This window comes from Nelumbo lutea, chromosome 6 (assembly GCF_056320005.1).
Source record: "Nelumbo lutea isolate HS-2025 chromosome 6, American lotus-T2T, whole genome shotgun sequence".
NCBI classification, from domain to species: Eukaryota; Viridiplantae; Streptophyta; class Magnoliopsida; order Proteales; family Nelumbonaceae; genus Nelumbo; species Nelumbo lutea.
In genome coordinates this window covers 4,161,903-4,233,991 of record NC_142689.1, presented here as the reverse complement: position 1 = coordinate 4,233,991, position 72,089 = coordinate 4,161,903, and the positions used below count along the sequence as shown (strand labels likewise).

General features: G+C 38.2%; 3 protein-coding genes across 8 annotated transcripts in view; all 3 read right to left on the bottom strand.

The window, feature by feature from the left end:
- Positions 1-9,098: 9,098 nt before the first annotated feature.
- Positions 9,099-13,633, bottom strand: LOC148846918 (IQ domain-containing protein IQM1-like). 3 transcript variants are annotated; one of them, XM_088948687.1, is made up of 10 exons: positions 13,167-13,633; positions 12,875-12,991; positions 11,740-12,293; positions 11,510-11,624; positions 11,332-11,397; positions 10,804-10,892; positions 10,605-10,692; positions 10,257-10,487; positions 10,063-10,164; positions 9,099-9,938 (listed from the first exon to the last, which is right to left on the bottom strand). In XM_088948687.1, exons 3-10 carry the CDS (start codon positions 12,249-12,251, stop codon positions 9,480-9,482), a joined length of 1,662 nt encoding a protein of 553 aa, XP_088804813.1. In that variant the 5' UTR covers positions 12,252-12,293; positions 12,875-12,991; positions 13,167-13,633; the 3' UTR covers positions 9,099-9,479. The 3 variants fall into 3 exon arrangements, with proteins under 3 accessions (XP_088804813.1, XP_088804814.1, XP_088804815.1); XM_088948688.1 differs by having other exon boundaries at positions 11,740-12,296; positions 13,167-13,349; XM_088948689.1 differs by lacking the exon at positions 12,875-12,991 and having other exon boundaries at positions 13,167-13,349.
- A 13,252-nt stretch (positions 13,634-26,885) lies between these two features.
- Positions 26,886-52,450, bottom strand: LOC148846917 (uncharacterized). 4 transcript variants are annotated; one of them, XR_016100956.1, is made up of 15 exons: positions 51,798-52,450; positions 50,875-51,027; positions 50,548-50,760; positions 50,370-50,459; positions 50,049-50,165; positions 47,338-47,607; positions 46,534-46,690; positions 42,439-42,516; positions 41,512-41,616; positions 40,626-40,726; positions 39,963-40,133; positions 36,235-36,309; positions 35,411-35,518; positions 34,165-34,287; positions 27,130-27,264 (listed from the first exon to the last, which is right to left on the bottom strand). XR_016100956.1 is itself a non-coding variant. In XM_088950701.1 (14 exons), exons 1-14 carry the CDS (start codon positions 52,182-52,184, stop codon positions 26,932-26,934), a joined length of 2,358 nt encoding a protein of 785 aa, XP_088806827.1. In that variant the 5' UTR covers positions 52,185-52,450; the 3' UTR covers positions 26,886-26,931. The 4 variants fall into 4 exon arrangements, 3 of the variants coding, with proteins under 3 accessions (XP_088806827.1, XP_088806828.1, XP_088806830.1); XM_088950701.1 differs by lacking the exon at positions 34,165-34,287 and having other exon boundaries at positions 26,886-27,264; XM_088950702.1 differs by lacking the exons at positions 34,165-34,287; positions 41,512-41,616 and having other exon boundaries at positions 26,886-27,264.
- A 14,138-nt stretch (positions 52,451-66,588) lies between these two features.
- LOC148846916 (protein trichome birefringence-like 14) overlaps positions 66,589-72,089 on the bottom strand; it is a 7,013-nt gene continuing 1,512 nt past the window's right edge. The window contains exons 2-6 of the mRNA XM_088950750.1: positions 71,908-72,032; positions 71,423-71,660; positions 70,933-71,142; positions 69,158-69,353; positions 66,589-68,328 (exon numbers count right to left, since the gene is read on the bottom strand). Of these exons, the coding sequence (XP_088806876.1) occupies positions 67,506-68,328; positions 69,158-69,353; positions 70,933-71,142; positions 71,423-71,576 (1,383 nt within the window). The 5' untranslated portion in view covers positions 71,577-71,660; positions 71,908-72,032 and the 3' untranslated portion in view covers positions 66,589-67,505. The remainder of the gene's footprint in view (positions 68,329-69,157; positions 69,354-70,932; positions 71,143-71,422; positions 71,661-71,907; positions 72,033-72,089) is intronic.

The window sequence follows — 72,089 nt, the reverse complement described above, 5'->3', positions numbered from 1 at the left end:
TTTGGAAAATTAGCTTTTCTCTTACCAAATTCAGTTTTGAATTTGTTTCACATTGGAAAATTGTAGGTTTTATTTTCAGTATTTTAATAAGAGCTGATTTACACTCTTTAGAAATAGTAGAGGAGAGTATGGAGGTTTGAAACCATGCAATGCGTATGCACGCATGTGTGCGGTGCAATGAGGCGCTTTAGAGGCACACTTTGCTCGCACTTACGTGGCTCACGAAGGGCGACTTCGGTTTTGGTGCGATGCTGACCATTGAACAATTGTGACTGTTCAAAAGGCACAAATTGTGACTGTTCAAGGTGCCTTACTTGAACCAGCACCTACATTTTCTTCATACCTCTTCATAAACTATTTAATGAGCATGAATTAGACTTCAAAAACACACATTTTGAAATCCTCTCTCTCTCTCCCAACCGGTCTGCTACAGTCTCATAGAAGGTTTCTTCGAAGATTCTTCAACTTAACTAGTTGCAGATTCTAGCCCAAGGCTCTGTTGTATCTTGGGAACGAATTTGCCTGTAACCCTAGCACATACAACAAAATCAGTAAAACTGAGTAGGGGCAAATAACGTTCTAAAAATAGTGTCTTCAGACGCGCCTCAACGCTTCTCTTCCAAAGTTTCAATGACCCCATTTCCCAACAATCCATGTAAAACGTCTTATGGTCGAAACCGTAAAACATTTTCCGACACACATAGGACTCTAGTGCGTAGCTGACGTGATGAGCTTTGGTGATACTGTGGTGTTTGGGCTGGTGACCGCTTTGATGGATCGGATGACAGCAGCTATGTTCCAATGAGCAGATTGCATGAGGAAGAGGAGGAGAGAGCGCCGTGAATGACTGATAATTGTCTTTCACCTGCCTCATTGTTGCTTTAAACAATTCCACACTAGGCGCCAGCCCAACTACAAGTCGTTTTGGTTCGAGAGAGTTGAGGTTGCACTTGGATTTGGACAAGGTTTGAAGATAGGAAGTATTCATTTTCTTGGTTAAATAGGTTTTAAGAGAAGAAGGGTTAGAAAAAGAAAATAAAAAATATTTAATAAGATATTTTAGTAATTTAACGCTTCCCGTCATCTGATTTAACGGTTAAGGGAGTATTTGTCTCACGATAATAATAATAGAGAGGGTCTTTGTCGCAAAACAAAATACAGCGGGTCTTTGTCACAGACTCCATCATACGGGGGTCTTTACAATTTACCAAAAAAACCAGAACGGAAGCAGGCGTCCAGTGATTCCAGTCGAATTCGCATCGGCGCTATTAACATCTCCTACTGACAAGTACTAAATCCAGTCCTAAATCCCGCTCGATTAGCGTTTGGGACATAATTTTGAATACCCCTGAGTTGATCGGATATTACATGAATGTACCTCGTTCCCCAAGTAATTTGGAAATCATTAAAAAGAGAGAGCCGAGAGGAGAGTAGAACCAGCCTTTGTTTCCTGAAGAGATACAAAAGCAATCCGATAAAATCTCTCTCTCTCAAGTCAGAGCCATCCCGATGTGATGTGATAATGTGATGTTGTTCTCCTCAGTATCTGGGAGGGCCCTACAACATGTGCAACGGCTCTCAATGCCGTCGAAACTCAAAAGGAAAGTGGCGAATGCTCAGCTCACAGTATCAGATCAACGGTCATCTTTATTCTTTAACATGGAGAAGCATATAAAACAAAATGCTTATTCATCCTTGTTGTTGTCATGACTCATGAGGTGGGTCCATTGTCCACGTCATAATTAAAACTGGCGGTCAAATCTGTATCTGATAGGTAGAAAGAGAGACCCACGAAAGTCTGGCACCGGCAGTGGCAGTGGCAGTGGCAGGCATAGACATATAAAAGTGGGCGCATGGGTAATTTTATCCAGAAGCAAGGGTTTTGTTGTGTGGGGTTCATTCTTCAATCGAGTTCTTCATTGACATTGAATGCCAGCAAACAGCATCGATGTTGACAAGAATTCGTAATAAAAAAAAGAAAGGGAAAAGGGAACGCGGAAGGCGTAGGAAACGGGTACACAACTTTCGATAAATCACAGGAATGCCCTTACTCAGACGGCAGACCCTCCGCCGGACAGACCAGAGAATCCTATGTGGCTAATTACGGCAGGATCCAGGCGTCCAGCTTCCAACGCGGAAAGTGATGAGCCTCCCCAGTCCCCAACCCCTAATAGTTATTAGTTAATAGTTAGGGTTAAGGAATGAGTCAAACAAACTCAACTCGTGATTGCATTTTGCGTGCATCCTCAACTGGCAAACCGGTTACCTTGTTTACCCCCCACGACGTGGGGACCACTACAAGAAAGAATCCAATGTGCAAATTAGGGGATCAAACCGAACTTTATCCAACTGAGTAGCCAAATCCAAGGTGCCAACTGCGTTCAGTTGGTACGATATTTGGTTGCTTGTATTTGTTCCGGTACCGGAGACCCGGATAAAATCAAATTTGGTTGCTGGTGACGATGCGTCTGTTTGGCATCAATGCCATTGTTTCAGAAAACTATGATGCATCAGCGCCACGTTAAAAAATCGATATTTTAAAAAACGGCAATATATTTAGAGCCATTTTTTCATAAAAAAAGTTACTTCAAACTACCACTTAAAAATCCAGAAGGTATAGTTTGGGGAAATACCAAATTTTACATTTTCTCAATTTGGAGTTCCTCGCTGCCAATGGTGTAATGACGTGAATATGTGTTTTTATCATGTAATTCAGATTTTTTGCCATTTTTTTTCATGATTTTCTGACTTTATTTTTTTATAGTCTATTCAACAATTGGGATGAAATAGGTTTTTTTTTCTATCATTGAATATAAGATAATATATACATAGTAGAAACATTGGATGATGGATATGCAGCACTGGTACCAAATAGAAGGTGGTGTTGTTAGCCCCGAGAAACATCCTACATGACAGTAACGTTTTCAAACAAAAAAGGCACTGTTTTCTAAAAAGAAAATGGTGTTGCATATGCAGCATTGATGCCAAACACATACTCAAAAAATGGCAACCCATCAGTGCCATGTCAAAAAAATCACAACTCCAGAAAATGGCAAAATGTTTGAAACCATTTTTCCATAAAAAAAACATTGCCCCAAACCATGTCTTGGAAATCAGGCAAGTATGGTCTTGGGAAACGCCGAATTCGATGTTTTCTCATTTTGGAGCTCGTTGTTGTCAATGATAACATGATGTGGCAGTGACATGGCATCCAACATGTATTATATTTGACAATGCACCATATCGTAAACTGCTTCTCTCTTCTTTTAACGAACCCTAAAACATTTTCTTCTTTTGCGTTTTTAACTATTAGAGGTAGGGGTGAGCATTTGGTTTATTCTGTTAAAAACCAAACCAAATAAACTAAAATGTTAAAAACTGAATTAAAAAAATAAAAAGCAAACCAAAACCAAAATTTTCGGTTATTTTGGTAAAACCAAATTTTAATAATATACTCGATTAACCGAAATTTTAACTTTAAAAACCGAAACCAAAAACTAAATTAACCAAACCGATTTAATTGAAAACTGAACTAAAATTTTCGATTCGATTTTAACCGAATAATGTTCATCCCTAATTAGAGGTCGAATGCCTCATCGAAAGTCTACCTGCGTAGCAAGTCACCGGAGAATCGCTCTCATCGCTGGAGGTCTAAAGCTTTACCTTCTATTTGGTCACCGGAGGTCTAGAGTTCTTTTTTCATTCATTAGGTATACCTTCTGTCCATGCTCGTATCTCTCCTCCTCAAACTCCTCGCGTCCATCCATCGCCAGTTCAAGCTCTGTCCTGTCATTTGGGTTTTGCATTTTTTGTTCTGGTCATGCTCATATTTCTCATTTAGGTTTTACTGTGTTTGGGTTTGATCCACATGTTTGATTCGGTTGTTGATTTTTCTATTTGGCATCTGAAAATATTGTGTATGGATTTTACAGTGTTCTCTTCTATTCAGTTTCTAAACCACATATTGGGTATCTTGGATACCAGGTCTTTACATTCTTAAAGCATTCTAAATTTTTTTTTTCTGTTTTTTATTGCATTTAAATGATCCTGATCCACATGCTTTGCTCTTTCACTTGGAAAAACAGAGATTTTGGGGTGTACTTTTCTGATTTAAGTGCATTGGTAAATTCTGATCTTCATGTTTTGGTGTATTTTATATACACAAGAGATTGTGGTGGCAATCTAGAACTTTTGGGTAACCGACTTGAAACAGATTCAAACACGTGTGTATATTCTGACACCACCTTCAAGTTGGATTATGGAGCTTGAGATGCCCAACTTAACGAAATAGATCACTGTGGAGTGCTTTTGTGAGAATATCAGCAGGTCGACATTTAGTAGATATATGCATAGTGTGGATGTCACCCTTTTGTATATGCTCTCGGAGAAGTGGTAGTCTATATCTATATGTGTTTGGTACGCTCGTGGAAAATTGGATTTGAGAACAAGAACAATTATTGAAATCAGATGAATTCTATAGTTACAGTTATTCTAGCCATGACTCTGTATTCGGCCTCTCTGCAGGGCCGAGAAACTATGCCTTGTTTCTTTGTCTTCAGGAGATGGGGGAGTCACTAAGGAGAACTGGATACTCAATTTAGGTCTTGTAATTGTGACTTATATGAGCTTGCCTATGAGATGCATGTATGTGCTAGGTTGTTGTCAGCATTGTTGCTCAATGGGTTTGCAAGACATATTGCGTTGGCAAAATGACAATTCCTTCAGATGAACAATCAATTTCAAGACCCAGGAAGTATTTGAGATGTCTAATCCAAGATCTTTGACTGGAAAGCAAGATTGGAGATATGCTTTGACAGCTCCAATGCATGTTGCATTATCTTCATGTCAGCAATAATCATGTCATCTAATGACGGTGGTGGTAGTTAATGAAGGGTGATTTGGCATGACCTACTAAGAAAGGGTCATGTAATGCGATCTACTCGAGGGGTGACAACTCAGCCAAAGGAACCCAGATCGCAACATCAATTTACTCACTAGCAATATAGAATTGACTTAAGCATCAGAGCGACCCCACCGGGCTAGTCACCTCGGGTTCTTTGATCTATTATTTTGCAGCTTGGCCCAGCTCGCCACGCAACTGGAGTTTGGATCATCTTCCAACTAGGAGTATCTAGATCGCGCACCATCAATTAGCGTTGTCTATGGGAATTCAATTGAAAGGTTATCCCAATTTTACTTGCAATTTTAGCTTTCGATTTATTCCAATGGATTCTTCTAGCAACACTGGAAAAAGCATTGAGATGAACGTCATCAGGGGGCAAGATCAGTAGTCAACCTTCCCCCAAGGTCCTACTGTATGCATTGGCCAGTTTACTATTCCTCTTATAGCTTCAGGAGTCTCGTCACTATTTGTATCGTAGGGCACTATGCAAGTGAGCGTCTCGCTTCCCCCAGTGGGCGTAACTTTCTCCGAGCCATATGTGGTCCCTCCTGGAATCAAGCACTCCCAATTCCATGGCCTTGTTCAATGCGTCCAAACAATACAGATCAAGATGCAGTAGGTCCAACAGTATCAGCAGTACTATATGTACCAACAATATCAGCAGTAGTTCCCACCACTACAGCTGAAGCAGCAACCAATTCCACCCCGACACCTAGGGTTGCATCAAGGCTAGAATCCAAATCGGCCTAGAACAAACTAGAATGTCAACCGATGGACCTCGTAGGTGCCAGTCCCTCCTAGGGGTCAGGTTTCGCCCCGTGGGAGGAGAGACGGTCAACACACTCCTTCAGTCTCGCAAGGAAATTTTGGAAACAGGCCCGAGGATAGTCAACTCAACAAGGCCAATCCAGCTCAGCTCCCACCAGGAAAATAACTGCTCACGAAGAGATAACAACCAGCCTGGAGTTCGAGGTGCGAACTCAAGGCAGGACCCCTCCGTCCCTCATGATAGCCGGTGCGAACTCCACAACCAAGAGAACCCGACAAGGAACCAAGATCTACCTCGCGACAATGTCCGTAGTGATGCCGAGATACCAAATCATACCGAAATCAACAACACCAATGCCGATCCGGTGAAGAGGCAACAACGGCGACATCGCAAGACACGTCGCTCATTGGCTAGAAACAGTCTGCCAACGAAACCAAGCCAGCAAGCAAAGCAAGCTAAAGAAAAGGAAGAAGTGAGCTCAGTGGCGACGAAGACTGCGCCTCCATTGCTTTGCCAGTCATCTCCTCTGTCTCCCGAGCTCCTAACAACTCTGATGCCGAAAGACTTCAAGGTGCCCCCATTATGTTGATGACATGGTCGTGAAGACCCGATTTTTAAATTCTTTATTGGATGATTTAAAAGATGTTTTTCAAATTTTACGAAGATATAACATGAAATTAAATCCGAATAAATGTGTCTTCGGAGTCACTTCGGATAAATTCCTATGCTATATAGTCAACCGACGTGGCGTCGAGGCCAACCCAAACAAAATAAAGGCGATCCTAGATATGATAGCACCTCGAAAAATAAAAGAAGTCCAAAGGTTGACTGACTGAATAGCTGCCTTGAGCTGCTTTATGTCTAAATCGGCAGACCAGTGCCTATCCTTTTTTAAAGCTATAAAAAAGAGCAAGAAATTCGAATGGACTGAAGAGTGTCAATTCGCTTTTGACAAGCTAAAAAGATACTTAAGTACCACCCCAGTTTTAACTTGACTCAAAGAAGGGGACGTGTTAAAGATACACTTCTCTGCAAGTTACGAAGTGGTTAGTTCAATACTGATCAAAGAAGTAGATCGGGTTCAACGACCCATCTACTATGTTAGTAAAGTTTTGCAAGATGCAGAGACTAAATATTCAAAGATCGAGAAACTAGCATTCAAGCTCGGAGATCCTGGAGCTCTTTCGTAAGGCCCACGAATGCTCCATTATATAAGGATATCAAACCCAAGACAAATGTACGTGTGATTATTTACTCATTAGCATTCAAGCATTCAAGTATTCACCCCAAGTTCTCTGATCTATTATTTTGCAGTTTGATCCTCACTACACAATTGAAATTCGGATCATCTTCTGGATAGGAGTATCTAGATCGCACACAATCAGCAGTGGTTGTAATTCTAGTGACCAATGAATAATCAACAAGAGATTAAATCCTGAGCTAGCATGGGTCATTGCGATACTTACATGGAGGAAACATGAAACAGATTTCTATTATAAAGTGTAGGGTGGATCTAAAAAGAATACAACCAATAGAAAACAACAATAGAAAGAACAACATATTTGGGCTGGTACCGAGAATTACAAGGGCTGGATCAACCCTGTCTTTCTCCTCCCAAATTCAAATATGGGAAAATAAACAAGAAAGTAGTAAATAAAGAGGGACTTACCTATATGGCTTGGATTTGAAATGGACTAATGTAGTCGGGAAAATATCAAGAGGAATTAATCATCGGAATTGAAGAGAAAATGATAGTGACGCTACTGCTATTACCGCATTCAATCCATGGAAAATTCTAGAGCAGAGAAACTTCTCCGTTTCTGTCTATCCATCCTCAGATAGCCGTGATGGTATAAAATCACGTCCAAGAAACTAGTGTAGAGGAGAGATGATTTGGATAAAGCTCTTACTCGGATCTGGTCGACAGTTAATGCAACCGTACTATTACTGCTACCGACCCAGATAGATATGTGGCCTGAAACTGAATGATGCAGTAGAGAGCCGAAGTTGTCCTCATTGCGGTTGTTTCAGATGGTCTTGGGTTGGGTTTCGGCTTAGATTTGATCGACGCAACAAGGGGTCTCAATGAACACTTGGATGGTTTGCCTTCAAATGACAATAGAAATTGGCGCTTGCCATTCGGAAATCTGTGGGAAGAGACAACCCCTGGGCGTGAGCTTCGCTTGAAGTGAGAGGAGAAACATCCAAGTGACGGTTATTACCGTCAGTTTTGTTCAAACGGCGAACGGAATGGAGATTAGTTGAAGAGTTGGGAGAAGCTAAAATGCTAAGGGTAAGAGAACAACGATGACTGACTAAAAGGGAGGAAAGCTGATGGGGTGCTTGTCGGAAATGGGATTGGGGAGAGAGAGGGGAGGCTATTGCTGAGTTCTTTTTTTTCGTCTCAAGGTTGGAGATGATGAATAGTGTTCGGACGAATGTGGAAGAAGGAGGAGAGAGAGAGAGAGAGAGAGAAAGACTGTGGAAAGGGAAACCGCCGCTGCTCGAAGTTGCAGAAGATAGGGAGAGCAAAACCGAGAAGGAAAAGGAGAAAATAAGGAAGAAGAAGAAGAAATGAGAGAGAGAGAGAGAAACTAAAGACTAAAGAAGAGAATGAACAGTGCGGGAATTTTGTAGATGGAGGGAGGAGAGAAATCGTTGCCGCCTTCGTTTGGGTTCAAAGAAGGGAAGATGAACAGTCGAAGGGTAATTTTGAAATGGCTTTTGATAATTTTGGAAAAGATGGCCAAACCGGATTTTTTTGATGGATGGTTAGGATTTTTGGGCCAAAAATTGGGGGGTTTAAAGGAAACTGCTGGGCACAACCCCTCATTTTCTATCGTAGACTGATAGTTGTCTCAGAAGGAATCTAGGATAGTGTGAAAGTCTGTCATCTCTTGCACGTGTCTATTAAACGCATTCAGTCATTCAAAGTTCAAACTTCAAACTGAGCCTGCAACTCATTAGTTGTTTGTCGTTTGAACTGAACGGTTGAATAATAATCGGTAGCCATACCCTGATAGGCTGATACCCATACCCACATTACTCTAAGATGACATTTCAAAAACGATTTTAAGAAATGAAGATGGGCCCCACTAAATCTCCAATTTGGCTAAGCGGTGGTCTGGATATGACTGAAGTGAATGACTTATTACATTGTCTTCTGGTGAATAAGCTCTTTTAATGCCCTTAAATGGCTGAAGTTGAACACCATCATCTGATTCGTCACCTCTTTTGTGATACCGATTGATTGGGTACAAGTCTTTTTCGGTATATTCATTTAATCATTGGAAAATTTAGAGTTCAATCCATAAGTCTGTTCAACTACAACAAAGCAAAAAGAACAGAAACACAAACCAGGCACACACAACCTTCTGTTTTAATTGGGTACGTTGATTTTCATAGAAAGAAAAGAACAAAAAAAAATGATGGAAATAGAAGAAAAAAATATTATTTCCTTGTGAGTACTCTCTTAACTCGACTCTTTACATCGAGCTACTTACAAGAAAGAATGGATCAACCCCAGAAGAAATTATAAGAAAATTTGAAAAAAAAAGAATATTTTCTGACCATGTAAACAACAAGGTCAAAGAAACAAGAACCGAACAATATTTGGGTTAATCCTTCCATCCTCCTTTTCCTATTTGTTGCGAAACCGCTCTCACTTGAGGGCATAAGATGTGCCCTAGTTGCAAAAGCTACTTTAGCTTTTCCACCTCTATTACCCTTAGCCATTCCCAAACCAATGAATTTGCTAGCTTGCTGTTAGGTGACTCGACCAACTCTGGTTAACATTTACAGCCAAGTCTAGTTGGCCACCGGAACAGAAACCCTGGGGCTAGGCAGTCCCATGTATGATAGCCTGGGGGAGAGCCTGATCTTTGGGCTAGGTCGTGGTGAAGGGATCGGACAGTTACCAAATGGTCCAGGAGTGACCCGAGGAGATAGGTTTACTTTCTCCAGTGCCCGGAATTGTAGCTCTGTAGGGTAGTCCCTGACGCATCCAATTCTAGGCCCAGCTCCAGTCGACCACTTGCACGACAAACGGTTGGCCACATTGAAAACTGGTTTTTCCATTGTGTCTGCAATGGTGTCCTTGCTGTCTTCTTGATCATTAGTCTCCCTGGTGGTTCTCTTGACAGGCTCATCTAGATCAGCCACATTTGTATCTCCAAGTGGCAATGCTGTAGCTGGATATATGGCTGACCCTAGCCTTGGCTCCTCAGTAATTTTGATTGAGGGGGAGTCATCATCTATAGCACACCTCTGAGAAAAAGAAAAGAAATGGTGAACATCAGCCAATTAACTTGTTTAAGTTATAATAGTAGATGGCCAATGCAACTCTTATAAAGCTAATGAAAGAACAGTCAGAATAATTTGAAGTAGTTACCTTAACATTAGAGAGGTCTACATAGTGTTCCTCCAGGAAGCTAATGAATTCCTTGAAATTCTCTTCTGTAGGGTGATAGTGACCACTGTATGGCCAGATAGCCTGATGAAGAAAAATAAGGCATAAGAATTAAGAAGCAGCCCACTATGTAATTTACCATAATATGATACACATGATGATGCATGTCTGTGTACCTCTAGAATCCCATTGTGGGCAACCAATCTTCCAGCTGCTGTTGTAGCCCCCCCTGCCAGAAAGCTTGAGTGCTGAAAAACACCCTTCTTCTTCTGCCCAATATATAAAGCCCTTGATGTGCTAAGCACAAATATCCACTTAGAACCCTCAACTGTGTCCACAAGCATCCCATTTTGTTTGTAGACAAGCATCCCGCTGTCGACGATTACTTCATACGCTTCCCTCTCTTTCTGCAAGACAGAAAAAAGAATGAGAAACCCCCAAATACTAATGCAATCCTGTTCAGCATCTGCATTTACTTATATATACATCAATGTACTTCAGTATATCAGGTAGTAAAGACTTACAGGTCCTAGATATTTGATGCATTGGCGTTGCAGAACATTCCTTGGGCACTTCTCAAGGTTTATTTCTTTGCCATCTCCCACATCCAACCTTCATTTTTACACAGTATGAAAGTTAGGAATGGAAGAATGATGGTAACCTCCACTGTAGACAATTTATTAGATAAGGAAATTGTATGATAATAATACAAGATGTACATACCAGTAGAAGAAGGGTTGGATACTCTCGCTGTCAAACCAGATATCATAATAGAAGTGTAAATTGTGTCCATAACGATGGCGTGGATCAATCTGTATGGCAAAGATGGACATATAATGAAGGTTATATCATGCACATTGTTTCTCTTGTTTTTTTGGTCACTCAATTGTAGCTAATAAGCTAGGCAACTGTCCAGAATACCCAAAAACTCAATGTCAACCACAAAGTTACCAGCTAGTGGCAGACTCGGAGAAATCATATCTTGGAACAGTGTCTGTCCCTGTTAACAAAGGTTTTTTTTTTTTTGAGCTAATTTGTCAAAGGGGCATACTAAAATAATTGTCAAATTGACTTATCTAAAAATCATTTCAATTTTCTAACTAAATTACAAGTGAACAAAACAGCCCCAATCCCAGATAAAACAATTTCCTTGTCAACTTAGCTCAAAACTAGATGACCAGACATTTGATGAGTTTTTGAACCATGGTCTGGAGTGAGGTTCTAAAATTGATGAAGGTTATGCGAACTTACAGCTTCAAGCCAGTGTTGTAGGGCTAGTTTCTGAGCTTTCTCATCTTTGGACAGACCCTTTCCTACCTGCAAACATGAAAGGAGAATATTATTCACCACAAAAAGTATATTTCTGCTAAGCAACTAACCCATTGAAATTAATGGCACCATAATGGTTCTAGTTATATCAAAAAAGCACCTTGGCAGCCCTTGTCCTTGCCCTTGCCCACCGTGAAACAGCAGTTTCTGGTTTCTTGCAGTCAAAGAAAGATACTGAGCTCTGCTTAAGAGCTGCAAAATCCAAGGCCTTCCACCTGTAATTTTTTAAAGAAACAACTCCATTAAAGTTCAGAAAAAACTCCCACATAGAGGTGGAACTGGAGTAAAAAACCAGCACCCAATAAAAAATAATGAGTACTAGGCACAAACCAGAGTTCTTCGACTACGACTGCACAGTCTGCAAGGTTCCTTCGAGTCCGGTAACTCTTATAGACCTTCTGAAGCTTAACTGCAGCTGCATCAAGCTCACTCACAGGCCTTGGGGAATACAGTATAGCTGGATCCGGAAGGGACTTTAAGGGTGTCGATACATGGACATTGCCATGATCATCCTTCTGCTCCCAGGTAGATGAACTCAAGTTTCTGCTGTCCAAGACTAGATCCTTGAATGAAACAGTTGTCTCAAGCTTTACCTTTGGGGGTTCTGAATGTTTGAAGCTAATTGACTCTTCAATAATCATCTTATCAGACCCATCAGACTTCAAACTGGTATCTGTGTCTCCTTTCTTGAAGCTAACGGTTCTCAAGGTCATCTCCTGGTCCTTTCCATCAAAGCTGATGGATCTTACTACAACTGTTTCCACGTTGTCCCTCAATCCAAAAATTCGCTTTTTCAAGACATTTTTCCAGGGTAACAAAAGTATAGAAAGTGATAACCCCATTTAAGGAAAGCACCAACGGGCACCAATCTGTGATGAATCAACCTGCTTTGGAATATAAATGAAAATGATGTAAGCTGAAAGGTTTCACAAGTTTGAAGGAAAAGAGAATATAGAGACAATTAGGAAAAAGATCAAGAACAAGAATGAAATCAAAAGGTTATCGAGAGAAGGGGAGAAAAAGGCTTCTTTTCCATTTTTTTTCCACTTGAAGGCCAAAGGGCTAGATATTCTTAATGAAGATTATGCACTATTCCCACAAATTTGAGAAGGTGGACAAGGAAATTGCTAAGTATACTATTATAAAACAAATAAGAGCTTTAGGATATCGATTCTAACATGGAGCCACATTATGACTCAAACGACAAGCATATTAAGACCGAAAATAAGGAGGCTTTAGTATTTGTCATTGAGAACCCAAATTTTGTAACAAACCCAAACTAATCTAGAACCAACACCAAGTTCAGGTCCACAACCGGGAGGCAGGAGCCAAAGTAGAAGCCAAAAACCACATAATCATTCAAAAATGAAAACAACCCATATAATCAAAGATTGAAATTTTGTTAGCCAAGCACCAAGGATCCACTAAAAGGAAGAACAACAAAAGGCAAATATGGTTCTGTTACCTAAAAAATTCAAGATGAACACCTTTTGCAGGTCGCTCTCTCCCTCTATCTCTCCCCAGAAAAATCCAACTTAAACGAATATGGCAGGTCTTAGAATGCAATAACTCTGGCAAAGCCCTGGTTATATATCATAAGAACCCATGAAAGGAAGTCAAGGTAGGTAAGTTAGAGCGTGTTAGTAAAAGAAATAATATTGAAATGGAAGCAAGAAAATTGACAAAATTAGTCCAAACCTCCAATACGTGATAGACAAAAACTGAAGAAACAAAAAAAGGGAGATGAAATCTATTACCTTTTTGGAGTCAGACAATTTAATCGGAAAAGTAGAGAGAGAGGAGGGGACGGGTTTCAGACAATTTGAAAATTAAACCCACGAGGGATTTGAAGGATTCAAAGCTTCAAAATATTGGGGTACTAGATAGTCTTGGATGGATGGATACAGAACTCAGAGTATAAGCAGTAGTCCTCCTTCCTCACAAGACTGGAAATTTTGTTTTGAATAAATAAGAGTGGGCGGTCAAGGAAGTCAGCTTTTTTTTTTCCCGCATTTCATGTTTCCATGAAGTAACCCAGATTGGAAACGGGACAAAATTGGCAAAGAAATTTAGAAGACAGAGTTATCCCTTGCAGATTTTGTTCCAACTTCCAGCAGTCAACTCTTGGTCATGCATCACGCCCCGCCAAAAAAAAAAAAAAAAAGAACAAGTAAAAAAGTCATCGACACGCCCTCTGACATTTGAATGATTCAGCTTGTTCACCGTCTGGTTTGGTGCAGTCAGGGGGTATTCATACAAACCGTTTGGGTGTGAAAATCAAATCAAACCAATATATGGAGCTGCTAATCGGGCCGTGATAGACCTGGGGTTTTAGGTTCACGGCCGTTATAGCATGACATGACCGAGCGAGCCATGCCATCCGCAGGCGACATGACCCAGCATGCCCATATATATTATTTATATATATTATATATTTATATAATATTATATAAATTATAATTATATAATAATATATAGTATATAATATATTAATAAAATAAATATTTTTTAATTTTATTATACTAATTCATTTAATTATTGTATATATAAGTAATTTTATACACACAATTCATATAAAATTAAAATTTTAAGTTTTTTTGTCAATCTTTTTAAATAAATAGCTTTGGCTTGATGTACGACCTGACTTGGCCCAAAGCTCAGCTCATAGGCCAACCTGGCTCGTTGTCACGAGTGACTCCTTCGCCGCACCATCAAGCACCTACCATGAGCCATCAGAGTGCCAACCGCGTGCCTTCAATGTGTCAGCATGTGTGTCATGGGTGGGCTACGCAAGTGTTTTGTAAGGGGAGACCGCCAATGGCGTTATTGTAAATACATAGTATGAATTTTCATCCTTTTGATGTTTCTTATTATCACTCCCCCAAAAGCTTAACGTACTCTTTGAGCGGAGGTAGGTAGTCGAGTGAGTTCATAAGCGTGTAAAGGTTAAGCACGAGATCCCCTCGACATTGTATTGTGTGCTTGTGCTTACCATTGATTAATGTAATACAAGTTATCTTTTGTCTAATCTGTGTGCATTCTTGTTGCCTTTTGTGTGTTGTTGCTTGCATTCGTAGGCTTTCTCGACCCCATTGAGCGCCGCACGGGGCCTCGTCGATTAACCCCGTGACAGTTGGTATCAGAGCAGGTTGCTCCTCAACGCTCGTGACCCTTGCACAGCAACACTAGTGGTGGCGCAATGAAACACAACAAGGAACTCACCGACGAGATTGGGCATGGCCTTGCCCATGCGAGAGAGACCGATGAGTCTCTAGGCGATGAAGCCGCTGCAGAGAAGGCCCCGAGGGGTCGCACATCCAAGACAAGCAAGTTTGACAAGTCAGTTGACACGCTTGCTGCCTTCGACACACGCATCTTTCGCTGTGAAGTGACTGTTGGGGAGATGCGTGACCGAGTAGAGGAAATCCACTTGAATGTGGAAATAATTGAGAGCTCCGTGATGGAGCTAGAAGCTCGCTTAAATGGCATTATGAACGAGGTCCAAGACGTCCTGAATAGAACCCTCAAGGAAGTCCTTGGAACAAAATCCCGGCAAGAAGGGAACTCATCTCGATCCGACATCCAAGACCAGGTGGATGAGATGAGAGCTGAATGGATGGCCATGAAAGTAGCCATGGCCTCTCCTTCTGACCTCCAGACTCAAATGGATGAACTAAGAGGAGACATGGCACTCCTCAAGAGATTAGTGACCAGAACTCCAAGACCCTCCACAACACTGGCCCCTACTCGTGTGAAGATTCGGGAGCCCACACCTTATGCCGACTCTTGAGATGCTAGAGAACTTGACAACTTCTTGTGGCAAATGGAACAATATTTCCATGTCGTTGGCATTGATAAGGACCTGATACAAATTCGTATAGTTATCATGTATTTAACTGACATTGCTATGCTATGGTGGCGCAGGCGATGCCAAGACATCGAATGGGGTACGTGCACCATTAAGACATGGGCTGATTTCAAGCGAGAATTAAAGTGGCAATTCTACCCAGAGAACGTGGAGTACCTAGCGCGGAAGAAGTTGAAAGCACTCAAGCATGGGGACTCACTCCACGATTATGTTAAAGAGTTTTCATCCCTTACCTTGGAGATCACGGACATGTCTGACAAGGATCTACTGTTCAACTTCATGGACGGACTGAAGCCATGGGCCGAACTAGAACTCCAACACCGCAACGTACAGGACCTCGCCACGACAATGGTAGTGGCGGAGTAACTCAATGAGACCAGCTTGTCAGATGAAGAAGCCCCTAAGCCAGAAAGTCCGCATTCCCCTAATTTGAGTGGGGGAGCAAGTCGCTCACGCCCTCCATACGACAACTCCAGCTTCAACAAGCCAGCAAGACAAGACTATGGGAAGAAGCCACAAGGAGAGCAAGGTCCTCAGCACCATTACAAGCCCAGAACAGCTGGGTCCCCAATTTCTTGCTTCCTTTGTGGGGGAAATCACTTGGTTCGCAACTGCCCAACTAAGAAGAAGATCAATGCCCTTGTTGCCAAACTCAGTGATGATGAGCAAAGTGATGAGGAAAAGTCTATGCAGGCGCCAAGAGTGGGCGCCCTTCAACTCTTCAACGCCATGGTGAAGAAAGAGGCCAATCATGGAAGGCCAAAGAAAGCCTAAAGGGGACTGAAGTATGTAGACATCATCCTCGGCGGGAAGCCGACTCAAGCTCTTGTTGATACAGGGGCCTCCCACAACTTCATTTCAATTGTCGAGGCCAAGCGACTCCATCTGAACACTGTGAAAGAGACAGGGTGGCTCAAGGCCGTGAACTCCGGGGCAAAGGCGATTGAAGGCATGGCTCGTGGGGTTGACCTCCAAGTTGGGCCGTGGACAAGCAAGATTAATCTTTCAGTGGTACCCCTGGATGACTTCCGAGTTGTCTTGGGAATGGACTTCATGAGACAAGCAAAAGTAGCATTGTTGCCTCATATCAACTCTCTACGCATCTTGGACAAGCACTCCCCTTGCATGGTACTAGTTGTGACTTCTACCAGGGTTCATGGGAAGCAAGTTTCTGCACTACGACTTTTTAGTGGAGAAGCCTTGTTCAACGCTAACATGAAGGAAGTAGAGAAGTTCCCCACTCCACAAGCTGAAGAAGTCGCACCTCGAGCCAACAACTACAACAGCAGCAGGAAACAGCAGGCCATCCAGCCGTCTACACCTCTCCAACAGTAGAGTTCGTGCGCATCGACAACCATCAAGCAAAGCAGAAGACCCAAGGCCGTGTCCAAGTTCAACATCGCCTACTACTACAACCATAGGGGAAAGCGAGTGCCACCCAAGCCGCCTAGGGACCACTTTCGCACCATCCCTCAGACTGAATCACGTAGTAGCCTTGTGAGTCACCCTTGGGGAAATTTTTATGAGAAACAACACCCCAACAATCCAAACCATCATTTTGACCCTTACTTGGCCCAAACCTACCCTATAACCAAGTTGAATCAGCCATTAACATACCTTGAGGCTGCCAGGAAAGGACTTAGCCTTAGGAAACCCCAACAGAATAGGGCAACCCAATCATGATACCAAACTATACACCTCGGCCTTGGACGACAGCAGGTTCGGGAGCAACAGAAGAACCTTCCTTCCGCAACAGTGACTCTAAGGGACCAGCCAAAGCCGATCTCCGAGGACGTAGATCGAATTGAGTAGGGGAGAATGTCACGAGTGACTCCTTCGCCGCTCCATCAAGCACCTACCATGAGCCATTAGAGTGCTAACCGCGTGCCTTCAAGGTGTCAGCATGTGTATCATGGGTGGGCTACGCATGTATTTTGTAGGGGGGGGGGGGGGGGACCGCCAATGGCGTTATTGTAAATACATAGTATGAATTTTCATCCTTTTGATGTTTCTTATTGTCACTCCCCCAAAAGCTTAACGTATTCTTTGAGGGGAGGTAGATAGTCGAGTGAGTTCATAAGCGTGTAAAGGTTAAGCACGAAGTCCCCTCGACACTGTACTGTGTACTTGTGCTTACCATTGATTAATGCAATACAAGTTACCTTTTGTCTAATCTGTGTGCATTCTTGTTGCCTTTTGTGTGTTGTTGCTTGCATTCGTAGGCTTTCTCGACCCCATCAAGCGCCGCACGGGGTCTCATCGATTAACCCTATGACATCGTGGCACGGCATGGGCTTGAGTCATGAGCTGTGCCGGGCTAACCCCCAAATTTTTAAGAAGGGAGGGCGGCACTGCCCACTTTACACCTCTATGTTTCGAGAGTTTATTTGTATTTTTTATTTGGTTTTGTTGGTAAAAATAAAATTTAGGAAACTGAACCCAAGCTATAAATCGAAATTTTAAAGAATCCCAACCCGTTTTTATGTAGAGACCAAATTCAACTGTCAATTTCAATTTGGTTCAATTAATTACACCCGTAGCAACAACTTTAACTTGCAATTTTCTTCATTTTATCCTATTCCATATCCATTCCAAATTAATTACGGATATATCCTCCTTCTTTTAGGAATGATTTGAGCACATCACACTTGATAAACGGGCTTTATAATGGAATGTGCCCAAATTACTTTTCTCTTCCTTATTCTTTTCGTTGATTAATTTTTATTAATCCCTAGTCTTTTTAGTCTATTGTATAGTTTTGGACTTTTTGGGTGGATGGATAAATGGTTAATGGTTAAGTTGATACATCAATATTAAATATTAATTAGGGGGTTCTAATTGTTCAATCCATCCCAATAAATTTTAGACCTATCGTACGGGTGGAATAAATTCTGACCGTGAATCTTTATATAACAGGATGCCGTTCATAAGAACTACAAATAGGCTATGAAAAAACTATAATTTCAGACTTTTGAGGTGGAGTACAGTCTATTTATCTCTATTAATAAGATATTTAATAGATGACGATCTAGCGGAATTGTTTTTTAATAGCTGTGATGATACGCTAAAGTTGTTTGGTTGCATTCAGTTGAGGCTCCTTTTCATTGATTGAGTTGTTAAGCCCACCTACATTCGCCACTTTTTGTATAGTCCATCCAACTGCCTTATTACATGACCTTTTGAAGGCCATAACTATGTAGGGCCATCCGGTCCAATCATGTACGGATTAGACCCAGATGACATTTGAGGGAATTCGGATCCCCGTTTCACAATTACAACCGACCCTGAATTGGGAATTATCTCCCATGAATATACCCGATGTGCGGCCAGGACATTTTTTGAGGTTGATGTGAGAGTAGATCCGGATTTGACTTGAAGGGAAAACCGATGATTTTAATCAATGTTTGGCCAGGGCCAAACAGGTTATTTACTTATTTATGCCAACTTGGATCTCCCTTCTTTTTCAAAGGAAAGTCTATAAATCGTGGTCCAAAATCCAAACTCTACCCCTAAAATATGAAAACAAAAAGATTAAAAAAAAAGAAAAATATCAGTATATTCATTAATATTGCTTAACCGGGGTTATGAAATCAGATGTATCTATTTGAATTTCTAACCTAACCTCATCGATGTAAGATGTAGGTCATATTAAACAATAAACAAATTCATGAAAACTATAATAGCAAAATAAAGTATGACCCCACGTGGATCCTGTTATACTTCTACACAATGTGGGATAATTTATCCTTAGACCCTTTTGTTTTAAAAGCTTGTTTAATGAGCATTTTGGCGGGTAGCTTTTTCTCTCGACGAAAAAATAATTTATTTACCTAACAGAAGTTGAATTTTTCCGATCTCATATACATCGTTAAAAAATTGGTCAATTTTCTTATCTACTAACTTCTTTTAATTGTTTTTTTTTTCCCGTTCTAATCAATCTATTCCTTAATTGGGTGAAATCAGATATGTCTATTCTATTTTCTAACTTAATCTCATCGATTTAAGGTGTAGGTTATATGAGGCAATTTAAAGGTCTTTTTATAAATGATTTCACTATTATAAGATACAAAAGATAACCCCATCCTTACTTTTCTAGCCATTACATGAGCTGCCTATAGGGGTGCAATCCGATCCGATCCTATTTGGTCGAATTCGGATCATCCCTGCTTGGATCTTCGGATCAGATTGGATTTAGATCCCCTTATTCAATCTGAGAAGATTCGATCCAATGTGTTATATATTTATAAAAATAAATATAATATATATATATATGTTATTTATTTATTTATAAATATATTATTTATATTGTATTTTTATAAAATTGTTATATTATTTATTTTTATAAAAACATGTATATATATGATGAAAATAATTAAAAAAATACTTGTATTTTTTGTTTCAGTCTTTATTTAAATTGGTATATTTTATTCTTTCTTTAATAATTTATTGTTTTTTAAAGAAAAAACAAATTGGATCACATCAAATCCAAAAAACCAATAGAATTTGAATTTAGATCAAGTCCTATTAGATCCGACCAAATCTTTAGACCAAATGAAATCCAACATAAACATTGTTGGATCAAATTATAATAATACCTAATTCAAATCCAATGCAATCCGTTTGCATCCCTAACTATTCACATAAGACACAAGCGCTATTAAAATTTGAATCGCAAATAAAAGATTTGTAAGAGGGCTCCTAATTAAATTCCTAACCATAGACTATTTGCAACATGGTGGGGTGCATCGCTGGCAGCTCCCTTTCATGTGTGGAGGCTTCTTGTTGAATTGTAATCCTGTCAATTATGTTGCCAGGGTTTATACTACGAAATTTGATAACATCTTAAATGCATGTATCTAGCTTGTTGCATATAGCAGGTTTATGGGACATTATTAGTGGGTCCAAGTTTGAGGTGAAGGTGAAAAAACACCATCATCATGGAATGATTTTGGTTATTTGAAGAGAACATGGTTTTTAAAATAGGATCGGATTGGATGGTTAGACCGAAAAAACTTAGACCAGTTAGTTGATTGGTTCCATTTTATCCTAGAATTGTACCATTGGCCTGGGCAGTTGAACTGTTCGACCCGTTCAAACTGTTCATTGGTTTGATTGGTTTTTAAATTTATCTTGTTAGAACAAGCCATCTGTTCAGTTCGAATAGTGGGACCATTCAACCCGGGAACCAGACCCCTAACCGGTTTATTGTCCAAATCGGTTTTATAAACCTTGAAAGAGAATATTGATTAAAGTTTTACTCAAGGAAAGAATGTATTTTAGCTTGATTATTTTATTTTTATTTTTAAAAGTACATAACTTCTCTTATTCTTTTTCCCTGGACGAAAGGACCATCGCACAACTACAATGAATCAAGATCACCCACGGCAAGACACCTAATAGATTAAGTGAAACATGTCAAATTAGTTTTGATGTCACCCGTGCCACGTCGATGAAAGGAAACTTCGTCCTAGAAAGATCTCGTATGTATGACGCATGACAAATCTCCAACAGTGCCTTCCTGACAACTAACACCAAATTGAAGATCCCCTTTTTAAATAGGAGTCAAGCCCCTTTTGACTCTTTCCCTTGAGAGCCTCGAGATCTCCACTTATAAAAGAAGCATAGACTATAACAAACATACGATTCTATCAATATAAAAGATCCTTGCCCGCTTCTACTTCAAAAGACCTATAGCCTATATTGGCCCTTCAAATAAATCACTATACTTTGGCCTTACCACACCGCTTACAACCTTCAGTTTCCTCGATAACTGCGAGGGCCAGAGAGGTGGCCTACTAAATTAATGACAGAAGGTCGCCTATTATATTTATTTATGATGATTGATGAGGAGCAATCTGCTGCCATTTAAGAGAATCATAAATTCTACATTTGAATTTCCATCAAAAATACTTTTTATGCTTTCACTTTTCTAGCTGTAAAAACCGAAAAAAAACATACAAAAGAAAGAAAGAGGAAAAGTTGATTTAAAAATCTTAAATGAGCACATTGAATCTTGAAAGATAAGAGAGTGCATTAGGTGTGGAGACACAACTAACCCCCAGGCATTAACCCAGATAGATGTTGATATGTTGCATGTTCAGAAGATCAAAGGCGCCATTGAACTTGAATTGATTCAGTTTAGAGAGAGTGCATTCACAAAAAAAGTCACCATTGTCAAAGAACTTATTGAATAAACTCTGCATTATACAAGTATTTTAGAAAGTAAACAGATGAAACGCTGGCTCACTATGGTCTGCCACATGCAAATAAGACAATAGCTTCTCCATAAATCCAACATTTGTCAGAATTGAATTCATTTTGGGCAATCTGAAAAATGATTAAATAAATTGTGTTGACCGATGAAATCTGCAGAGAGAATCCATTGAAGAATGCATCTGCCCATACTTTAGGAGACAAGAGTAGATTGGGTGGGAAGTTTTAATTTTTAGGGTCTGTTTGGTTTGTCAGAATAAGAATTAAAATTAGAATCAAAATGGTCTATTTCTTCACTTGTTCGATTCAGATAAGAATTAGGAATGAATTGAAATGGGATTCTCATTTTTAAGGGAGAAAAGAGAATGACCATTCTTCGAATGGGGAAATGCTATTCCAAAAATAGAATTCTAATACTGTCCAATCCAAATGGTTGGGAATTGAAATGACACTAATTTTATACATATATTCTCAAGAACCAAACAAACCCTTATTATTTTTAAAAAGATGATACCGAAAAAAGAAATTTAAGGGCTGCGAGTAGGTGTGAAATTATGGCTTCTCTCATCGTCAAAGTCATACCGTCAGGGTGTGCGAGGCAGTTTTGACCGGTCAACGTATCGTCATCCACTTTATCCTTCCTGTCCGTACGTAACTGCCCGTAAGCTGCTGCCAACTCAGACCCTTATCTCCTTCTATTTTAATACAGATTGTTTCGGGAGTTGAGATTTTTTATCAATAAAATACGTTTCAACTAGACCTGTTCATGGGTCTGGTAGTCCGACGGCCCGGACTGGTCCGGCTCGCATCCTGGCCGGGCTTGGTCATATAATTAGGCCCATGACTTGACCTCGGGCTTAACACAGTAAGCCTGACTGTGTTTCTGGCCGGGCTTGGGCCTGGTCCAACTCATTATTATATATTTTATAAAATATATAATATGTATTTTATATATTATATAAAATATATAAATAATATAATATTTATTAAAATATATATTTATAATTTAATATATATATATATATTATTCTTTTCTTTATAATTTCAATCTCTCTCTCTATTCAGCTGCTTCAACATTCATAATAATAATAATAATAATATAGGCTAAATTTTGGACTCGGGCTTTGGGCTTTTTATGAGGTCCGGATTCAGGCCCAAGTTGTAGACCCGATGGTCGGGCCAGGCTCGAGCTCGGGCCTTAAAAAAATTTGTTAATACACAGTAAAAGCCCAACCCAACCTGGCCCATGAACAGGTCTAATTCCAACCCTCTACCAACTTGATTGTACATCTCATTCTCAGCATGATCCATCTTCTCAATTCCCATTATTTTTACATGGGTTATAAATCGTAAGTGTGCATTGAGGGAATTAGAATAGCTAACACTTGGGCTGTTGAAGGGGCTGTGGAACCAATGGTTTCACCTCACAGCAGCCCCCGAACAACCAAACTTGTTTGCGCTGAGGATGTTTCCATATTCTTGTATATGTTTATATTTTTGGAGAGAGATTCTCAATGCACGGGTGTAAGAGCTGTAATCGGAGTGGACCATGGATGGGGTTAAATCCACTTTTCGGAATCCGTTGATATATGGCCCTAATAATAATAATAATAATAATTTACGTCATTGCCAACCATTCTCATTCTTGACAGATTTACAAAAATTATCAATTTAAAATGCTTTGTTAGTTGAAATCATGAGGGGAACTTTTGGGCATTATGCATTTTTGTTTGTTCAAACTTCAAACCTAATTTCGGAATGGGAGTAAACATTAGTACAATTGCACTACTGTTATTTGTTGTTCCAAAGATCTCCACCCAATTTTCATTTGTTGGTTGTTGGAAATGAACTTGTCACCAGCTAAAACCGAAAAAAAAAAAAAATACATTGATGGTGACCTAAGGCATTCATAAAACTAACCTGAGACATGAAAGAGTTTAACCCATTATGGATTTTCGAGTCAGGCCTTGCACATTAGGTTGTGTTTGGTTATAGTGCAATTGGAGAATTGAGGTGAATTTGTACTCGGGTTTTATTTTTAATTGTTTAATAAAATTGCAAATAGGGATGTCAACGGTATTCAAAAATCTGATTTCGAATTCGATATTCAGCATAATCGAATTGAATTCGGATAATTCAAATATCTAATCGGTCGAATTCGGATATCTTTTTCTTACCGAATAGTTAATCGGATTCAAATTTGGATATGACCTGATTCGATTCGATAATTATCCGAATTTGGCTGATTATTTAATTCTCATATATAATATATAAATTAGTTTATATAATTTATATATAATAATTAAGTTATATAAATAATTGATATATGTATATACTTTATATGAAAAAAATATTTATTATCTATATTAGTTATTTAAAATAATTAAGTAATCAAATTCGATATTTAATTAGGTTTAAATTCGGATATTGTATGATCTGATTCGAATTCGGATATTTTGAATTCTTTCACATTCAAAATAGGAGCAAAGTTAACCTGTAAACTTTACACTAAAAAATTGATCATTATAAATCCCATGCTAATTCTCATGCAAATTCAGTCTGACTAATGAATCTATGTTAACTGTGCCATGTAAACCCAGATTCTAAATCTTGGATGTGGCAGAGTTCAACAAAGTTCTGTATCAACCTGCAGTATTGTTTGAACATTGAAGTGGTAGAATTTCATTCCCGGGACTTGGAAAAATGAGTTGATTAAAATGGTGTAAAATCCGAATTGAAGGACAGACCTGTTCTGGTTTACCCTTTACCCTTGTAGGAAAATTTTGATGAGGCTGACAAAAATTTTCTGACAAATCGAGGGATCTGTCATCATCTGAGAACTTGTTTTGTGGCTCCAAGAACAAGATTTCCCATTCATGGTCACAGGGATTGAGCCGTTGAAATCAAATTTGTCAGTGTCCCATCAGAAAATAACCATTTAAAAAATCTATCAAAAAACATCTCAAAATATCTATACTCCATGAATTGCACTGTGAATTAAAAAAGTTGAACGTGATAAACCCATACATTAACTGATTAGATGTTTGGTTATGTGGGCGTTTTGACATTTTCAGTGGTTTCTTTTGTAAGATAGTGTTGACATTTTCAACAGATAATTGACCGTTGGTTGGTTGAGGGTGTCTTCTTTTGAAGGTTTTTGAAAGTTTAGGTACTGCAGTGAATCGTTTGAAAGTTCCAATATTAACATTTATTGAAAAAATGTCATCACACCAGTGTCACATAGGTATTGGTGTTTATTGCATATGAAACTATTATTTAATTTTACCACTTGTCAAATAAACACTAGAAAACTGAAACGCTTTGATTTATGTGTATGAGACACATCAAATTTTATCTGAGGTGATACCTATAAAACGTCCAACCATTTTATCTAACGCTTTGATTTATGTGTTGTATCAACATTTCTTGAAATAAAATGTTGATACAACACATTTTATCTGAGGTGATACCCATAAAACGTCCAACCAAATAGAAAAAAAGCAAAAATGTTTAAAGTAGTATTTTTTAAATAAAAGTTTATCTAAAAAATACCTCTTAAAAACTCTCACACAACCAAATATATGCTCAGAATCTTTGTTATTGAAGTCTTTAATGATAAATACATCATTTTTTTTTTTATTTCTGTTGTGGCAAATAATGAAACATGAATAATGCAACGTGAACCAAAAGTAAAATTAGTAAATAGAACATGTGATTTGAGGAAGCGTTAAGCTGCAGCACAGTCGGTGTAAATAGACGCTAAAGAAAATTGTGCCAAGAAAGCATAATTGGGTAATTCGTTTGGCGATTTTCTCAGGCATCCATGCACTAATAATCCATCTCGGTGATCCCCCCATGTCAGTGATCAATACACTTTTACCATAGGGTAGCGAGTAGCGACAACTACACGAACAGGGTGCTTGCTTGCACAGTTCTTCTTTCATGGACGAGGCCAGGTCTTATCCGAAACCAAAAGGAACCCTTCCAAACTTTTCTTCTTCCTAAGTTCCTATCGCAACTCGTGTATGCGTATCAACTCTTCATCACTGATATCGATTTCGTGGAAGAACCGATCCAATGGAGGTTGAACAGAGAGGTCTGTCATCGTTGGTCACCCACCATTCCTCTTCATGTTTTCCAGAACCTTATACAACTTTGGAATTTCACGGATGAGAGACGGATCAGATAAATCCTGATTATGGAAACAAAGTACGGCATCAATCAAAGACCAAAGAGAGTAGAGCTGCAGAATGCAAAGGAAGGGAAAAATGCTCTTTCCTTTTTTTTTTTTTATTTCCTTGTCCCCTTCTTTTCTTTTTCAGCAATGACGATGAATACGATGACCGTAGTGAAGTTGGAACAAATGGTTGTGATGGGGTAAAATCCTATAGGATAATCTTAAGCAAAAATAAGCTCTAAAACATAAGAGAAAATAGACAACTCAGTATAGGAGGACCATCTGTTCCCATACAATGAAAAACAACCAAAGGTCCAAAACACAAAGGATTTTACTGAATAATTGAACGATTATACAGTAAGGATCCTTACAGGGTAAATCAAACCCAAAAATGTTTGGTTAGTCCTTGTATTTTTACCATATTTATTTCGTAATGTACTCATTCCCATTGACTACGAATCCCCTGCATTGCATCTTTGCCTCAACGCATCTTGGACAAACATAAACTGCCAGTATGACACATAGGATCATCAACAGTCAGAACTATGCTGGTTCTGTCAGTATCGCTGAGTTCAAAACACACAGCGCAATAAATGTTGGAATTGCAGACAGTTTATCTAAAATTTTGGATATGGAAGCCAAGATACGAGCAACTAAGGGTGTCAAATTGTCAATGGACCGGTCTGGACTGTACCTCATCCATGATTAGATGGACTAATAAGATATATTGGATTGGACTAATCCGGTCCAAAATATTTATTAGATTGAATTGGGCCTGATCCATCTGTAATAATTGGATTGGGTTGGATTAAGTCAATATCTAGTCCATTGATAAAAGATAAGAATATTGATGTCAATGGACCAGGTTTGGGTTGAAACTAATCTAAATTAAAACAATTTTGAACCAGATTAAACAGTCCAGACATTGAATTGGACTGGTCCAAAATATTCATTGGATTGGATTGGACCTGGTTCATTTGTAGTGGACTCACAATGGACTGGAGGATTGGACGAAATCCAGTCCAATGGACACCCTTACGAGCAACTTAGTGGCCAGCATAGAAGAGCTATGCTTCTTTTTATGCTGCGGGATTTGACATAGTTCTCAAATGGCTGTTCCAATCAAGCAACGAACCTGCCTTGAATGGAGAGAAGGGGAGAGAGAGAGAGAGACTCTACTAAATGGGGTTAATGGGGATAAATATATTATAAAACATATTTGGAAGCCAAATAATGCAAAGTTTTTATTGTCATATACATGAAGTCATGAACAACAGACATCTGAACAGCATTCTATACAGCCAAAACAAGATAAGGCCGTACAAAGCTGAGAAAGAATAATTGCACATTGATCATTTAACCGGGAACAAGTCTGAATGCAGAAAAGGCAACAACAATTATTAGATAACACGTCACAACAGTTCGAAGCTGCCTTCACAAGAATATCTACAGGTTCCAAGGAGACTTCAGCAGATCCAGGAGGAATGTTGTCCGCAGTTGCAGCCAAGTTTCCAAAGCCTATTCCAAATCTTGGCAAGAGATTTATCTTGCAGTCTTTAGAGGCCATGAGCTTTGCAAGGTCAATTTTGTACCAAACCTGTTCATATCGAGTTAGAATGTAAACAAATAAAGATAAGTTAACATGATAAAATGACCTCAAAACCATCACGTTATTCAAGCCAGGGATTATTTGAGGTGAGCTCTTAACAATGAGTAATTAGTACCAAACACAATAGGATATGTTAGTCCTTAGTGATGAACATGCATGCTCATAGGTACTAAAAATTCCTAAGATAGTCAAGTCCCTAAAAAGTTCTGATTTTAGCTAATCACTCAAGCAGAACACTTGATCACCCAGTCAACTGCTTGACTCTGTGCTTAATCACTAATACAGCTACAATAAAATCAATATGATATAGTATACTAATAATTGCCTTTCTCAGGACTGTTAATGAATGACCATTAAAGATCAGTAAGGAATGGGAACATACAAAAAACAACAACAAAGGAAATGTATCAAAATTGATGGCCAAGAGCCAGAACCTTAACATCACAACCCAGACATTAGACACAAAAGAGCATAAAAAAAAAACTAATTTAACTTCCTCATTCCATCCGTAGCAAGGTTGATATAGACCAAAGAAATAAGATACTCATTCTGGAAGCCATTGATTTAGCTTCCCTGATGTTATCCCAATAAGCTTTCTGGACCTTCTATAACTCCTTTTTCTTAAGTGCAAAGACGGAAGTAATAGGGAACTGACACTGCCAATTCAACAGAATCTCATGGGAGTATGAGTTCAGTCTTCAAATTTTCGGTTGCAGTACTTGATGAACAGTTGAATATACCACAAATTATACCTTTAATGCTGATTATGATCCAATTGAATAGCAGCATGCTATACACGAGCATAATCGTACATGATTTTTTTTATATATTTGCATGTGATCCAATTGTATATCATCATTATTGTGATAGCTTGCACCCAAGTGGGGTCCAAGATATAAATCTTATTCCCCAATTCTAGCCACTCAAAAGGCTACATCTTTTTGTATTTAGTGTCCTTTCATGGTCATTCAATTAAATTTGCAGAAATTTCCTATTCTCACTCTAAATATTAAAAATCACTAAAAATAGCATAAATTAATTATTGATCTATGTATCTGCAATATCTTACACTAGATCTACCTAAACACCTACATGAATGAGAAAAAAGAGAGAAAAATTATGAAAAAACGATGATATTACAATAAGATTTCAAAGCCTTGGTTTTCCAACCCCACTAACCCTCCAAATTCATTTTGTGCTATTTTTCATTCTTTCCTCTACCCCCTCCAAAAAAAAAAAAAAAAAGAAACAAAAAGAAAAGGAAAGGAAAGAAAACTACAAAGAAAGGGAATTCACAGGTTATTTCAATGGGATCATAGGACCTGTAATGCTTCATTCCAAGAATCTCAACATTAATGAAATGGAACATATAATGACCAAATTGGTTAACAGAAATGGTGACCCTATGATAATGATCTCAAAGTGGTTGGGTTGAATTGAATGGATTCCAAGCTTCAGATCTGAAACACAACACAAGACCATAAAAGAAACCAGAAACTTAAGGAGTGTCCAATCCAAAACCAAAGAGCCTTTGTTTTATTAAGAGAGGCTTTTTAAAATTACAAATGTGCTTTTCTGGGCCTCTGCAATTCTTTAATAAGTTAATTTCGAGCCTAGAAATTCATTTGGAACAATTAATGGTGGCTTCATCATTTTCTTTCCCTCCATGGTTTCACAAAAATTATCCCTAATTAATCCAAGCTTGTTGGTCTGACTAGCCTTCTCTTACCATTCACCACCAAAATGGTAAGTAGTGGGGGGGATAGTGGGGTGTTAGGTCCCCTTGTCTCAACCCCTATCTCACTCCTGAAAAGAGCCTTGGAGAATCCATTTAGCCCACATCCTAATATCTCAAGCATATGATCTAGAAAACCCCTTTTTCTATTTATATTACTACATGTAAAGAGACTGGGCTGAATGGGTCCTAGTATCTTCTCTTGTAATATTTTTTTTCTATTTTCTTGTTAGCTAATGGGCCTGCTATTTCTTTTTGTTTGATCTCTTTATGTTACTGCCTAGCTGGCCACCCACTTAAGGGCATACTTGTAATTATTTTAACATTAATTTTTAGTAAAAGGGATCAGAGAAGAAAGTGAAGGATTATTCGAACATTTCTTCTTCCTCCTCCACTTTTCTCCATCTTCTTCTCTTGTACTGCTGCTCTTACTTTTCTTCCTCCTTTTTCTCTCAGAGCAGGTTTCTTTCTTCCTTCTTTTCTTCTTCCTCTTTTCCCATACACCCTTAGATTAAGAGTGTATGGAGAGATAGGTTCTCTATAGCTTAGAGGATCTCTGGCCTAGTTGGTAGAGGGTTTGGAGAGTTTAAATCTGGCTGGATATTGCCAAGAAGTGGTGTTGTTCTGTTTCTGCCCAAAACCCTAGCCGACTAGAGATTTTCGGAAGTACAGGTAAAGGTGAAGCTTTGGGTGTGGCACTCTGTGCTTGGGAGGTGTCTTTTGACTCTTAAAGGAGGGTGGTTCAGGTTTGGAAGAGATTGGGAAGCTCTGGTAGGAGCGGCTGCATCTTCTCTCTTCCTCCCCAACAGTTGGACGGAGTAAAACCCTAGTTTTCAAGCATCTGGGTTCTGGTTTGACTTCAAGTAAGTTCATATAGAACAAATTTCTGGTTCTTTGATTTTCGTTTGATTAATGGAGCCATACGGAAGTGAGTTCAAGCAAGTGCCGGTTTCCGGCCTTGGCTCGGTAGATTCCGTTTTGACTGGTGTGACCACAATCAAGCTAGATGGGACAAATTATTTTGCTTGGGCATAGTCTATAAGAATTTATGTCTGTAGTAGAGGAAAACTTGGGTATCTCACAAGTAGTAAAGTGAAACCCGAAGAGACAGACCCTGAATTTGAGAAATGGATGCAGGAGAACTATACGGTCATTGGATGGTTGGTCAACTCTATGCAACCTCATATAAGTCAGCATTATCTCTGGATGTCTTCGGCTAAGGAGATATAAGACGGTATTACTGAGACCTATTCATAGAAGTTGAATGTAGCCAGAGTCTACAAGTTGAAAAGTGACGTGAAGAACCTAAGACAGAGGGAGAAGAGTGTAGCAATCCACTATTCTATACTGAAATCCCTATGGCAAGAAATTGATGTCATGGAGAAAGTTGTATGGGAGAGTAAGAATGATGCTGAAATGTATAGGAAGTTGGTGGAGAGAAATAGGAGTAGATATGTGAATATTGCAAGAAACCGAGGCATATAAAGGACACTTGTTGGAAGCTTCATCTTGAGCTTCTTCCTGATAGGTTTAAGAATAACAACAGTTCTAAGAAGGGCAGTTAGGTAGGAAAGCCTAAGGTAGCTAATGTTGATACAGTATGTGAAGGAGGAAATAAGGAGAGTGAAGAAAAATCAACCATTGAGCAGTTGGCAGCAATGAAGGCGGATTTTGAAAAGTATGGGAGGCTGCTAAATCACTTGGAAGCTATTGTTTTTTCATCTCACTCTTCTAGCAACACATCATCATCATCTGCATTTGCTCATACCACCTTCTCTCTGGTAAAGAGAAAATATCCCTTGCTGATGGGTTTCTTGCTCCCATTTCTGGTAAAGGGGATATAAAGACCTGTGACACCCTTTATTTATCCTCTGTCTTTCATGCCCCTAAACTTAATACAAACCTTTTATCTGTTAGCAGCTTAACTAAATCCATGAATTATAGCATAACCTTTTTTCCCACTCATTGTGTTTTTTAGGACCTATAATCTCAGAGGATGATTGGGAGTGGCCATGAGGCGAATGGAATATACTTGTTGAATACACCGGATAGAGCTTTTGGATCACCTCATGGAGTTGCCTTAGAGTCAGTCTTGTTAGAGTCTATTAACAAAGTCTTGTTATGTCACTTTCGGTTTGGTCATTTGTCTTTTTCTGCTTTGAGTCATTTGTTTCCAGATATGTTTGAGGGAGTGTCTTTATCGAGTCTTCATTGTGAGTCGTGTGAACTGGCAAAGCATTGTAGACATTCTTATTTAGTAAGCAATAAAAGATCTCTTTCTCCTTTTCATATTGTTTACTCTGATGTGTGAGGGCCATATCATTTGCCAACTATGGGGGGTTACAGGTACTTTATCCTTTTTATTGATGACTACTCTCGTTACACTTGGATTTATCTCATGAAATCCAGGGATGAAGTACCAACTATGGTGCAAAAATTTCATGAACTCATCCTCACCCAGTTTAACACTCAGATCAAAATATTTCATTCTGATAATGCTAAGGAGTATTTTGATAAAACCCTCTCCGCCTATCTTGAAATTTTTGGGGTTATTCATCAAAGTTCTTGTTCCTACACTCCACAATAGAACGGAGTGACGGAAAGGAAGAACCGAAATGTGGTTGAAGTTGCCAGATCCCTCCTGTTTGCATCCCATGTTCCTATAAAATTTTGGGGAGATGTTCTTACTGCTACCTTTTTGATCAACTGTATGCCCTCTCGGGTTCTTAACTTCAAAACCTCCTTTAGCCTTCTCTTCCCAGATGATGATCTTTTTTCTCTTCCTCTCCGTGTTTTTGGGTGCACTTGCTATGTGCATGTTCACAGCCATCAAAGGCACAAATTTGAACTTAAGGCTCGTAAATGTGTTTTTCTGGGATATGCCTCCACACAGAAGGGATATTGTTGTTTTGATCCAGTTAGTGGAACTCGCTTTGTATCTTGGGATGTCATATTTGCTGAGTTGATTCCTTTCTTTAGTATTTCTCCTAAGGGGGAGAAATCTGAAGAACCCTTTGCTATGTCTCTAGTTGTTCCTCTTCCCATTCCTCTCATGAGGTGTCCACTTCTCCCATTGGACCTACCTCCAATATTCCTATTCCTCCTCCTCCACTTCATTCTCCTATAATTCCTCCCCATCCTGTTCTCCAAAGGTGGTACCAAAGGCACAGATTCAGACATGGGCAAGTTGTTTCAACTCCTATAGAAGAGCCTCTTGCTCCTCCCATCATTACTGAGGTAACAGGTCAGCCTTCCTCTGACCCATCTACATCTTTCCCAGACCTTGACCCTCTTATTGCTCTCCGCAAGGGCAACCGGAAGTGTACAACCCATTGTATCTCCAAACACCTGTCTTACAGCCTCTCTCTCCTTCCTACTACTCTTTTCTTGCTTCTGTTTCTTCCCATGTGATACCCAGGTCCGTACCGGAAGCCTTATCTAAACCTGAATGGATGGATGCTATGATGGTTGAACTAGATGTTTTGCATAAGAACCATACCTAGGATATTGTTGACTTGCCTGAAGGGAAGGAACCAATGGGTTTTTACCATTAAATATCACTCTGATGGATCTATTGAGAGGTTTAAGGCTAGGCTAGTTGCTAAAGGCTACACTCAGATGTATGGTATTGACTATCTTGAGACATTTGCTCCTGTAGCTAAGATGACTTCAGTCCGGGTTTTGTTATCTCCAGCCGCTACTTTTGATTGGCCCCTACACCAGTTTGATGTTAAAAATGCCTTCTTGAATGGAGACCTACATGAAGAGGTCTATATGTCTTTGCCTCCAGGGGTGTATGGGAAGGAAATGCAAGGCAAGGTGTGTAAACTGCGGAAATCTATATATGGTCTCAAACAATCTTCTCGGGCTTGGTTTGAGAGGTTCAGGGCTGCTCGTCTCCTGTGGTTTCACACAAACTCAATCTGATCATACCCTGTTATTGAAGAGAAATGACTCTCTGGTGACCTTTTTGATAGTTTATGTTGACGAAATTGTGGTCATGGGTAATGACACTCAAGAGGTCAGTAAACTCAAAAGATTTCTTAACTCTGAATTTGAGATCAAGGATTTGGGAGATCTTCAGTATTTTTTGGGCATTGAAGTTGCTAGATCTAAGGATGGTATCTTCATTTCTCAGCGTAAATATGACCTTGACCTCCTTGCTGAGACTGGTAAACTTGGAGCTAAACCAATCTCCACTCCTATTGATCCCAATCATAAGCTTTCTACTATAGATGGTGAACTTTTATATGATAAGGGGGTGTTTCAGAGACTGCTTGGGAAGTTGTTATATCTTTGCATGACTCGGCCGGATATTTCCTATGCAGTAAGTGTTATTAGTCAATTTATGCGTTCTCCCAGAGATACTCATTTAGTTGTTGCAGAAAGGGTTCTGTGTTACTTGAAAGGTACTCCAGGGAATGGTATTCTATTTGCCAAACATGGACACATGAAGCTGGAAGCTTTCACTGATGTTGATTGGGCAGGATGTATTGATGATAGGAGATCCACCTCAGGTTATTGTGCTCTGGTCGTTGGGAACATTGTGCCATGGAGGAGTAAGAAACAGTTTGTAGTTGCTAGATCCTCAGCTGAAGCAAAATACAGGGCAATGGCACATGGTATGTCAGAATTATTGTGGCTACGATCCCTTTTAGAAGAAATAGGGGTTGACTATGAGAAGCCAATGATGCTCTACTGTGACAACCAAGCTGCTATCAATATTGCACATAATTCTATTCAACATGACAGAACTAAGCACATTGAGGTTGATAGACATTTTATAAGGGAAAGAGTTTCCTTAGGAGAAGTTTGTTTGCCATTCATCACATCAGACGAACAATTGGCTGATATCTTGACCAAGGGAGTTCCAAGAGGGAAAATGACATACTATATAAGCAAGCTAGGCATGATTGACATCTATGCTCAGCTTGAGGGAGAGTGTAAAGAGACTGGGCCGAATGGGTCCTAATATCTTCTCTTGTAATATTTTTTTCTATTTTCCTGTTAGCTAATGGGCCTGTTATTTCTTTTTGTTTGATCTCTTTATGTTACTGCCTAGTTGGCCGTCCACTTAAGGGCATACTTGTAATTATTTTAACATTAATTTTTAGTAAAAGGGATTAGAGAAGAAAGGGAAGGATTATTCGAACCTTTCTTCTTCTTCCTCCTCTTTTCTCCATCTTCTTTTCTTATACTGCTGCTCTTACTTTTCTTCCTCCTTTTTCTCTCTAATTTTCAAGTTTACACCCATTTTTGAGGACTGGTTTACATCTCTACAACAGAGGCAAACATTACAATAGCATAAAATAATACAAAAATAAACCATAGCAATCTATTAATAATCTAAACAGTGTTGAACAATCATTTTCAGTTTGGTGCATGCCATGGTCGCCTCTTATGATCATAACGCCCTCCTAAGTGACAGAGGTACTTGCCTCACTGAAGACCAGACCATAGGTGTTAACATGGCAGCAACTTGTGCCATGACATTTCACAAGCCCATGGCCTTGGCACTCTTAACACCAATCAAGAAACTGTAGTTTGGTACTATAGTTTATATCCATGTCATAAAGCTTCTGACAGGACTAACTTAAGCAAAATTTATTAATGATCTCATTTTTAGGTAACCATGGAGGTCCATGTGAAGCTATGATGCACCTTGAAAGTTGTCATTACCATCACATGCAACACGTACCACTTTGCACTTAACGAAGATTCAGAGAAATTCCAGTTACATTGTAAATCAGTGAACCTAACCTTTGGATTTTTTTTTTCAAAAGTGGCCACCCTCAGACTTAAAAATGTGTTCTCATACTTAGGCATTAATCTATATTATATGAAAATTATCATCATCTAAGTCTTATCCCAACTATATGGGGTTGGCTACATGAATTCTGTTTTTGCCATTCCACATGGCCTTTGTCATTTGCCCCTATAGCCCTTCTAGCCCCTTCAACTTGCAATAGATTGCTTCTTGCTATGGGTGCAATAGCTTCTATGCACATAGCCACACCATCTAAGTCTATTTTCTCTCATTTTATCACCTATTGGAACTACTCTTGGGTTCCTTTGAATGATTTTATTTCTGACCCTATCCTTTCTAGTTTTTCCACTAAGCCATTCAGAATATGCTTTTCTACCACACTTTTTTTGGATATTATATGAAAATTATACTGACATACAATACAATATTGATAATTTTTTCATTACTAACATATTCTTACATAAAACACTTGTAATCGGAAACCAAATTTTCCTTTAAACCTCAAAATTAACAAACATCCTATAAAATGGGGCTTCGATAATTTTCTGACTGCTCAAAGAGAACTGAGTTTCTAACCATGGATGAAATTTTTGCATGAAGCTAGCATACTTCTGTATTCTACATAAACATACCTCTCCTGTCCCAAGTGGTTCAGATGTATGTTTCCCTCTTTCTGTCTGAAGTAAAACCATGCATGTATACTCAGATGGAATGCCAGTTTGTAAGCTCATTTTAGCAACCTGTGAGGTGAAAGGAAATGGCTGAAAAAATTGCATCCACCATAAAGCAAAATACTGAAAACTAACTAGATCAACATGCAGACAAAATGACAACTAGGCTTCTACTGGTCAACCAAATGGCTTGCTAGTGAGCACAAAATTAATTTTAGCTCATTCTTATCATTCACATTTTAAGCCAGGACAGCACATGACACAAATAAGACTGCTTATCAGAATGACCAAAGTACCCCAAACATGCTGCTCGGTTGGATTTCTAAGTTCCTGTCTGTGTTCTTAGCATTTGTTAGGATGGCACTAACTTCAAGGAACCAGAGAAGTGAGGTATGTTATACATAGGACATCCCAAAGGGTAAATAAAATGATAGCCCAACCTCATGATCTTGACTACCTGATCCATCTCAACCCTTTGGAGATCCAAAAAAGATTGCTGCTTGGTCCCTTCCCTCCAACAACAACGAAAGAAATGAAAAAAATGGTCTAATAACATTACAAAATCTGGAACACATACATACTACCATAGAGTTTCTGCACTCTTTCGGTAATTTTCTGTGTTCTTTTCTTTTATTCTTCCTCCCAATTTTGTGCAGACTTAAAGGACAAAAGCAGTGTATGGCAGCACATTTTATGTATATTGTAATAATTTTGGCATATGCTTATTTTATGTTTATTTCAGTTTTCAGCACATTCATCAAAAACAAGAAAGGTGGATAACAGACCTTATCTTCAAGAGGTTTACTTTCTGAAAACCATGCTTGGGCTGTGAGCATACCAATTTGTTGCTTTGCAAAGACCTGTACAGAGAGGCAATAATTGAAGTCCAAAAATATAAATATTTGTACCTTGTCCATTCAAAAAGTTTCAGTTGTATTCAACTTATAAGAGGTGTCAAAAAGCAGGTATTTATTTATTTTTTGATAAATGATAAAAATTTTATTAGAGCATAATTAAGTATCACATGATTACAAAGTACATCCAGCGGAGATGCGAGATGCAGCCCCAACCATATAAACTGATATTACAACTGAGCCCAGAATATTTCAGACCTATGCACCCTCTGTTTTGCAAAAAAATCAGCAATCCTGTTAGCTGACCGCCTTTCCCATTGGACTGAAATTGTCATATCTCTGACCAGCCACTTAAATCTTTTCATATATTCTTTGTATTTCCAAATTACAGTTTCAGGTTCCTTCAACCACCCTATTACCAGTTTAGAGTCCCCTTCAATTAACAGTCTATCATAATTTAAATCTTTAGCAATCTGTACTCCCTGCAAGACAGCTTGGAACTCTGAAAAAACCGAGTCCCCTATTCCAACTGGACCTGAAAACACAGCAACAACATGACCGTCAAAGTTTCTAAAGACTCCCCCTATACCAGCCGGGCCTGGGTTCCCTAGGCTGATGCCATCAAAATTCAGTTTGATGAATCCTTCATCTGGTAGTTTCCAGCCCACAACAGGTTTAACCCTTGTTGCAGAACCTCTACCTACGACTTCCAAATTTCTCCACATATCATCAAAGGAGAATGCAGAAAATAACTTTAGGGACTTGGCCCACATTAAAGCTCTATATAAAATGCAATCCAGAACTGCTTCCTTATTTTCTTTCTTTATCATTGAACACTCTGCCATTCATTTCCTCCCACACCATCCAAATCAATGCAGCCATAATGCATCTCCACAAAAATTTACCCCTTCTCTTTGGCCAACTTAAGGTTGTTGGTTCAAAATCTGAGTAGGCAAGCTCCACCTGTGACCAAGAAGTTCAAAAAGTTTTTCCCAGAGACTAGCAACAAAAGGGCAGGACATCAGAAGATGGTAGCAGTTTTCTCCACTTGCTTTACACAAGGTACACCAGTTAGGGGACAGGCACATAAAAGGTCTTCTTTTTTGCAAAACATCCAGTGTTTATTTTCCCATGGAAAACTTCCCAGCACAAGGCCCCGACCTTGGGAGGAATAGGTTTAGACTAGATTTCATCAGCAGGGCAAGGAAGAGAGTTCGGGTTTGAACACAAGAAAGCAAAGGAGGCACAAGAAAAAAGACCTTTGGGATGTGGAATCCAAATCCGACCATCTGATCTAGAAAAATCCAGGACAACAGAATCAAGAATTTGTAACAACAAGGTTGCCCTTTCTGATTCAAGGTCCCTTAAATTTCTTCTTGACCCTAAGTTCCAGCTGAATCCAGTCAACTCAGAGAGGGAAACAAAATGAGAGACAGGTTCTTTTTTAAACAAAGAAAGAGAAAACAAAGAGGGGAACAGATCTTTAAGGGTTGAATTATCTCCAAAATAAACATCATACCTGATTTGACTTAGGAACTGAGGAAGCACTCCACAAATAGATTTCCAAGGAGAAGCCAAAGTAGCCCTCGACCATACCCCAGCATCCCAACCATTGCCTACAGAACCATGGATACTACCAATCATCTCTTGCCACAATCTTCCCCTCTCCAGATTCCACCTCCAAAGTCATTTACCTAGTAAAGATGATTTTTTCTTGTTTAAGTTTCCTATGCCTAGTTCCCTTTGATCTTACTTTTATACTTTTACACAGTACATCCCATTTGATCAAATGATCCTTTCTACCTTCCCCTGGCTCCCACAAAAAGTCTCTCATCAGCTTTTCTAGCTTCATCACTTTCCTCCGTGGCATTCTAAACACCAATAAATAATAGGCTGGCAAATTTGCTAATGTGGATTTGATTAGGGTAATTCTACCTCTCATCAAAATATAATTTCTCTTCCAAGCAGCCCAATCTCTTTGAACACCTTTCCACAACTGGGTTCCAAAACCTGCTTTCTTTTGGATTGTCTCCTAGTGGCATCCCAATGTATCTTAAGGGTCGAATAGTTATCGGGCAACCTAAAGACTTAGCTACTTCCTCGAGCTCCTCCTGCTTCAAATTTATTCCTGCCACACAACTCTTCTCAAAATTTGTTTTCAACTTAGAAATATGTTCGAACAACTTGATCACCTCCTTCAACTACCTTGCCTTCAATGGATCCCCACCCTCACAGAAAATAATTGTATCATCTGCAAATTGTAAGTGTGTCACCACTGTATTAAGCCTGCCTGCTCTCCACCCTTTAAAGAGGTCCATCATATCTGATCTTAGGAGGAGTCTACTAAACACATCCGCTATTAGGGTAAAAAGGAAGGGGGACAGGTTTTCAAACAACCTTCAATACATCCACACCATCTTTCCCCAAAACTATAGCATTTCAATACTTCCAACAGAAAAATCCAGTCCACCATGTCATGGGCCTTCTCCAGGTCTAATTTACACATGAAACCTTTTCTCCTCCTCCTCTTATAGTCCTCCACACATTCATTGGCTATCAGAATTTGATCGGTAATTTGTCTACCTTGAACAAAGGCCCCTTGAGATTGTGTAACCACATAATGGAATTGAGGAAATATCTACCAATACTGGTACCACCATGGATGTTTCTTGACTCCTCAAAGAAAAAGGAAAAAAAAGTATGAATGTTCCTTGTCTTCTCTGTCTATCGACAGTTCTTTCATGTGTTAGTACATACTCTCTGAAATATTTTGCAGGAGATGGGTGGATATGAGTGGATGTAGACCTATGTTACCCAGATACAGCAAGGAGATGGGTGGATATGGTATTGGATATGAAATTTGAACTAAACTTGAAGTACCCAACATGATATAGTACCCTTTAGCAGGTATTTGGGTACCTGACATTGCGGGATTAAATTTAGATGAGCCAAAATTTACAAACCCTCTACGGTCTATGAATATCCTACAACAGGTTGCACCTACATCATACAAAAGGTGATCAGTCTTTAAAAAACCGACTCGGAAACAAAAACACTTTTCCCTTTGTGCCGTGGTTCAACTGTCCAGGGTCAAACAAGTTAGCCCATGACAGTATTAATTATACAAAGATCATATAAAATACATAAAAATGACAAGAATATACAGAAAATTGCAGAAAATTGGGTATATATATAGTATTATGTAGTCATCGTATTAAACAAAAATGTGTAAAAATAAGAATTATTGTTATTAATGATGGAAATGACTACAAATACAGAAAATGCAAAAAAAAGACATATATGGATATTAGGTTTTTAGGGTTTGGATGCAAGCTCATAAAAATAAAGGATATTTTATAGTTAAAAGGTTTACTTTCTAACTATAAAATAAATGTGTAATGCCAAAACTAGATAGATATTCTGCCTAATACCAATGGATTTTGGACTTTACATCTTCAAATAAAATGAAAGAAATTATAGTGGTAATTTTAATCAATACTAACAAACAAAAATGTGTACATAAATAAACACGAAAGAGTAAAGGCTGAGTATGCCACGATTGTATTCTGTGCAACATTGATATAGTTGGACTTTATATTTTCAAATAAAACCAAAGAAAATACAATGAAGTTAACCAACAAAGTAAATGGAAACCTTACTTTGTCAAGAGGGATGCCCTTTGCCTTTTGCACCTTCAAATCTATTGTTAAGTTGCTCATGTCTCCCAAAATACCTCCAAGTGTAACAGTGTCAGGAAAGTTCCCTTTGTATCTGCCTGACACAGTCAATGGGCTTCCAGATAAAAGGTCCGGAAGATGATATGGATATACCTGTCAGATGTTTGAAAGAAACTTAAGTAAGAGAACAGGCTTTGTAGGTCAGAGAATATGTCAAAATAGAAAAATAAAATGAGATTCAAGGTTAACTAAATTTATTGCATTTCATTAACACACATTAATGGCTCTTTTCCAATTTTTACATCCTTGCAAATCATCATAAAGGAAAGACAAGTGAACTCTTAGGGGAAAAAAAAGACGTGCAAAAAAGCAGCAATAACAATAGCAACAGCAACAATAACAATAATAAGACCCCAATAAATACTTGATATGAATCATATGATACCCATCCAATCCAGAATGCAGTTGATACATCACAAGTGGTATGTAGTACAAGTACAACCAACACAAAAATATGCAAGCAGCATCTTTTTAGAAAAATAAGGAAATTAGATAGCTTACTTCTCAACCAGAATAATTGGAGATAGATATCTGTAGAATGATTACAAGTTACTAGATAAAGCAGATATATCAGAACAGACATACCTCAAGTGTGTCAAGATTCTCCAAAGCATCGATGATAACATTTGAAAGAATGGGAGATGATGCTGTGGTGAGTAGTTTTTGTAGTTGAAGTTCGATTGAATCTGTGCAGATACAACAGAACTAATTAAGTTGGTCAGTGTTCTAAAGTCCCCTTTTATCCAAGACTAGATCTTTCATTGCCATATAGAGTCTGTTCTTTGCCAGTAAGTTTGGGGGGTTGGGGGGGTTGGTCATTGTGGTATGTGGAAGTTGCCCAACTTGGGCCCATGGAAAGTGACCCTTTCTCTCCAGTAAATTTTTCGGCCACTTTCCCAGGTAAGTTTTACCCTTTTCCGAGGTGGGTAAATCACTTACCCATGGAGGAAAATTGGCCAAACTATTGTGGGACTAAAATGTCCCTGCTAGCATGCAAAAGTTAGGGCTCTTTTGGGAAATTGTCTCATTTACCCAGCTAACATTTCCCAACAAAAGAACATGGGTGAATGCATTTAACCGGGGAAACGTTACCCAAGTAACACTTCCTTGGGTAAATACATTTACTCCCAAGTAAACTTCCTGGCAAACAAACAAAGTCATAGTGGTAGAATGAATTTGAGTAGGACGCAGCTTCAGTTAGATTCAACTTGAACAACTGACTCAACCAATTGGAGGTTGTGTTGCAGGGGTGAAAACAACCAACTTGACTCCAAGTTGTTTATGTTTATGTATGCATTCAAATGTGCGGTGATAAATATAAAGAACATTATAACTTGATTGGCTTGGTGATAAGAATTCACATAATTGAGGTAGTGAGTTTGTCTCTTAGACCTAGTTTTCAAGAAATCTCCATATCCACATTTACATAGTATCTTTTCAAACTAAATTGGAGACCATGCTGCACCCAGACCTTCCCACTGGATTAAAGCTAGTTGAGCAAGCCTCCAGCATAACCTGGCCCAAGTTGCCTGAATTTTGAGCACTGAAAAGCTCATACTTGATAAACTGAATTCTCCTGGATTTGTAAACAGAATGAATCAAGTGTATTTATTCTTTTCAAAAAAAAAAAAAGGAATTAAGTGTATTTATGGTTGGAGAGACTTGCATTCAAAAAGCTGAGTCAAAGAAGAGAAAAGGGAAGAAAGAAAAACATATGGCCATTTTGATATGGAGATAGTTGCTTATAAGGCAGAGAAAAACTACCCAATATAGGTTTTGATACTTTTTTAAGTAATTCAGTTAAACCATGGTAGACAATCTACTTCTTTCTTGCCCTCAAAAATCAAAACTACGCAAAATGTGCCAGCTCAATCAAAACCAACCAAAAATTTATGTTTTATTATGTAATTTTATTTTTTCTATCAAATAGATTTCAATTTTGGAATTTTAAAAATAGAAGGTTTGGCATATTGAAGTGGGCTTATTTGAAAAGGAAAAAGTGTGCAAAACTTGCAATAGGCCAAAAATTCTTCCTGTAGGTGAACTTTCAAGAGTTTCGATGTATTTTGAGGTCATTCAATAGAAGCAAACAATGTTTGGTGACCTTAATTTTATTTCCATACAAGGGCACACTAGGAGTGCTTATCTCCTTAAACTTACATTCTCAATCTTCAGATATCCCTTGTTCAAAAGGGTTATTAGTAAGGCTGTGCCTCCGTTAGCTAGTTAACCAGAAATTTTGAATTTTCACAAATGAACTTAAAATAAATGGACCATCCTGAAAAAATCTTCATACTATTAAGTTTGATATGGGTTTTACCTCACAGCATCACAATGACATGAATTTATAAATAAACTTCAAAATGACAATATCTTATTTCAAGAGAAGAGTACTGACCTACATCATATGCAGCACCATAATGACCCCGGCCAATTAGTGCAAGCATTTGCAAAAAGTAATGATTACAGTACAGACCTGGAAGATTATTCACAACATATGTCAACTGGAAATGGCAAAAGAAAAAGCTCTCACTACTCAGTATATAGATTTTCCTTGCATCCAAAGGTTTACATCTGAAATGATTTGCTAATGGCTCAAGCCATAACTTTAGCTGGAGCATTTATATTTGATTTGGGCCTTTGGGGTTTTTCCTCTTGATGCTCTAATGTCTTCTTTGCCTTCAAGTTCTTTTGTCTTTGTTTCTCACGAAGCTTATCCCTAAATAGTAGGAATTGTTAGCCAATTAGCACAGGCCCATGCTCAGAAACTTGCACAAAACTACCAGAGGGAAAGAAACATATCCATTCGGGATTGTTTCACCCATGTTAGACCTATTAACTGGTGGTTTCTCAAATGTGCCACCATCTAGACCTCCCTGTATCTCCCCATATTCTAGTAAGCTACCCACCTTAGATTTACTCTGAAACTATTAGAGATATCAATAACATTTTGCTTACTTGTACTTGATCTCTGCCACATATGATGTATGTCCACCATCTGCTTGTGACATACAGATAGACAAAAGAATAAGTGATCCCCCCTCCCAAACTACATGCAGGATATTGAGGATAGGAGTTCTTATACATTCTATACAACATCTGAGAAGGAAAAGGGTTGAGAACACCCAATTTATAACTGTTAGCCCAAAATGCAGCTAACCTCAATATATCTACCCATTCTACCAAAAAAAGGCCAAGCTGGTAAAGAACATACTAGCAAGAATTTATGTGCTACCAAATGTTACCAGAATAGATTGAGGCTTGGGCCTTGCTGGACTCTAAAGCTAAGCTTCATTCAGGCACCCATATTGTTAGGCCCAGCGGAGGAGAAGAGCCAAGCGGTGCAGCTCAGGCCCATCAGGCCCAGGTTCCAGTCCAGAATAACCCAAGGATCACGCGAGTAACACCACCCATCACTCTTGTATACAACCAACGTCCACGTTTTGAAAATTAATCATGTACTGAGAACATGCACTGAGAAATGTCAGAGTCGGTTATAGTGGCAGCTGGCCATTTGCTATATAGGCCCATTCACGAATGCATGAAGCAAGAAGAATCATTGGGATTCTCTCTCTCTCTCTCTCTCTCTCTCTCTCTCTCTCTCTCTCTCTCTCTCTCTCTCTCTCTCTCTCTCTCTCTCTCTCTCTCTCTCTCTCTCTCTCTCTCTCTCTCTCGTCTTCTACCTGTCGTTCATTTCAGGAGGGCGAGCTCCCTCGAACCAGCTCACCGGTGACAGAATAGCAGTGGGACTTATCACATATAACCATATAATCCAAAGTGAACCATGATTATGGTGGCAGTGCAGATGAAGACTTATCACAAGATCTACAGTCATTTAACTTCTGTATTCACCCTAACCTGAAAAAGGAGGCATTGGATATAATTTTCCTTGATCCTTTGGTCATTAATCTTATGACCCTCTCCAAAAACAACAAGAATACCTGGTGTTTTGGTGCCAGATATGGGTAGCACTACATAGGTTTCCAACTATGGTCTGCAAGTTATTCAAGAAAGTCAACTATGAGCCAGGTACTTCTTCTATTCACTTAAGAACATCTTTAGTCAATATGCCAACCATAGTTCTCAAGGCACTAAATCAAGTTTGAGCAACAGCAGAGAGCCTTGTTGCCTAGGCATCTAGTATCCACCTAGACATTGTCTAATAGTTCCTTTGGAGGGAACTATCCACAAGTCATCTCATATTTGACTCTCCAAAATACATCTCAGAGTCGGCTGCAGTGTGAATCAGGCAGATTTGCCAAAATTCCTGCTGCATTGACTCTCCAAAATTAAGAATCCTCACTTTAACCACCTCTATGTAACAATGGTCCAACCGTTTAAATTGTACAATAGGGGGCTCTACCATTTGAATGTAATTTAACTATTTAAGTTTTGTGTGTGTCAAATAAAAGGATATAAGAAACAAACATATGAAGAGATGGGGACCCTTGTTATTTTAATGCAACAAAAGGTATAGAGGAGAGAAATGTGGGTGGTTTAATTGCACAGAAAAAGAACAAAGGAAGTGGCAAAGCTTACACTTTTTAAGTTGAAGTTTGGTCTTTTATAAGGCACTTTATCATACATTGGCTTAGCTGCATTACACTTGAAGTATTCCACCTTATATATGGAAACACCAAGGCAAGGCACAAGGCAATCCCAATAAAATGCTTTATTACCTATACATTGCCCAGGCATCATGTTGACGCTATGCACTTTGTTAGTGTACGGGTCTATTAATGCGTTGAACAGGGCTAGCTTTTGGGTTTAACTAGATCACAGTAGAGGCCGGTTTGATTTTCCATGGGTAATTGGTGGGTATTTAAACGTAGTCTAACTGCGTTGTGAGAAGCAGGTCTAGCTGGGAGATTTTTTTTGACCTATAACTGATTTTGCAGATTTTATCAGATAAAATGAACCAGTGGAATCAATCTTGAAAGACAGCTGCTTCACCCGGTCCTATAACCAAGAAATCCCAAATGTTGGTAGCATTGACAGATTTTCAGTTTACCCAGATTTGGAATCCCACTTCCCTGATGCCTGCCAAGAAAAATTATGCAACAGGCTTTCTGATTGCAAAGCCATTCTTCTTAGGTCTTTCCCTTCTGTCAGATTAAGAGATCCTTCACATTTGAGAAGATGGGATTCCTTGATGATGATCTTATTCCAATGTTTGAAGAGAAGTATATTCTTTCCTTGTGATGGAGGGAAAAAGGAGACTGAGGAGAAAATAATAGCATTCAAGAGCAGAAAATTCACTTTCTCTAATAATGGCTGAGAGAAAGGTTAGAATGAGCTAGATTGGCTATAGATGAGGAAACTCCTTGGAGTCAAAAGTCTAGATCCAATAAGGCTTATGGTGGAAAAAACTCCAAGTTTTTCTATGCTTAAGCTAACTTCAGGATAAAGGCAACTTGGAGCTTTTAGAGATGACTTGATGAGTACTTTTTCTGAATTCTACAACATAAATCAGATCTTGCTTCTATAAAAATTTTATTTCTGTATCCCAAAGGAAGCATATGTGGAGAAGGATCTCAAGGATTTTTTGCTATTAGTTTGACAAGTAATCTTTAGGGTGGTGGCAAACTCAAAAGTTCAAATCACCAGGATAAAGGCTGATATTGAAAACATTTTTCAGGAATAAAAATTAAATGAATATCCAAGGTGAGATCCTTTTATGTGACTATTGCTAGAAATAGAACAGAATCTTAGGTCTGGTCTTGCCGAAGGTTGGGACATTTATATGGCTTGCCTTCCTTGGCAAGGTCCTCACAGTAGATCACTTGAATGATAGAGGCCTTAGAATTCCAAATAGATATTGTATGTGCAATGAAGTGGAGGAACTAGTGGGCAATTTGTTTCTCTCTCTTGTTCATAGACTTTTCTACCCTGAAATTTCTTCACCTCTTTACAGTCTTCATTGAGTTTTGTTTTCAGCCTTGGTTAGGAATGTTATCTGATCATGGCCTTCAATCTTGGTGGACGCAAGAGGTGGTTCTTTTATGTGTATGGTTCCTTATGCCATTTGTTGAAGACTTGGAGCATTTCAAAAGAAAGGAATTATAGAATCTTCAAAGGAAAAAAGAGGGATAGAGAGATTTTTTATTCATCTATGTACTTGTGTAAGTAGGTTCGTTGTAAACTAGTAATTGACTCTTGAAGAATTTGGTGCTTTTTTCCTAGGTATGATTTTATACTTAATTGGCATACAAATTTGGGTGTAGAGGGTGGTACACTGTAAAAGCAGGCTTTTTCCTTTGCCTTCCTTTGTGTCCTCATAATTTCTATAAATAAAATTTTATTACTTGATTAAAAAACAAAAGTAGCAGGCATTTGTTTTGGAATGTATAGAACTGATGAAGAACAATTTTAGCTAAGAAATTTTAATATATTGCAAAGTATTATCGCATGTATGTATGATATAGAATATTCTTTTCTATAACAAATTAACAAGGTCAACAAGAAGTGGAACCTAAGCACCAGAAATTTTTACCTATACCCAATGTGGAAATGCGTGGTGATATGGATTCTCTATTTGTCAGTTTGGCTTTCATAAGCTCACATATGTTTCTTTCATCCTCAACAGACCCATCAGTAATGAGGAAAAGCATAGGAAACAAATCAAAAGTGTTGGATAACATATCAACTGCCTGAAGAGAAAACAGATGAAACAAAAAACATAGACATTAAATTTGGAGTTGATATTAATGAAGACTTGTTATAATAGGACTAATAATTTGGCAACTGGAAATAAATATGAAGTGAATAATAAACATGAGACTATAATTGCTTAAAATGTGCACAATGTGTAACAATAAGGAATATTCTTATCAATCCAAAGCAAACTTGTTGACAGATAACCTCTTAACCATAAATGTGCACAATTGTACTTTCATATCCTTTCCATTTAACACATTTGGTTTCATTGCTGATCAAAAGAAAATAACATATTCTTAAATATTTTATATTCTAAATGATGAACAAGATCTACAAATGACAAAGCAATTTTACTAATCAATGAAGGACTAAGACCCATCCAAAAAAATGCAGTTTGTGGATATAGATATTCATCACCATGAAACATGCAAAAGGAAAATGTCAGTTCATTTTCTTTTTTTTTCCCATTTTATTGGAAAAACATTTTTCCTTATGGGTGCAAGCTTGTATGTTACAACAGTGATTCTTAATAACTCAATGAAATGCTAAAGAAAATTCAAAGAATTAAAAAGAATTAATAGTTAACTTTTGAAATGTCAATAATATCAACAATAATCAAGGCTCAAAAAGGATACAATACCTGATTTAAGGGAAGCAGAAGGTTTGTTCCACCCCTCGAAACAAAGTTTATACTGATCCACTGAGAAGCATTTTCAATTGTTTCTTTTGTTGCTTTTTCCAGTGAAGATGAGAATAAATACGTCTCTCCATTGAAAGCTATGATGTTAAAAGTGTCTTCTGGGGTGAGCTGGTAGAGTGCTGCACATAGTCCATTTTTCACACTCTCAAGGGGCCTTCCCAACATGCTTGCACTAATATCAACAACAAATACAACCCCCTTTCTGAAAACCTACCAGGTCCAGTATAATCAGATTAAGATAAACATGATAAAACTGAAGATAAACTAACTGAAGACTCGTAAATTTTATAAAGGTTGTAATATCATGATCCTTGGGAGTATAAATATTTATCCTCCAGGAGAAGTCAACTCAAGGGAAATCATCAGCTATAATTCTTTTCTATTCTTTATTTTCTAAATTCTGATCAAATTGGAAATACATGTTTCCCTGTTTTCTAGAAACAGATATTAACATTTTGCACCTTGGAGGATGATGAAAATTTCAAATTTTCATTCTACAATGGAGAGCAATATAATTTTTTAAGTCCTCACTGTGCAGTTGTTGCTGAAAATCAAACTTATATCATAGAATGGTCTGACCATGTAGTTGGAATAAGAAAGTTGATACAGGACTTTGTTGATTTGTATAAAGAGTATGCACAAAAAAACAATATAATAATCATAAACTTAGTTAATTTTTCTAGATAATAGGGAACATGCATAATTAGGAATACTGGATGAGTAATCTCTCTTTATACACAGATAAAAGCATAGCAGATCCATTAGCAATGTTAAATTGATACATTTGTTACCAACTAATCCTAAAGATTTTTTTTTTGAGAGAGAAGATAACTGATCCTAGAGATTAAGCAGGTGTTATGCAAACTAGCATGTTCAGCAACCAAGTTACTACAATAAACTGCTATTTTAGTGTTTCTTTTCTTTTCTTTTTTTCAAAGAAGACAATAAAGAGAAGGATGTAAACATGAGAGGTTGTACAACAACATACAAGAAACAGCAAGCATTTTTTTAATAACAATTTTGTTTTAGGTGCTTGAATTAATAGTTTCTTTTGTGCAACGGAAGAAGCCAATGGCTTTATAGCTGGCATTCTAAAAGGGAAGCCCAGTGGACAAGGCTCCCACCAATGTGGGGTCTGGGGAGGGACAGATATATGCAGCCCTGCACATACATAGAGGCTGTTTCCAAGATTTGAACCCTGATCACCCAGGTCATAATGGAGCAACCCAGCCGTTGAAATGTTATTTGACCCGGGTCACCTGGGGTCTAGCGAAATATAAGTTGTCCATAATGTATAGATTGTTATTGATTTACTGAAACAAAAGAATATTACATCAGCCCATGCACATCAGGGCAATGCACAAAGAAGATATACAACGATCTCCACATCATTCACCACTATCTATACAAAAAGAGTCTCTTTCAACGAAAAGAATTATAAGATAAACCTTTAAAAAGTTCTAAACCAAGAAATTAGCATTCCCTTGTTTTCCAAGTTACAAATTTTTAAATTAATAGAATAATGATGAGGCTACATCCTTAGTCCTTTATGCACATAGTTGGTGGTGCAGACCATTTCGCAAGGAAAGGATATGTGCAGCACCTTAAAGAAATTTCATAGAAATGGACCAGAAAGAGGAATAAGAGAGACCCCTCAATGATAAAATCAAAGAATCTCACTGACTTTAAAAATGAAAGAGAACATGACTATTTATAGAGAGAGAAAGGCTCTCCTTCTAAGAAAACCCTAATCTTAGATTGTTACTTACTTAAGCCACGCTATAAGTCAAAATAAGAGAAACAAAATTAGAAAGACATACACATAATATCTCCTGAGCCTAATTACCTGGATACTGAACATACTCAGACCCAATTAGCAGGGTCTGGGCCCACAAACTATGACTGAGTGCAACTGTGGTCCATATGTTAAGACCTGCAAGGTATTGGGCATGACTTGGACCCAGTTAGCAGGTAGCCAGAAAACATTTTAAAGTATATGGATATTGAAATTTATTGAAGGGAAGAAAAGAAAATCCACTTTTTTTGCCTTTTATGTCTAATTGAAGACATGCAATAAAGCTTGGATTTTAGACTTGCTAATTTCTCCACATTCTGATTAGTTCCAATTATTTGGTGTGTCCAGGTCCAGGTTTGAACCCAACAAGATCCAAAACCAACGCATCTAATAGGATCTTGGTCAAGGTATATATGAAACCATCCATTGGCCTGACCTGACCTACTGACACCCCTACTAGTGATCAATTTTAAATTTTTTGAAAGACTAGAGGGCCATTAGCCAATGTTGCTCCAAGTTATCGAGGTTCTTGGGAGAGGTGAACTGGATATGGACCTGACCATTGGCATTTTTTTGGCACAAAGTGGCCGCTGTTGGATTCAATCCATGTTCATAAAATTTAATGGGTTATATTCATATTTCATAATCCTTATGCTATAACGAATATTGTGTATGGGTATTGACAAACAGGCATAGCATATAATGAATATTGCATATACAATAAACCAACAATGCATTCCCATACTAGAAAATACATCATATATATGTAAATACACCCAATGACAGAACCCGAATAGTCAGAGGTGATAGAAGTAATCATTTGATGAACGAAAGCTTTATAAAATAGAGAACAAACCTTTCTATTCTTGTTATTTCCTGGGAAAAGATAAAGGCAGAACATCTCTCTTTGATCAAAATCATGTATGGATGGAGATTGCAGGAACAAGGAACCATGTATATCACTTGAACGGACCTGTGTCATGAAGATAATCATGGGCAGTATGTTGGATTCTAGAAAAGTGTAAAATGAAGGTTGTTCCTCAAAAATTGTTCCATGTGCCTCCAACTCCAACATGTACAGGACACATGCATATATGGTGCAGATAATACTTTTCTGAACAGTAGTGATTCATTTATAGTGTATTTGAAAAACAATATCTATTGTTCAAGGTTATACCTCATATGAAAAAATAAAGTCCGCACTTGACCATGTAAGCACATTTGTTTCATATGAGAAACCCAATTTCCCTGCTTGGCGCCTTATTTCCTGGAGTAACCCAAAAAATAAAGTATCAATTAATTCATTTAGGGACTCCAATGTCAAAGTCCGAACTAATAATTTAGTGGAAATTCACCTTTAAAGGATGGCTAGTTTTCTTGCACAAGACTTCTGCCCCAGTACCAGCGTTCACATTCAACCCTATCTTTTCTCTTTTGGGAAGTTTCATTCCAGCAGGATTGACATACTCTGGAAAGCTGAACGGTACATGAAGCAAAAACTGACCACATTTGTATGATAACTTTTGAGACCAAACGACTTTAACAGACAGATCGGTCCCTCCATTAACCTTGAAAAGGATGAGAGAATTAGATGCTTTCAAGGATCAAAAACAAAATCATCTTCCCGTTCAAAAAAATAAAAAAAAAAGGATATTAACTAAAAAATCTAGATAACAAATTACCTCCGGAATTGTTAAGGTAAAAATGTGGGGTTTCAAAAACCCTCCATCCTTTGCTTTGGCTACTTTTAAAATGTCTGCCTTTTCTTCTATCGTAATCAATCGAGTGCCATATGATTTTGTAGTAACATCAACTTCAACACCTAGAATTGAACCCTGTTAGCCAAATCATATTTTGGATGTGAATAAGAAATTAAGATTAAGTAAATGCCAAGGCCTAAGAAAGCAAACAGAAATGAATGGTACCACCTATATATACATCATAACATGAGAAAGTCAAAAAACCCAGAAAGCAAGCATAAATGAATGGTACGACCTATCATATAATGACAAGAGAAGCCAACAAAACATTTTCATCACAAAGAGGCGTAAAGTTACATATTAAAAAAATTATATGCAAATGAAAATAGAAAATAGTTTCTTCTTTCAGAAATCAGCATGTCTTCTTCTTCCATTTTATGCTCAATGAAGAAATCGATACAGATCTTCTTTTATGCTCAATGAAAAAAGAGGCATGAATTATATGCAAATGAAAATATGAAATAGTTTTATTTTCAGAAATCAGCATGTCTTCTTTTCCATTTTATGCTCAATGAAGAAATCGATACAGAGCTGGATAAGCATCTAAATAATGCTCTAAAGCCCAAGTAGACCGGACAGATATGAACTAGGTCCTAATTGGTCCGTTCTAACCATCAACACAGTACACAGATTTGACCTATGAACTCAAATGGACTAAAACAGTCAGAAATCGACATGGTTGAACCACTGGATCCCTTGATCCATGAGGTTTGCACTCAAATAAACTGAACAGTACAACGCAGAAGGAAGCTGAAACAACTGCAAAACCAATAATTCTACATCGAATGGACAGCCTACTAAAGAATAAGCTCCGCATCAAATATCATGAACCAGCTTCTTTATACCTGCTCGCCCATGGGGACTGCAATGCGGCAGCTACAGCTCCGACTTCCCATAACACAGTAAACACGCCACGACCCGCTAACACTAACAAACGCAGTATCCAAGTAACAGTCCACTTGAACCGCAATATCGTTCATCTGAAGCGGAATCAAAGCCGGCGGATCGCATAGCCCGTGCACGTAAGGCTGGTAGCTTGGAATGTCCGGGTTATCGACGACTGCGGGATCAGAAATCACCGCATACACCATCGGTGCCGTGGGAAGATGTGTTCGCCGGGACTTCTTCATCGCCGCCGGAAGCGGAGGCGAGACCGGATGGTGTTTCCCATAGTAGAGCCGTTTTGAGAGCCTAAAACCTTCTTCGACGGATTTCGAGAAGTCGTCAGCCATTCGAAAGAATTTTCGCAAGAGAGACGGTGAAGATTGTTTGAGCACGAAGGAGAGGATGTTATTTGAAGGAGCAGAAGACGATGGAGAATCCAGAGAATCGCTTCCAATCCAAGGTCGCTCTGATGTTTCAATTAAAATATATATAGCTCATTAGCTCCTGCTCCTGTTTGTGCTTGTGCGTTAAAAAGTAAAAGAAAATAGAATTTTTGGCAAGTGAGTCGTGGACTCGTGGGTTCCGGTCCGGCTGGTGAACGCGCGCTCTCATCGAGTGAATCATGAGCACCACCCTTTCATAATTCAATCATTGGTTGGAAAATTTAAATTTTCACAAACTATCGTTAATCCTATGGTCTATCATGTGAGAGCGCGCTCGTTGGATCAGCAATAATGGGCATTTGGTAACATATGAAGATAGAGCAGTTCCAATGTGGCTAGCGACGCTTAGCCAGTTTGACACACGTGGAAATAGGACAGCGGTCCGACAAACCTGGTATTGGTAGCCACGTGACGGTTAAGTACTGTAGCGGTTTAGCGTACGAGTGAGGTGAGGGACAACTGGTGTGGTGAATGAGGCCCTCTCGTACTACTCTACGGTCCAACAATTCTGACAATTTTACCGACCCCGGAAGGTCGGGATTGGTAACAGTGTAACATACATAGTTAGTGGTAATGGTAATAGTAGTTGATGAGAGAAGATTTGGCCCTAAAATGAAATTGCGACATGTGGCATCTCGTGATAACTAGGCGACACCCAAGCAATAACTCATCAAGTGATAACTAGGCGACACCCAAGCAACAACTCATCAAGTCGATGTCCCGTTGGGGCACCGACCTGGCCATCAACTTGACCGACCTGGATCAGCTCGACACATGATCCGACATGGTCGACATGGCAACCCATAAGACACCCATCGATGAACCATAACGGCATACCCCGCGAGCTCGGTAGCTCACCAAAGAGCTCGCCTAGGAACTAGGCAGCTCTCCAAGGAGCTCGCCACCAAGGAGCCAAGCAGCTCGGCAAAGCTCGCCACAAGCAGCTCGACATAGCTTCCCCGGGCAGCTCGCCACTTGTAGGGTAGCTCGGTACAGAAGAGTAGTTTGGTGTATCGCAGGAAGATCTCTTGCTTGACAACCTGGCCCAGACACCGACCCGCCAACTAACACAAGCGCCGCTCTGACAACCTGGCCCAGACATCGACCCGCCGACTGACACAGGCACCGACCTGACAACCTGGCCCAAACACCGATCCACCGACTGACACAGGCGCCAACCTGACAACCTGGCCCAGGCGCCGACCTAGCCGCCTGACACAAGCGCCAGCTTGACAACCTTGAGGAGTTCACCACCGTACCCCGATTCTAAGGGGATATGATGAATCTTACCGTTTGAAGGCTTTTCACCCACCTAATCCGCGAGGACACCACTATATAAGGACTCCGACGCCCAAAGCCAAAGAGAGGGAAAAAAGGATGGTAACCCCTGCTCTCTAGTTCTCTCATTTCTCTCCAAGCTCTCTGTAATCAGAATGCTAACTTAGGCATCAGAGAGTCCCCGCTGGGAAAATACCCCCGGGTCCTCTGATTCAGTTCTCGCATGTCCCTCAGCTCTCGTCGCCTACAAAGGAGAGGAAATCACCTCACGCAGAGGGTAGTCGGGTTGCGCTACACCAGGGAGCTCCACCATCCTCTGAGTTGCAGGCCTCCTAGGAGTAGGTCAAATGACGAGTCCACCAGGGAGTTCGCCACCAGGGAGCTCACCACCAAGCAGTTTGCCACAAGGCAATTCGCCACTAGGCAGTTTGCCACCAAGGAGATCGCCACCAGGGAGCTCGCCACCAAGGAGCTCACCACCAAGCAATTCGCCACTAGGGAGCTCGCCACCGGGCAGTTCTCCATCAAGGAGTTCGCTACCAAGCAGTTCGTCACTAAGTAGCTCTCCACCAGGGAGCTCACCACCAAGTAGCTCAACACTAAGGCACGTCACCACCGGGTCAAATAATGAGGTACTTAGCCAAAAAAATTTATACATCACAAAAAATGATACGTGACCAGAAACAATCACATGAGTAGTGTATCAATTAAGCATGATATAAAGGCCCAAAAGTCAATAACAATTAAACAATATGGATGTTGGTGATGGCCGTCCTGGCAACGACAGAAAGATTTATCAATATAGTTTCATGTGCACATTCTGTTTTGTTTTGTAGTTGGATGCCATGCTCTCGCTTCTCAGCGTGTTTGCATAATTTTTGCTTTTATAGGGTTTTAGATTTTTACCTCTTTTACAATGGAAAAGGAGTAAAGAAAGGTAAAAATTAAATATTCAAACCAAGAGAATTTTCATCTATCTTATGAAAATCAAATGCAACCTGGAAAAAAAGGTGAAAATGCAATAAATTAAGCCTTTGACAATAGATGTGGTTTTCAGCAAAAAAAAAACGATAATAGGTGACGTTTCATTTAAAAAAAAAAGAGATAAAAACAGAAACGGTTCGTTTATGATGCCAAAAATTATATGATATGGGAAAAACTTACAATCAATGAACTGATATCACAACTTTGATTGGTCAAAAGTCAACCTTTTCCAGCAAGTGATAAGAAGGGTCCAAGAGTCATGGCTATCTGGGTCAACCCAGTTCAAATTAAACCCGACCTATTCAACCGGTTTGCCTTGTGACAAGTACTTGGGGAATTTGAGAGATGTGGAGGAAAAGAAAACAAAATATGTAATAGAATGTCTGATCATCAGAATCACTTCTAATCGGGGGTTTCTATCTCTCTTTCTATCGTGGTGATTGATGACAAACTTTTGATTTCTAAAATTAGGAAGCAACAGCCTAAAGAGGGCATATCTCTTCGTTCATGATTACACATGGGCATGAACAAATAAAATATAATGCTTGTTAACATAAAATAATAAAAGCGTGAGCGTCTGAGCGAATGGGGTGAATGAATGAATGAATAGTACTGTAATCTCTAACATAACGTGCAGTGTGAGGTGACGCTAGCTAGCTAGAATCGGATGATTGTGAGTTGTCGTGTGAGAAGACCGACGTGGCGAAAGTGACTGCCACCAATTGGTTGGCCGGAGGATGGAGACGTTACTACATTATACTTTAACCAGCTGTAGCTTTGGCCGGCCTCTTTTTCAAGGGTGGGGTGAGGATATTTTAAGTGACGTGTCAAAAAATTTTTCAAATATTTATTAAGCGTGCTTATAACGCTGTGCCGACCAGGTCACGAAAAAGACGTGCTCATCACCTTGATTGGGGTACTTTGTGTTGCCTGTTGTGTGGATTGCTTGATTGAAATGCTACACCCATTATTTGCTGTTCGTAAGAGTGTGGTTGTGGCATGTTTTGAAACCATTTCTTCCTAGTTTTAAAACATTAAAAAAAAAAAAGTATTGCAACTTTATTCCATGCTAAAATTTTGTAACCATGGATAAATTGATTGATAGAAATATTTTATTTAAAATTTTTCTAACAATACATCCACATCCATATCAAAGTGCCCACGTCACACCTTAACGGAGTGTGGTGCATGTGGTTCAAAATATACATTTGGGCGGGGTTTGGCATTGGTGCCATTTTCTGAGAAAATGGTGTCTATTGGTGTTATATCAGAGAAAACTCTCAAAAGCAACATCCACTTGTTTGGTACTGTTTTCTCAAAAAAAAAATTGTTGTTTCAGATCATATCTTGAAATTTGAGAAAGTGGGGTCTGTAATAACACTAAATTTGATGTTTTCTAAGAAAGTAGTGTATTGCTGTCAATGATGCAATGGTATGGTATCATCTTGGACGTTGGATAATAAGATAAATGTTGAAAATATTGCTGCCAACACTAGTATCAAACAAAACTAGTATTGTTTTCTCAAAAAACATTTTTATGGCAACGCCGATTTCAAATAAAAAATAAGTATTTACAATTCTATATGTCTAGCACCGTTTTTCTCAAAAAACGATATAATATTTTCAGCACTGATGCCAAACACCTACTTAATTTCCACCACACTATGGTGAAATATTGAAGCCCAATAGATCCAAAAACACACCCTCAAATAAAAGGCTGAAATATGATGTATCCTCCTAGCTATAAGGACTTATGGATTTAAAACTCGTGCTATAGAATAAAAAAAAAAAACCTTGAACCCTTTGAAACTAGGAGGCAATGGTCTGGGACAAAACCAGAGTAACAAACTAGGCCGGATTGTATGGATGCTTTCTAGCATCAATAAAAATAGAAGAAAATCAACAAAGGGTCAATTGAACATTTCATTAATTACCATACATTATTCAGTTCTTAATTATGTGCAATAACCCTTAGAATCTTAACAAAAACACTTATGAAGAGGTGAACATGTTTTGAAAATTATACTGAAACTTGATTCTCGCTCAGTTGCTATACCAGGAAGTTGATTTCACCATAGAGATGGACTGAAACTCTGGATTCTGGAATGATAAATATGTCAATCAAAATTTGACTCATCTTACGGATGATGGCCTGTCATGGGGATGGGCTTCAGCATAATCTAAGTATTTTTTTTATTGATAATTAAGGGAAAACTACACAGCTCTCTGGTCGTGGTGGCTTCTTCGTTACGGAGGCTGTTCTTGACGGGTTACAACTGGTGAATTAGATCTTTGATTTTTTTTTATTTTTTTCACTTTGGGAACTAATACAGTACATTATAATCCACCGCAGTCAACCTCAGAAATTTGTGTACTTAAATCCAACAAACAGCTTTGCTTTGATCAAAAGCTAATGTATGCTGTGGAGACCGGAGAAAGAAAGAGAAAAAAGATGTATTAAAATAAAAATCACTGCTTTAGAAAAGGACACTAGATTGGATCGATTCCTATACATGCATCTGGTTCAACTTTCATTCTTTTTCATTACTATTAAGAAGAAATTTTAAAATGGATAAGAATTATTAAAAATAGGTAGAATGAGAAAATATTGCTATTAATCAAATATTTTTTTCTAAAAAAATAAGTATGTATTTAATTTTGTGGGCATTTATGGATAGGTCATTTATTTGTATTTTTTTCATTTTAAACGTTTATTTATACTTTTTCACTTTAAAAGTTTCCTGTTTTTTTGTTTCGTTGGGCGCTTTAAATGTTTTCTATTCTCCACTTCAAATTAATACCCATTAAAGTGTGACACATCAGCATTTGGTTTCAAAATGTTGAGGCATTGGGAGAAATAAGAATTTGACATTTCCCCAAATGCCTAATACACAAAAATCAAAGTGTTTCAGTTTTTTACCATTTATTTGATAAACGATGAAATCAAATGGTTGTTTCATTTTGCTTCATTTGCAATAAACACCAACACCTATGTGGGGCTGATGTGGCATCATTTTTTCAATAAACTCTTGCGGAACTAAACACAACCTAAATTATTTTCAAACTAGCAAATGCCTTATGTAACTCATTTTCATTCTTAGAAAAATGCATTAGCAATCATAAACCACTGGCCTAAGTCTCCAAAATCGTTGCATAGATGTTTACTGGTGGATGACCGGCAGTCATTGCCCATTGGCATAAGTTTTCACGACAATCCACCAATAAACATTTATGGTGGTGGTGGTGGTTTTGTAGACTTAGGTTGGTAGTTTATGACCCCTCACATATAATTTCTTTAAAGAATTAATGAGGCATATGGCAAGAATTTTATAATCGAACCAAATGCCTAATACACAAAAATCATAGTGTTTCAGTTTTTTACCATTTATTTGATAAATGATGAAATCAAATGGTTGTTTCATTTTGCTTCATTTGCAATAAACACCAACACCTATGTGGGGCTGATGTGGCATCATTTTTTCAATAAACTCTTGCAGAACTAAACACAACCTAAATTATTTTCAAACTAGCAAATGCCTTATGTAACTCATTTTCATTCTTAGAAAAATGCATTAGCAATCATAAACCACTGGCCTAAGTCTCCAAAATCGTTGCATAGATGTTTACCGGTGGATGACCGGTAGTCATTGCCCATTGGCATAAGTTTTCACGACAATCCACCAATAAACATTTATGGTGGTGGTGGTGGTTTTGTAGGCTTAGGTTGGTAGTTTATGACCCCTCACATATAATTTCTTTAAAGAATGAATGAGGCATATGGCAAGAATTTTATAATCAAACACTCTAATGTTATTCATTCTTGCCCAGAATGAGCAAGAATTAAAAAAAAAAAGAGAGGCCTAGAGCAACGAATCAAACATGGCCTAAACTTACCCTTTCTTCTCTTTTTTCTATATAGATGTATAACATGGCCAATTCGAACATATCAATTCACTTGCTACAATGTGATTTTAGCTAGTCCTGATTTTCTCCTCGCATAGCACTCTTCACACCAATCTCACAACATGTTCCAACCACACATGGAAACATCTCCAATATTTTATATGTTATTATTCATGAGAAGAATATCCTAATGCACAGTGGGACGCATCATGAAGAGCAAACCCCAATTGGTTTTAGCTAGGAATGGCAACAGGGTGGGGCGGGGGCAGGGAGCCACTCCCCATCTCCATTCACGCAACAATCCCCATCCCCATCCCTATCCTTTCCAATGGGGACAAAGTTATCCCCACCCTTGTCCCCACAAGGATCCCCACTCTCCGTTATTTTTGTAATGTCAATCATTCTGTTTTTGTTTTTTTTTTATTTAAAAAAAATTAAAAATAAAATAATAAAACTTACAATCCTATTAAAAAATATTTAAAAATATTAATATATAGACATATGTATACACATATACATATATAAATATATGCATGCATATATACATTATATATTGACAGAGATCCCATTCAGGGTGGGTACTCACGAAGATCGAAGAAATGGGAAAATTTGTCATCCCTAGTTTTAGCCCTAAAATCGTGGCCTTGGATGTACTATTGTCCTTAACATAAAGGTGGATTCCTTGAAAAAAAAACATCAAGGTGGAACAAAGCAATAAATTGAAGGTTGTGGCCCACGGTTTTAGCCCAAAGTGGGCCCATAGTTCAATCTTGCACTTCACCTTAGGCTGCGTTTGGAAATGATGCAAATGGAGTGTAAATCCCAATTTAGGGTAAAATTGCACTCTGGTTCAGTTTTGATCGTTTTTGGCAATAATGCATTTATGCATTGACAAATGACAAAAAACATGTTTTCCAATGCATATTTACATCAATATTGAAAAGTAAAAATATATCAATAAAAAAGAAGTAAATTTACATTCAAGTGGGCTCTTAATAAAAAAAGACATATTTTATTGAAAATCGTATTTGCATCCATTACAGCTAAAAGTATATTTGAAAAGAAGATAAATTTATCAATGCAAAACTAACATAACTTTGCAATTTATATAGATAGTTTTACACTCTATATTTACATGCACACTTATTTGCCTCGTTTCAAAACACAGCCGTAGTATTTATTGTGAATAATAATATTGATCATTGAAAGTTTAATGTTTAGTGTTAATTTTACCCGAAAGAGGGCTTTTTCCTGGTCATTTGAATCATCAAGATCTAGGATGGTATATCCGTATATAGCAACATTTTGGTTTTGGCATCCAATTCCCTATATATGACCTACTCTATTTTTGCCACATGGATTGACAATGTAGCCGACTCAACCATTCGCACCATCCATTAACTGGTAGAGTGGATTGGCCACATATCTAATCCCTTAATTTACATCAAACCCCGAAAAACTTTGACTATGTGTAGGGGTGTCAATTGGACTGGATTTGGTCCAATCCGATTCAGTCCAATGTGAGTTCATTATAAATGAATCAGGTTCAGTCCAATTCAATGAATGTTTTGAATCAATTTGGACCAGTCCAATTCAATATCTGGACTATCCATTGTGTTCAAATTCATTTTGATTTAGATTGGTTTTAATCCAAACCTAGTCCATTGATATATATATCTATATATATTCTTATCTTATATCAATAGACTAGATATTGACTTAATCTAACCCAATTCAATATAAAATTAGTATGAACGGGCCAGATCCAATCCAATCTAATAAATATTTTGGATTGGATTGGTTCAATCTAATATATCTTGTTGGTCCGTCCAATCTGTCCAAATTGATTTTGTCCTAAACGGGGTCCAATCCAAAACTGGTTTATTGACACCCTTAACTGAGTGGGAAAATAAAAACAAAACATCTATGAACTGTTTGGGAGTTTTATTATACATGTCATGTTACCCCATTCAAAGCCTTGCTTATATCTCTCTGGATAAAAGAGTAGTTACAATCAATATTCTTTTAATTAAAAAAAAACAAATAAAAAATTAGGTGGGAGACCGGGAGTAACATGTCACGCATAGAAAATTTCAAAACAACTCAAGATGTTTTTTTTTTTTTTGTTCAAATGGCGAAGCTTTTCTCAAAAATATTGGTTGTAAATATTCTCGCTACAACATATATGTCATTGGAAACAGCTAAAGTTTTCCCAGCAAGGCATCAACCCTTCATTAATTATATTTGTAGGTGGTTTTTCCAAACTCATAAAAACAATTAAAAGTTGTATTTTATGTGGCAAGACATTTTTTTTTTCAGGTAGAGAGTCACAGGAACATTTGAATTAAAAGTTGTATATATCCTGGGGGCTCTCCTGGGTCCCCCCTAGCTCTGCCCCTGTGGACAGGAACCATTCTGAGTATGGTTTTTAAAATTGGACTGGACTAGACAGTTGGACCAGAAAAATTAGGAACTGGTTGGTTAGGTTATCGGTTCTGTTTTACCCAAAACTGTTATTTCCCCCAAAACCATTGATTTGCTTAGCAAACTATTGACCTGAGCGATCAAACCATTCTAACCATTTAAACCATTCAACGGTCTGGCCGGTTTTTATTTTTTGTTAGAACAGACCACCCATTCGGTTTGAACAGTTGGACCGTTTGACCCAGGAACTGGACCCCTGACCAGTTCATTGTTCGGTTCAATTTTAAAAATCTTAATTATGAGGACTAGTTCCCAGGTTGAACGGTCCGACTGTCCAATTCAAATGGACAGTCTGTTCTAACTTAAAAAAATTAAAAAATGACTAGAAATCATTGTCCGAATCAATGGTTTGACCGCCTAAATCAGCGAATCACTGATTTTAAAGTGAAATGAAATCAATTACCTAACCGATTCCTAAGTTTTCCGATCCGACCATCTGATCCGGTCTGAAAGCCAAGGCAAAAAATGTGAAATCATAATTCATAAAAAAAATGTGAGATCGTATTATTTAAATAAATTAAAAATAGATAAAAATGATGGATTCGACATTGACATGAGAAAGATATAATATCTGGGTGAATTTTGATTGGTCTAAAGTTTTTTATACCATGTATTTTCCGCATCATACATTTTCCCAAAAATGATTTAGACTTTCTAGTAAGAATTTCATTGCAGCCCTAAAAATCTGTCTCGTGTATAGGGAGTGAGCCCGGATTTGATGCGAATATTAGTGCATGTGTCGGTTCCACATACACGAAACGAACACTAATATGTTCATCACTGATTGATCACTTTTCAAGATCTCACATTTATATTTAATAGTAAAATCCCATGCAATAGTGAGTTATTCCAAGCATTTCTGCCCCAGGGTCTCATACTTTTTATATTCAATTCTTGGTGCATGCATCAGGATCGGGAATCAATCAACAAAAAGTGCTTAACGAAAAGAAAGGGAAATAGAAAAAGAAGGCAAGTGTAATGTGTTTTAATGATGATGTAACCATGGTTTTTAAAAACGAACCGGTGACCGAACTGGTTAGGGGTCTGGTTACCGGTTCGAACGGTCCGATCATTCAATTCCAACGGCTGGTCTGTTCTGACAAAAAAATAAAAAATTTAAAAAATTGGAAAATGGTCAAAACCGTTCAAACGATTAACTGACCGGTTCAACAGTTTACTGACCAAAATCAACAACTTTAAGGGAAAAAGCGGTTTTAAAAGAAACAGAACCGATCAAATGACCAGTTCCCGGTTTTTCCAGTCCGATCCGGTTTTGAAAACAGTGGATGTAATAAAGCGTGATAATGTCAATAAAATTACAAGCTTGAGTAGTTAAGCGCAATCATCAAAAGTGGGAAATAGGAACCTGATTTCCTACGCTCAGATTCTGGGCAGAGCTGGTGGATGGCGAAGTAAGTTCACCGACCATGTTAGGACCACTCAAAACTAAGGTTCCATTCTTCTTTTATAAAATATTTATTCGGATAAATATATTTATTCAGGTAAGTTTTTTTTTCTTTGATTTTTCAAGAAATATTTATTGGGTAAGTGCATTTATTTATATTTTTTTATTTTCAAAATAATAAGACAATAACTATTTTAGCCATAAAAACTCATTATTAGAAGGGAGTATTTTTATTCCATCTAAGTGTTGACAACTTTCCCCTAGGTAGAAAAGCTATTTTGTGATCCCCACATAAATCTGAAAAAAGATCATGGGTTTCTTGGTCAATGAGAACTAAAATTCCATTGACCAACTCTCCCCCCCCCCCCCCAAGACTGGACCTGCTCCTCACACAGGGCGCCTCACACCAACCAACCTCACAGGCACATCCCACCATTAGACCTGTTCATGGGCCGGGTGGCCCAACGAGCTGGCCCGGCTCCCGAATGGGCTTGAACAGGCTTTTTGGCCCACGGGCTTAACCTCGGGCCAAAAAGCCCAGTTCGCATAAAATTCGAGCTAAGCTCGGGCTTTGCCAAAATAGCCCGGCCTGAGCCCGAGCCGACCCGACTTATAGTTAAATCTAAGTAAAAGCCCTATGTGATGTCCATTTGAATAAATTTTTTGATTTAAGAAGGTTGTTGATTCACTTGTAGGCCCATTGTTCATTTAAATAGGGGAAAAACATCTGAATTAAAATAGATATTGTCTATTTGAATAGGGAAAATTTTGAATTTCTTTTATTAGGTCAGGCTTCAGGCTTTTTATCAGGGTCGGGCTCGGGCCCAAATTGTAGGCCCGTTGGTCGGGCTGGGCTCGGGCTCGGGCCTAACATTTTTCTGTTAATAAAGAGTAAAAGCCCGGCCCGGCCTGACCCATGAACAGGTCTATCCACCATGTATTAGGAACTTCTCCTGTACTTATATGTTATTATTCATAGGAGATATTCTCAATGCATGGTGAGATATGGCTGTAAGATGAGGCACTCTGTGTGAGGAGCAGATCCCAATCCCCTCCCTGAAAATCCAAAAAACAAAAACACCCTAAAAGATAGTAAGATATTTGTAAAAAGATCAAATTGATGTTTATATTATGATATTAAATTATTTGATTCTCATATTTTTCATCAATTTGTATTGATGGGCCCAAAATATTTTAGGTATAAACAACAATGCTATCAAACACAATCTTACATGCTATTTTCTGCCAAACTAATAGCCTAAACCAAGTGCCGTTTGGGAGGGCTTTCAACCAGCAGCTTATGACATTACATGAGCTGAAGAACCCACAATGTGGTGAAGCCATATTTGGTAAAAACCTGAAAATTTGCTAGAGCCACAACATCACCCTTGAAATTCAATCAACACAGAAGCCCTCCCAAAGGGGCTCCAAGTATTCGATGCCAACACTAGAAATTCAAACTTCAATGAAGAATCGGACTTATACATTCTAAACCTAATACATTAAAATATAAACTAATTAGTATAAATAAAAGTTAAAAATCTTCAAGTTAAAGTTCATTGCATGACGAAAAATAAATTATATAAATACGCTTTACTAACAATAATTTTTGGAGTAGAGAGGTGATGATTTGGGAACTGAGAGAAATGGATGGAGTATGTATTATTGTGCCTTCTCTTTTTAAAGAGTAAAAAAACAGCTTATACATTATTATAATTAAAGATTTGGTCAGTGTTAGGATTTGGAAAGAGATTTGTGTTGTTTTCTACTATTTTAAGTGATAAGACTTGGGAGAGGAGTTAATATGCATACTTTCATGAATTTCTTTTCTTCTTTATCATTTTTTAATTGGTAATATAAAATATTTTTGTCGAGAAGCATATAGGCCTAACCTTTGGGTGGGTTTTGAGAGAGGTAGACTAGACATAGACCCAACCTTTGGCATTTTCTTTCTTTTTTTTTTAATAAAAGAGGGGCTACACAATGTAGCTCCCCTTAAACTTGGACCTATGTTCTCACACTTATCAAACCGAGATTTTGTGAAGGAGCATACCAGAATAAGAAATGGAGAAATCCCCAAGGCTAGCTCTATTTAATTTGTTTGCAGTTCATTGCAAATGTATAGGAATGCTGATTATATATGTTCTTTTATTTCAGGTTTTATTTTGTTTTATTTGCTTATTGGGAGGAATATGATTGGAAGTGAAGCAATATGGGCCACTTCATATGAGAGAATGAGAGGAGGAAGGTGGAAGGAGTGAAACAAGGTAATCCCCACTCTGCGTGGGAGAAAATGATGATAGGAGAAAGGTGGTGCAAGTTTTGCAATGTCAGACAAAAATCGCAAATTTTGCATCCAGTTTGGATTTACATTGCAAACAAATGGAGCTTAAACCTTTAGAAGCATGGGTGTAATAGGGGAAAATAAAAAAATTGTATCCTAAATTTTTGAGGGATATGCTTGTTGCATCTTTAATTCACTAAGGGGGTGTTTGATATTGTGGTGTTTTATTGGTGTTGCATTTTGAGTTGATCAATACAAATTGTTATTTTTACCTAAAATATCAATTTTGATATTTCTCACACGTATGCATTTTTTTTAATTTAAACCGCACTTATATATGATGTGTCAACACATATTTCTCACAAATCTGTATTGATCAACCCAAAACACAACAACAATGCAGCCATTGTATCCAATACTCCTTAAAAGAATCCATATACAGCATCAAAAGTGGTGTTACCAATTTGCTTTTTTTGGTTCCTTTTCTGCCATGTAAATCGATCTCTCAACAGTGAAACATTTTCATGGATCCATGTCGGATGCTATGTAATCTAGTAAAAAAAATAAAAAAAATCGGATAAAAAAGAGAGGAATCATCAAAAAGGACAATTCCTCATTTAGGCCCGATTTCATAATCGATTTATAAGCTATTTTCCGGTTTATCAGAAAGCAGCCAACCAAACAACAGATTCAACACTGATTCCTGAATCACTAATGTGGCATTGTAATCGACAATGACCCCAAACACCTCCTAACAAGTGTTTTTTAAAAGGTTATGAAAAATCAATTCCTTACATGCAAGTATATGATAAAAGAAATAAAAACTTGATGCCAAAAATGAAACTTCAGCTTATCCGTTTCTCTCTCTCTCTCCACAACCATAGCCATAGTGCAGAGGTTATGATTTATGGGCTGATATTTTCGTAATTATAAAGATAATTTTTTTTAGCAAAGATCCAAAAATAGTATTAATTCCGTCAGGGCGGGGTTAGGCTATAGCCTCATGGGTGGGTTGTTACTTGTGAGAGTTTAGAATTATCCGTCGAATTCGACTAGGAAATGTCATTCTTTAACTTTGAAAGAGATTTCAATCATTGTCAACTGTTTGTCTGGAAAAAATGGAATCACCACGGTGCTTAGACGGTAATAGAGGAAATGAATTTATGAAGAGACCAGAACTCCTGAAAGAAAAACGCGTATAAAGACGCTAAGAGCATGCCCAGATTTCTTGAAAGCAAGCATAAATTCATGGAGAGATATCCTACAGTTTTTGCTTTCAGGAAATCCCGTCTAAAAGCATGATAACCAACTACGTACTATACATCAGGAATATGGGGAGATGTTCCTGATGTGTGACTAGATGTGCTCTCAGTGTGTTTGCATGCCTTTTGATTTCAAGAGATCCGAGACCCTACCCAAAGTTGCTGAGTTTCGTCTAGTACTAAAGTCTCTTCTTTCTAACATGCACGTACACAGACACACAAAATCAAGTCAATGCTCCTTTTAACTGTGGATGACAAAGCCACATTGCCATGTTATCTACTGTCGAAAGAAGTATTTTTCTCCTTCAGAAGAGGAGTGAAAGTGAGCTCCTGACACAATTTGAGTTAATGAAAACTATGTTGCAGGTATATTGGTGAATTGGGTCGCATGTCCTCTCATGAACAGACCGGACAACCATTTCTTGGGCAGTTGGCCTGTTGATGCTCAATCACCTGAATCGGATCTCTTTCTCCCTGATGGATGAACACCGAGGGATTGACCCATTCGACATAGGTTCCCTGCTTCTAGAGCTTCAAGTCGGGCATTTACATCAGGCTCGGGATAGGGTTCAGGACCTTCGGGCCCATTAGAAAAACTAAGAAATTCCCAGGTCAACCTGACCCAAGTTGTACCCCTACCAGCTTCCTGTGTAGAGATTCTAAATCACACCAAAAACAATTTTCATAATGAAATAAATACAAATAGTAATAGAAATCAGTACTAATAGGCCATGGTTACTCTTATAAAAGCATGGATTATCCAGTGTATGATACAACAAATTGGAGAATGTCTTCTATACACTTGGTCGAATACAAAGTTTGCTTCCTGTACATGTATAACCAAATGAATGAAAAGGGAAAACAGGAAGGGAGAATTACTGGTTATATGATCATACAAGAGTCTAAAATGGTCCCATAAGATTTCTTATTTATGAGAGGTGTTCATCATGCAAACAAGATTACCTTGAACTAATTGTTACCCATTAATTAACTGCTGACAAATCAATTGACTCAATTCTGTCTACTCCCATGTACAAGCTGGCTCCGCTGATGCAAGGTAGTAATTGGAAGGCAAACTTGACTTCAAAGAATACCTACTCCCAGTGGTACTTGTGCTAGTGAGGTACAACTAGACAATGAAGCAAATATAACAGGTTCTATAAGACAGAATCTGCTGAGTGGGCCAAAGGAGCAGTTTATGGAGTAAGCAGGAAACGACTAACAAATCAATTGAGAATTTGGATGACATGAAATGAAATCCTTTTAGATTAGCTTTTAATAACATGAACACACAACATCCTCATCTAAATTGGAGTCATTTCAATTCATCAGAGGTAATTATAACGAGTTTCACTCATTGCAACTCTGGAGCTGTCCTTGCTAATATATTTTCTTAACAAGAAGAAATGACTCCATTTTAGATGGTGAATATGTGCTCTCAAATACAAGACAAACATCCCATTTGAGTGGTTTCCATCTCCTGATTTGGCACCACCTATGGGGATAGATAATCCTTGTGGTCAGTCGGTCAATCTGGTGCTTCTGGTTGGTTCCATAGACATTGAGGTATCTCCAAGGCAGACAACATTTCTATTAGAAGGCTTCATCATCAATGCTAATATGGCCTAGAGCTGTGCAAGAAGGATCTCATTCCATGTATCAGGAATGCCTGGTAAACACCAATGCAAGCAATCCTGGATACCAGGTGGAAATTCAATACTATACTGGGATATGTGGCTCTCATCTCTCAGCTGGGAGAGAGCAGTTATGTCTAAAAGCTTAACACTTGTGCCATTCACAGCCCCCTCAGCTACAGGATCACTGGATTTGTCTTGCAAAACTTCCTTCCCTCCAGCCAGTGGGGTGGTATTATTACAGGTTCCCCCAGAATTCCAATCCCCATTCAAGTAATGCCTGGGTGAAATAGTCCTGAAGAAGGCCCTCAGCTGTGGATGTTTTGGGAGCTGCAAGTCTAGCCACTTGACAATACTATAGATTGTGAAATTTTTGGCATCTGCAATATCTGTGAACTTCATATTAGGCACACCACCAACATGCATGACCCAGCGGTTTTGTGTAAGCTTCCATCTGTTCCAATGGTGTCCTGTATTAAGGACCAGCACATCAAACATGTGAAGGTACCGGTGCAGGAATGCTGTTGGACGATCAAGGTGCATAGCATATTCAGTATTGGGACCAGTGATGTTAAGAGGCTCCACATCACAGAGGCAAACTGACCAGTAATAGAGGACAGTAGTATTGGTTTCCTGAAACCAATAAGCCCAACCATCAGGCCTTTTAGCACCGGGAGCTTTGACAAGACCATATTCCCTTCCAATATCCATGACATCAGGCCTCTCTTTGCCACCTGTCAGCATACACATTAGTGATTGGAACTGCTGCCTGCCCAATGAATCCCCAACAAGAGCTACAGTCTTGTCCTGCATTCTGGAATAAAACATCAACATCCATCAAATCAGAACAGAAGAGAACATAGACCATAACTCCTCATTCAGAAAACAGTATAATGCAAACCAGTAACTATAAAAAATTAAAAAAATTAAAAAATAAAAAACAAAACAAAACAAAATCATAGAAAACACTAATGGGACTGAAACATGGCAGAAGAGAACATAGAACATAGTTCCTCATTCAGAAAACAGCATAATGCATAGCAGTAACTATAAAAGAATGCATGTGTCATAGATAGCATGGTCTATGACATTGTAACTGCACTAAAAATAAGTATAGAACCAACTCAGATCCAACCAGACATTTAACTGCATTAAAAATAAGCATAGAACCAACTCAGATCCAACCACATCCTGCCCATCAAAGTCATCCAAAAAAGAGTTGAACCAATTTTGAATCCGAAGTATGAATATTCAATCTAGATGCTACGACTCTAGCCTCTCTACTGAAAATGGGATAATCTCCACAAGACACCAGTAGTTTCTCCCATTCACCCAACAATAAGTAAAGTGACCTTCCAAAATGCACTCTTGACTCGAGGGAAAAAAATTATAGGATCCTAATGATGCAAAGGATTTTCTATTTCTAGAAAACAAGCTATATTTCTGATCACATAAAAGGATGAGATAGATCACCTATGCACTGGAGCTGGAAAATTTTGATAAGGTAATGGAATAGGAGGTTCCCTAGTTAGAATGTTAAATAGCATGTCCATCTCCCTACAGTGACCTAAATGAAGTCTGCAAAACTTAATCTCTCCATTCCTAAGGGGAGGGGGGGAGGGGGGGGGGGGGAGATGTTATACCTTTTCAAAAATTTAGATGCTTCAAAATCTGGCATCTCACAATTATCTGGCTTCCATCTGAAGTTCTCGTAGGAAAAATCTGTGCGTTTGTTCAACCTACAAGCCCACATCTTTGACAACCATTTTTTACAACCAAACCCAGAATATAGTGGCCGTCCATTGTCCTCAACCCATTTTCCCTTGGCATAATTACAGGCTGCAGAAGTACATAGGTAAATTACTAATAAGTAAGAAGTAAATACCACAAGATGCATATGTCATATAGATAATTAAATAAAAATAATTCAGGCATAAATCATGCTGCGCCTACTTGAACAAATTACCAAGTAAACCAAGCAAGACCAAGAAAAGGTTTCAGAATACCTATTTCCTCAAGAAAACCAATTTGGCAATATGACAAAAATCAATTCAATAGATAATAACAGGAGTCTGGTTGTTAAAGTCTATTACAGCTGAAAGGATAACATGACCAAAACAGGATTAGGATATCATAATAAAAACATGTATTTTATGCTATGCAGAGTAAGTAGACCTCAATATATAGGAACAGCAAGTTTGCAAGTTGTAGTCATTCCAAGTATCCTATAACACGAATGGTAAACTCTCAACTCTTGAATGGATCTCTTAGTTATTTATGACTTAACAGAACGTCAGGAAGTACTCTCATACAATTAGGCTATGTTTGGTTTGAAGGAAAATTTAGGGAAAGGAAGGGAAAGACAGGGAAACCAATACAAAAAGTAGAGGAAAAGTTATTAAGAAATTCTGTGAAATTCCTTGAGAATTTTCCCTCAACTTTCTGTGTCCCTATTATTTTCTATCAAACCAAACCATCATTATCATCATCCCTGCCTTATCTAAACTATATGTCAGCTACATGAATCCTGTTTTGCCAATCAGTTCTATTTAAAGCCATAACCACTGTTAAATTATTGGTGCTTAAATTATTTCTTACTACTTCTACCAAACCAAATGCAGCCTTAATAACACCAGAAAGTTGATACTGTAACTGCAACAAATGAAAGAGCTTTTCTTTTGTTTGTTTTTTATTTTTTTTGAAAAAGTCACATCATATAAAAGAGTTAATTGATTGTTTGGATAGTCTGGATTTATAAGTATATGCACCATATGTTTCGTGGGCAAATAACACCACTTTAACAGAACCTTATGGGACATTCTTGTCATCAAGACAGTCAAAAAATATGGAGAATATGGAAATAAACAATTCACAACTTTCTCCTATAGAATAATTGTTGGTTCCCCATCATCTTTTCACTTCAAAGAATAGTTTGTGGTTTTGGAATTCACTGTTGTAAATTCTGTTGATATTTGTTACACTTGTTTGGTTCTTTTTATCCTTCTGGGCCTGGTTTGAGAGGTATCCCTTCCCCTAGCATATTTGACAATAATTCTGTGGCACTACAGGGAAATCAAAAAGGTATATAATGTAATCAAAATAACCATGATGAGTTAGGCTCTTGGTGTTGAACATAATGGTGAGCCTAGTACTAAAAAAAATTCCAAACAGGTAAACTGAACTAATAAAGAAGGAACCCTGGCATTTGACAAATACCAAATTGCGTTGACCAGATTATGGTTAAAAAAAAAGTATCAAAAGTAACAGGTTGTAGAGATTGGCTGCCATAGGCAAAATGCATAAGCTAAAGACATGGGACCATTATCGAATTGCTCTAAGTAGTAAAATAGATATGATAATGGAACCCAAGAGTAAAAAGTACTAACAGAACAAAAAATAAAATATAAAACTACACTACCTTTCTTCTCCACAGAGAGTGTTGATGAATTCCCATTAATTTTACTACTCTGAAGAGAGCTTATGTTTGCAGACCCCAATGGTGCAACTGCACTGAAAGCTTGTTCCATGTTTTCAGTCCTAGCTTCTTCATCTGTTACTGCATACAATAAATCTTCCTTTGTAAAAGTATCTGGTTTTGAAGATGCTGAGCTTACCACATGCGCAATCTCTGTACCATCAACATAAAATCCATTACCCAAAGTTGAGGCAAAGATATGTAGATGCCATTTTGGTTAACTTTCTTACTTCTATAGTTCCTAAGTTCATTAAATCAGAACCTTTTTTCTCAGCAAACAAAATCAGTTGCTTACTATTTACCTGAACTGAAATTTTCTAATTCTCTTAATTCATTCAATGAGCCCTCCTTCATATCAAAGTATTAACTAAAGCAATAACTGAAACTGAAATGAAACATGTCAAATAAATGTGAGATCTAAGTGGAGACAAACCTGAAGAGGGCATCACGAACCAGTTTTGAAGTGGGAAGAATGTGGTGCCAAGTATGGTTTTCTCCCATGCCCATATAAGGAAGGTTGTGCAAATCAAAACAACAAGAGTAAGAGAGAGCTGTTTGCCCCTTGATCCATAAAAGTTTGTTTTCATCCTTACATGCACCAATACAAGAAACTAAAAGCGTTTAGGAGTTATCAAAGTCACACGGTTTTCTTTATCCTTCTCTGCAATTCTCTGTGGAACAGACGACAAAGTCAGAAAATTTGGAAAAAAAAAAAGAACATGCCAATGAACTACTATTTTTTACTTTAAACATTGACACACATCTGTAGAGCCACTCAAAAGTCACCTAAACGAGCACTAAAATTTATCCATGGTATTCAAAATTTCAGATACAGAATGTAATTTTGAGGTTTGGCAACAGTGGATGTTCCAAGTTACAGTCTGAATTTCCCCAAGATAATGACAAATGCACACTCACAGGATTAAGTTCACCCTTGATCCATAAAAGCTTGTTTTCATCCTTACATGCACCAATACAAGAAACTAAAAGCGTTTAGGAGTTATCAAAGTCACACGGTTTTCTTTATCCTTCTCTGCAATTCTCTGTGGAACAGACGACAAAGTCAGAAAATTTGGAAAAAAAAAAGAACATGCCAATGA

What these genes read in the sequence shown, in the direction of transcription:
- LOC148846917 (XM_088950701.1), bottom strand. Translation starts at nt 52,184, where the DNA reads ATGGCTGACGACTTCTCGAAATCCGTCGAAGAAGGTTTTAGGCTCTCA. An exon ending in TTACCTTAACAATTCCGGAG is followed by an intron (nt 50,761 to 50,874) that starts GTAATTTGTTAT and finishes ATCCTTTTCAAG; the next exon opens with GTTAATGGAGGGACCGATCT. An exon ending in AAACTAGCCATCCTTTAAAG is followed by an intron (nt 50,460 to 50,547) that starts GTGAATTTCCAC and finishes GGGTTACTCCAG; the next exon opens with GAAATAAGGCGCCAAGCAGG.
- LOC148846918 (XM_088948687.1), bottom strand. Translation starts at nt 12,251, where the DNA reads ATGGGGTTATCACTTTCTATACTTTTGTTACCCTGGAAAAATGTCTTG. An exon ending in CAAGGACAAGGGCTGCCAAG is followed by an intron (nt 11,398 to 11,509) that starts GTGCTTTTTTGA and finishes TCATGTTTGCAG; the next exon opens with GTAGGAAAGGGTCTGTCCAA. An exon ending in GCATCAAATATCTAGGACCT is followed by an intron (nt 10,488 to 10,604) that starts GTAAGTCTTTAC and finishes TCTGTCTTGCAG; the next exon opens with AAAGAGAGGGAAGCGTATGA.